General features: G+C 43.0%; 3 protein-coding genes across 4 annotated transcripts; all 3 read right to left on the minus strand.

Moving 5' to 3' along the window:
- Positions 1 to 1,131: 1,131 nt before the first annotated feature.
- Positions 1,132 to 3,315, minus strand: LOC138413983 (testis-specific Y-encoded protein 2-like). Its single transcript, XM_069540392.1, has 5 exons — positions 2,632 to 3,315; positions 1,947 to 2,024; positions 1,733 to 1,844; positions 1,490 to 1,635; positions 1,132 to 1,383 (listed from the first exon to the last, which is right to left on the minus strand). Exons 1-5 carry the CDS (start codon positions 3,313 to 3,315, stop codon positions 1,132 to 1,134), a joined length of 1,272 nt encoding a protein of 423 aa, XP_069396493.1.
- Positions 3,316 to 14,584: 11,269 nt separating this feature from the next.
- Positions 14,585 to 16,222, minus strand: LOC132419224 (spermine synthase). The gene has a single exon (XM_060003221.1). The coding sequence runs from the start codon at positions 16,150 to 16,152 to the stop codon at positions 15,055 to 15,057; it is 1,098 nt and encodes a 365-aa protein (XP_059859204.1). The 5' UTR covers positions 16,153 to 16,222; the 3' UTR covers positions 14,585 to 15,054.
- A 19,341-nt stretch (positions 16,223 to 35,563) lies between these two features.
- LOC132419226 (RNA-binding motif protein, X chromosome-like) lies at positions 35,564 to 45,035 on the minus strand. 2 transcript variants are annotated; one of them, XM_060003225.1, is made up of 9 exons: positions 44,927 to 45,035; positions 44,112 to 44,218; positions 41,450 to 41,546; positions 41,252 to 41,314; positions 39,114 to 39,257; positions 37,842 to 37,953; positions 36,775 to 36,900; positions 36,588 to 36,676; positions 35,564 to 35,841 (listed from the first exon to the last, which is right to left on the minus strand). In XM_060003225.1, the coding sequence occupies exons 1-9, from the start codon at positions 45,033 to 45,035 to the stop codon at positions 35,564 to 35,566; spliced, it is 1,125 nt and encodes a 374-aa protein (XP_059859208.1). The 2 variants fall into 2 exon arrangements, with proteins under 2 accessions (XP_059859208.1, XP_059859207.1); XM_060003224.1 differs by having other exon boundaries at positions 41,252 to 41,307; positions 41,419 to 41,546.
- Positions 45,036 to 61,059: the final 16,024 nt, after the last annotated feature.

Below are 61,059 nucleotides of genomic sequence, written 5' to 3' on the forward strand. Positions count from 1 at the left end.
TCTCAGCAAAAGACCCTGTGTTCATATGCACTAGAAGCGCATCCGGTCCAACAGTGAGTTAAATGCTAAGGCTTCCCCCCGTTGTATCCCATTGAAGTGTCTGATGATATGCAACAGGGAGGATACATGGAGGACCACTATCCAACAAAATTAACTTCCAGCATTTCAATCTCAGGCCCTTGCTCACCAGGCCCTTTCCTTGAACTTCCGCATTTCCCTTGGAAAAATGACAGGCCCCAGTTAACCAGTCCTTCTCTTATTTCTCCTTCCTCCCCAACCCCCATCCCACAGGCAGAACTGCATCCTCTGATGCAATCCCAAAGTATGATTTCCCCCCACCTCTACAACTCTCCATGGCCTGGTAATTCCCAGGCAGCAAACTGAGAAGCCTGCCTGGGGCTGATGTGTCTACCCTGAGCCCCTGCACAAACACCACACAAACACATACAACTGATGCTGCTTATTTATCTTCCGGTTTCATTCCAGGTTTACTGGTGTCTCCCTCTCTGTACGTCTCACCACCAGACCTCTCTTCGTTTCTTCGTGTGCACGACAACCGCGTTGACCGTTCGCCTTCACCCAAAGCAGGTTCTTAGGTCAAGGGTGATGCTCCATCACACGCATCTCAAGATCGGGAGTGCCTTTGAAAACACACACAGGCACACACATAATAACCCAACCTCTCTGAACGACGCTAAAGACCGCTTTAACTTTTTAAGGCCCTGCCCAGGAGACAGAGTCACATCCCCTGTGATCTCTTACATTTCCTCCAACCGCATATTAGAAACTTTTCTTCATAATCGACGCAAAATGGCCACTGTTCTCACAATAGCCATGGCAGGTGAAGAAAATGCATAAGAAAAGTAAAAGATGACGGTGATGATCAAAACAGAAAAAAATGATGGGACAGCGGGGTAAGGCTTTGCACAAAGGGGACTCACACACCTTTGTGGAAACGGGGTGGTGGGGGGAACCTGAGGCAAGCCCAAAGGCAAGCCCAAATTTAAGGGGGCATTACAGGAGGCCTGAGGGTGGGGTTGATGGCCATGGAATGACAGTTCAGAGACGTGCACCTTTGAATCTCAGTGACTTTGACTCTCATGCTGCTTCACTCGCCTAAAGCTTCCCTAGTCAGAACCAGTCCTGCACTGCAGTTTTCCAGACGTGCTGTCGCACCCTGACGCCCTCACGCCCTGGTGTCACTGTATGCCTCTGAGCCTCAACTCCTCCATGAGTGAAATAAACGACCCAGCTTACTCGTTTCAGCGCCCAGCCCCTGGGCTCCTTACCCACCTGTCCTCCTCTCGGTGACCTGTCCCGAGAGGGGCCTTTCTCCCTCGGGTAGTAGCGCAGGGGATTGGGCCACAGGTCCTCGCCGATGATCTGGTAGGGGAAAGGGGCCCGGTCGGGACAGGCCAGGCCAGGCCAGGCCCACACCCCTTCCCCCGACCAACATCGCCATTGCTGAGGAGGCCCAGAGGCACCCCACCTCAGCAATCCTGCTAGATCCTACACAGCTGTGGTCAGAGAACCAGTTGAAGAAGTTAAGGCCGCTGTTGTTGTGCCTGCGGCTATACACCTCCTCTTCAAAACGACGGTGCCACTGAATTGGAGCGAGATGAGATGCCCTATATCCTGCGGGAAAAGGAGCGTGGGACAAGGGCCTAAATCACGTTTCAAGTTCACCTCACCCCATCTGCCCTCCCCCACGATCGAGGGAGCTGTCACTTACCAGTGACCTCAATGAGATACTCCTTAACAACCACCTCATTCTGGAAATAGGGGTTCTTCCGGAAAAACAACATGATCTTGCGGTAATCACTGCGATCTGCGAACTCCTCCACCTGCCGGACAAAGTGGAGGCGGAGGGTGAAATCTCTCTCCAGCAGACCTGCTCTTTCCTGCTTTCCGGAATAAATCATTTCCCCTCTCCTCCCCAGCCTGACCTTCAAGGTGGTCATGTAGCTAAGCATGTCTTTATCTTGGGTGCTAATCATGGCCGACATCCGGGGGTGGTTCACAAACTGCTTTTCGTCAAGGAGCCTCTAGATGGCGGAGGTGAAAGGGCTGGGAGAACAGAGCGAGCCTGGACAGCGGCCTGGGAGTGTCTGATCTCAAGGCCCCACTAGCATCTAGTCCTATTCCTTCAATACAGACTGCATGAAGGAACAATGAGCCCCTCGGGGTGTGCATATCTGTGCACTAAAACAGGGAGCCTCCGATTCTGAGAGGGAGGCCCTGATCTCCATCTGGACAGAACAAGCTTACTTCCGCACAGCAAACACTCCTGGCTCTAACTAGGATGCGCTTTCATAACTCCCCACTCTCACCTCCGTTTTCCCTGATGGTTATTCCAAGAAGAACCTGTGCACAAGACAACTCTTTTGTCTCAAGAGGCCCTGGTACTAATGACAATACCTTTTTGGACCTCTGCAACTAAAGCCCTAGTCTTACTTCCTGCTATGCAGAAAATCAGCATGCCCCCACAATTTCAGGATCACATTTCCCTGAGTGTGCCCACAATGCACAATCCAACGGATACATTTTGGTACCCAAACGGCCCGCTATGTTAGGTACCCCTTGCACTAGCCCGGCCACAACGTGGTCTCTCAAATACAAAATTAAGGATACAACTTTGACCCAGAAGCCAGGGATGCTCTGGATGATGGTGCTTCTGTGTTCCAGATAAGGCTTCCGCCTCCGAAGTGTTGTGACCTTGAGACGAAAGTGTTGTCGGCTGCACTCCCGATTCACAGGCTCCAGCTGTAACTGCAAGACCTTCAGCGCCTCCAGCGCCTCCAGCGAGGCGCTCTTCGGGGAAGGCCCTGGCTCTTCCTGCCCCTGCTCCTGGGGCTTCTCCTCCTGCTCTTCCGCCACCACCTGCTGCTGCTGCTTCTCCGCCACCACCTCCACCTCTTCCATCATGTCCTCCACAGGCTGCCAAAACACCTCCATGATCCGCGCCACCTCTCCCTCCAACAGGGCCGCGCATTGGCGCACCACCTCCCCGCTAAAGATGGCGGCCTCCTCGCCCCACCCATCAGCTAGGGCCAGCACCCTACCCACCTCCCGCACCACACCTGGGGACCCGCGGGCCCCTGCTTCCTGAGGACCCCCTCCCACACCTAAGATGACCCCGGGTCCCGCCTCACTGCCCATGCGGACCTGGTCTGAGCTGGGGCAGCGGCCAAGGTGCGGCAGTTGGAAGCTCAGCACGTGGGCCGAGCACCACGCAGGCCCAGCGACTACAATCGCGCTTCGCTGCGGACTGAATCGTTCCCAGGAGCCTCTGCGGTGAAGAGCGCTGAAACGCATGCGCAGGAGCTTTGGCCACCAGGCATGCGTGTCCAGGTGGCAGGAAGCAGCTCCAAGCCACGCCCAGGCTGCTCGGCCCCATCACGACCAATCAGGGCGAGGACAGTGGGCGTCACCCTCGGCTGCCTCGCCCCTCGCCCTGTGGAAACAGGCCGGTCTCCGGGATTACCGGGTCCCCCAAAACACCCCTTCTGCCCCCCGGATTTAGCAGCCCAGGTTCCACAAGGAGCTGGCCTCCAGGGAGGCCTCCGGCCTTGCGTCTGGGGTGCCCGGGTGCCCTGTGATACCTATGTGGCCTGTGCCAGTTGGAGCCAGGAGTTCCCGCTCCAAAATCAGGAAATCAGAATCCGGTTTGCCTCGGGACCTTTAACCACTGGGAACTCTCAGAAAATGTACAAGGAAATGCATGGTGGCCGAAGTTGCTGGATACTTTTCTTCCAGGGGACCGAGAGCCCGAAGCTCTGTGGCATGAGAGGGGAGTGTCCGGCAAACCCAGCTCTTTGCTAGACTTGAATTCCTTTGCTCAAGAGCAGAAAAGCCACGCAGTGAAGAGCTCCGTCTGAGTGTCTGTCTGTCTCCCCTCTGTCTTTCTGTGTGTGTGTGTCTGTGGTGTGTGCATGCGCGTTGTTGTTTCTGTATGTATCTGCTCCCTCCGTCTGTGGCCCACTCTCCTGGGATCCCCTCTGGATACTTAAACTCTCCGAGAAATTCTACCTTGCCTGGCACCAAAAGGGCTCTCCTCGTGTGTGATTGGCACCCACGGGTTCTCGGACTTTGTGTGACCACACGCTTGCATAGTGCCTTTCAAACGCTTGAGTGGCAGGCAAAAATTGCCTTTCTGCTAGCCAACATAAGGTGACAAGCGTCCCTCCGGGAACGGACATTGACACATGGCACGAGACGAAGTTGACTTGGCCATGCTGTGTTTTGAGAGACCGAGAGAGGGACGACACGCTTTGGTGGCACTGGGGAACGCCAGAGACTTTATTTGGACACGTGCGCACACACTGAGGTGCTGAGGACTGCACCACGCACGCATGCATGCCTTCACCACTGCCAACCCGAGGATGTGAATTTTGCCGACCCTAAGGATGCCCTGTGAAAGTGGTTCTGCTCTTGTCCACCTTCCAAATGAGATCACATCCCAGCCCAGCCCTTCGCCCCAGTCTTGTGGGACAGGGGAGCAGGGGTAGAATCCAGCTAAGCCATCACGGCCATAATCCTGAGCCACAAGGGTTGTCAGAACATTAGAGTGATGTCTTAAACCAGCAAAATCAGTGTGAGGCAGTCGGTTATGCCTCGGTGTGGGTCGGTGTGCCAAACCTTACGAAAAAAAGGCCAGGTGTTTCTCAAGGGCCTACACAGGGGTGGGGGGAAAGGTTGCTCGTGCACTGGAGAAGGAGATAAAGGTGGCTGTAGCTGAGATGGGAGTGGGGCTGGAGGGGTGGGGGGTGGGTCTTTCCTCTTCCGGGCCTGGACATCGGGCCCTTTGTGATTCTTGTGTACTTTGCATCCTCCCTGTCCTTCCACAGGTGCTTTCTTCCTCCCTCTAGTCTCAGCCCCTGGTCGAGGGTGCTGGCGTGTGATGCCCCTTACACTTTGCTCCACGGGTGGTATCTCCGGGCTGGATTCCCTGGCCTGGGGGCTTCAACTGGCCCACAGTTTACGTACGTTCTATAAGCTCTTTAAGCTTTTCCACGTCCCCGCGTCCATCCCAACGTCCACGCATGCATGACAGTAGTCGTGCCTATTCCTGAGCACGCACGTGCACACACGTGCCCCCCCACTCCCCCCCCACACACGCCACACACGGGCAGGTACCTGAGCAGAACTCTACACGTACCTGTTTCCACAAGAAAGGATTTTGGTCAGCGCTCCCTTGTTTACTGTCCCAGTTGTTTTCTGTCCCCCGCCTCCCCTCTGTGGATCTAGCCCATGTGCACATTTAGCTCCACGGGTTGTTCTTGGAACGATTGCCCTGCCTACGGGATGGTGTGGTTGAAAGTGGGTGCAGTGGGAGCTGAGTCACGTGCACCTGTGTTCTGTTTCCTCCCGGTTGCCTTGGACAGGGTGACCATGGGGAGCACGCAGGCTCGATTCCATTCCCCGTGCCCCTGTCTGTGGCATCATACAGGAAGACAAGGTGCTAGGGGCCCAGCCGACTTGGGACACGCTTTCCTCTTCCTGGAGCTCTCAGGTTGGTTCGCGTGTCCCCGGGCCGTCTGCTTAGAGAGGTGCTCCAGGGCTCCCTTTGCTCTGTAGGTGTTTGCCCTCAGCTGGTTTCTCTTTCCCCCTCAGGCAGCTGTGGGAGGCCACTGGGAACCAGGTCGTGGCTACGTGTGTGCTACAATGTCCTGAAGATGGATCCAGCACTTCGGTGAAGAAATTAGTCTCTGAAGGTGAGGCTGAAAAGAGGAGGTGGGCTCCCTTCCCGTCTGCCCTGCTGTTTACTGCTAAACACGCACAGAGCCCCCACCCTGATGGCCACCCTGGGAATCTTGCCTGCCCCGGGGGCCAGCGTCAACCCGTCCCTGGTGCAGAAAGCAGCACCCTCTTCATTCGCCGGGAGGCCCTCTGCCCACTCGGGGCCTCACTGACTTCGTCAAGGACAAGGCTACCTTTCCGTTCCTCTCGGTAGCTCTGTGTTGGCCGAGCCTACCGCTCGGCTGTAGGTCCGCTGACCCCCTGGTAACGGGTTGGCCAGGTGACACCGAAGAGCCTGACCTAGAAACCAGGGGCCCTGCCAGTGTCACCTGGGGCAGACCTCCTTCAGGTTCTGTGTGATACACAGAGAGAATGTGCCCCCAGCGACACCGGGCAGAGACGTGCCAGCAGAGAAGGGCATAGGGACCGGAGGATGTGATCGCTTTAGACAGGCAGCGAGGCGGGATATCTGACAGAGGGGCCCCCGGCCGCAGTCAGAGAAAGAGACACGAGCTCACGCGCTGAAAGTGTAGAGTCCCCAACACGGTCTCTGCAAATGCATCCAGGGCCCATTCTGTGATTGTATTCACCATAGACTTTGGCCAGGGATGCGATGCTAGAGATTCAGCCTGGGTCCACAGTGTGAGTGCATTGGCTACAGCCTGTGTCAGTGGGTTTACTGCTGAATATTCAGCCTGGGCCCATGGTATGACTCTGGAAGCTACAGCTTGTATGCAAAGATTTACTGATGGGGATTCAGCCTGAATCCACAATGTGACTGTCCTAGCCTGAGGCTGTATTGGTGGATTTAGAGCTAGGGATTCCGTTTCTGTCAAAATACTTACTGGTAGTGATTCAGACTGTGTCCAGGTATTTACCACTGGAAATGGAGCCTGAGTCCACATATTTACTAATGGAGATTTAGTCTGTGTCTACTTTGTGACTGTGTCAGCTGCAGGTTGTGTCCAGGGATTTACTGCTGGAGTTCAGCCTGGGTCCACTGTGTGACTGCAAGGTACAGCCTGTGTCCAGGGAATTCCTGCTGAAGAGTCAGACTGAGTCACAGTTCAAATGTACCTGCCTCAGGCAGTATCCCAAGTTTTGCTTCTGAAGAATCATACTTGGTTCCTGGTGTGACTATATCAGATACAGTCTCTATCCAGGGTTTACATTCCACGATCAATGGTGTGCATGTTTCAGAACCAGCCTCTGTCCAGGCATTTTCTTCTGCAGATTCAACCTGGATCCACGGTGTGACTGTATCAGCCTCAGGCCTTGACCAAGGATTTACTTCTGGAGTGAGAGCCTGAGTAAATAGTGTGACTTTGTCAGATATAGGTTGTGCAAAGGGATATCCTGAGTCCATGGTGTTACTACATCAGCCAGAGGATGTGTCCAGGTCTCTACTGCAGGAAATTAAGCCTGGGTAAGTTATATGATTGTATCAGATACATTCTCTGTCCACTGATTTTCTGTTGGAAGTTCAGTTTGGATCCACTGTATAACACTATCAGATGCAGGCACTGCCCAGGGACTTAGTGCTAGAGAATCAGCCTGGGTCCATAGCATGTCTACATCAGTTGCAGCTTGTGTCCATGGATTTACTGCTAGAGATTCAGCCTGGGTCCACCATGTGAATGTGTCAGTTATAGTTTTTGTCCATGGATTTATTTCTGAAAGTTCACCCTGAGTGCACTGTGTGACTATATCAGTTATAGGCTGAGTCCAGAGGTTTACTGCTAGAGATTCAGCCTGAGTCCATGGTGTGACTGTATTAGACACAAGATGTGTCAAGGACTTTACTCCTGGAAATTCAGTCTTTACCTGTGGTGTGATGGTATCAGTTATTTCTGTCCAGTGATTTACTGCTGCAGTTTCACCCTGGGTCAACAATGTGACTGTTTCAGTTTCAGATTATGCCCAGGGATTTACTTTTGGAGATTCAGCCTGGGTCCAGAGCGTTAATGTACCAGCTTAATTTTTTGCTCCAGGGTTGATTATAGCAATAACTGACTGAATCCAGGGTCTCATCGTGTCAGCTTCAGACTGAGTCCACAATCTATCTTTAACACCTTCAAACTCATCCCAGGGCCTGACCGTAAAAGCATCATGTTGTATCCAAGTTTCCACCTTATCGGGTTGGTTCCAGGGCTTGACTATTTTCCTTTGTGGACTGTATCCAGTGGTGGGATGTTTTGATTACTGGCTCTGTCCACAGTGTGACTGTCTCCATTTGAGTCTGGAACCAGTGTTTGACATTTTCAGCTTCAAACTGAGTCCAGGATCTGGCTAGATCACCTTCAGATTGGGCCCAGGAGTGGGCTGTTTCAAATTCTGTCTCGATCCAAGGTTTGCACGCATCCATCCATTTGAGTATTCAACCAAGGTCTGACTCTATCAGATTCAGGCTCAGACCAAGAAATGATTGTCGGAGATTCAGGTTGGCTCCAGGTTCTGATTTTATCAGTTTGTGTTTGCAACCAGAGTCTGACAGCATCAGCTTCACGCCTAGTCCATGCTATGACTGTATTAACTTTAGACTGTGTCATGAGTCTGAATGTAGATGATTCAGGCTTTGTCCATTGTTGGATACTACCAGCTTCAGACTGAATCCATGGTCTAACCACGTCAACTTCAGGCTGAGTCCAAGAGTGGAGTGTTTTAAAGTCTGCCTGGGTCCTCTCTCCCATTTGATCAGGTTTTGTCCAGAACCAAGATCTGGCTGTACCAGCTTCAGGATGGCTCCAGGGTCTGATTGTTTCAGTTTCAGTGTGGGTCCAATATTTGATTGCATCTGCTTCTGGCTGAATCCAATGTCTATCTTTACCTTCTTCAGTCTGAGTTCTGGGTCTGACAATTTGGAATTTAGTCTGAATCCAGGGTCTGCTTCCTTTAGTCTGTAACCATGGTTTGGTTGTATCGGCTTTTAATTGAGTCAAAGGTCTTGCTGATTGCATTCCTGACTGGGTCCAAGTTTGGACAATGTCGGCTTCAGGCTGAGGCCACGGTCTGATTGTACCAACTTTAGAGTGGATTAAAGGATCACTTACCTTAGTAACTATATGAACCAAAAGCCATGTTGTATCTTTAGTGTGCATCTGGGGTTTGACTATATAGTGTCATGTTTATTCAATGGACTCCTTCTACCCACTTGACTTAAGGATCTGATCGTCCTTGTCTTATACTGGGCCAAAGATGTAATTGTATTGACTGCAGATGGAGCTCAAGTAAAGTTCCTATTAAGAGTTGATGCAGTCCAAAATTGAGTTGACTTAGATTCAGGGAGAAGCCTGTATTCTTCTGTCTTTTCTATAGGTCCTTGGGATCTAACTATATTTAAGACAGGCTGAAACCAGGGTTCCAAGGTATCAGTTACCATAGGATATTGGGATCTCTCTTCATATAGTATGGAATGAGCCCAGAATCCAATTTTATTAACAATTAAAGGGACCCATGGTTGCAAGTTATAAGTTACTGGTTTAACAACAGCATCAACTCTATCAGCTACATGATGTATTTGGCTTCTAACACTCTCCTCACTAGATTGAATTTGCATAACTATTCCTGTTTTATCAGGCACAAAATGGGTCCAAGGTCCAACAGCAGGTGTAATTTCTAGCCAGGGTCTAGCTAGAAGTTGACCATGGAAAGGAGCCTTAGTAGACTGAACTTGAGACTGAACAGTATCAATCTCAGAATGAACTTTTGATCCATCTATGTCACTTGAAAACAGAACATGTGATCCACCAGCATTACCTAACGGTGGAGTATGAAGCCCAGTTATACCACCTAAAGGTTTAACCCAGGATCTTAGTGAATCTGTCATAGTTTGATACTTACATTTCATTGCGTCTCTGTGAGGAAGGTTCCAGGGTGTAGGTATATCAGGTGTTGGAGTGTTCTGAGGTCCAGACAGAACAGAAGGATCAGAAATATCAGCCACTGGGGTACTCCAGGGCATAGCTGTATGAGAAGGATCCCATGATGTGGCAAGAGGAGAGGTCCAAGATTGTACCATTGGGAATGTGCTAGCGGAGGAGAGCTGACTGCTTTGAAGGCGTAACTGTGTGCTGCCAGGAAATGAGTCTCCATTATTTGACCCAAAAAGTACTGGAGGAGGATTTCAGCGCTGTCTGTTCAGTGGGAAGGTACCTAATCTTCTCCTCCACGACTGTTCAGAGAATCCATGGGAGGTCAAAATGGTAGAGGCCCTGTGCAGGCTAAGCCTGTCTTGTATACCACGTCCTACCCCAGGAGAAAAACTGCAGGGTAGAGAAAAAATAGGATCCAGTGGCTTCTGGGGTGCCTTGATTAGCCATCTCATCCAAGATAGGCAGGGGGCTGTCTTGGTCACAAGAACTGGGTCATAACAGGCCACTGAGGACTCACTGACCAGGCCTACCAGTTCCCAGTGGTTGCCAAAGTGACAGAGAACAGGACTACCCTGCTGTATCTGAATAAGGCAACAAAGATAACCCATATATATATGAGATAGATAGGCATATATTAAATACATAAGAAACATATCCACATTACATATAGGTATATAAGTGAATTATAAGATACATATTTATACATTATGTATATGCTTAACATTGTTTATAAGGACATTAAAATATATAAGGTTTATCTTTTTTTCTACCACATATAAATTCCAAATGACATGACAAACATGTGCCTACTTCAAGGAGGTCCATTAAACCACTTAGGTACAAATAACCATAACGCTGATTAAAAGAGGAAAATAGTAGGGGGAATTTAGAGAACATTATAAAAAGTAAACTACATATTCAGCAACTTTATTTGGATGTCACTTATTATCCCCTTAGCTGGGTATTTCTAGGCAGACTACCTCTACTGCTTTTAGTCTGGTTCAAGCTATCATTCCTGCTTCCTTCTCACCCATCCTTATCCCAGCATTTGTTCTCATCCAAGCAGGCAGAATGACACTCAGAGTAAAGGCCAAGGGCTTTATGTTGTTACCCCCTGATCCCAACGCTTAACATTTTTCCTTTGTTCATTTTGCTACAATGCAAGCATTGTAACCTCCTGTTCTTTCCATAGTTTCAAAGATTATTTTTAGTAAGTTCTCTACTTCTCAATGAAAATATTCCAGCTTTATTTTATTTTCTTTTTCTTTTTTTTAAAACATCTTTATTGGAGTATAATTGCTTTATAATGGTGTGTTAGTTTCTGCTGTTTAACAAAGTGAATCAGCTATACATATACATATATCCCCATATCCCCTCCCTCTTATGTATCCCTCCCACCCTCCCTATCCCACCCCTCTAGGTGGTCACTAAGTACCATCCAGCTTTCTTTTTGATCTGAAGAATAAATGTCTCTATGCATCTTCTTTTACATAGTGATGATATATGTTTACATATATCTATATGATTATGTAACCCTCATAAAGATTACATCTGTGAATTGCAGTGGAAAAAACTTTCTTTTTTTAAATTAAATTTAATTTATTTTTTATACAGCAGGTTCTTATTAGTTATCTATTTTACATTAAACTTTTTTTATGTATCGTTTAACGTGACATCTACCCTCTTAAATTTTTAAGTGTATCGTATAACATTTGTCAATCTGTATACAGTATGTTGTACAGCATATATCCAGAATTTATTCATCTTGCATAAATGAAAGTGTACATATATTTCATAGAATTTTACACACATTTTTATATGTTACCCCCAAAGGTAACTGCCCTTATACAGTAAGTACCCAGCAGTCTTCTGGATGACTCCAGATGCAAAAATTGTTACTTTCAGTCGGGTGGATATGTTGATGGTGGCAGAATGAGAGGTCCACCAGCTTAACTGACAGCTTCTTGTACTGTTCCCAGAGTTACCGTGGTCTGAAGGAACAGATATAGGAAGGATTGTGAGATATGGGTTATTATGTCTCTTAAGTATTTTATACCATCGCTTCCTAAGATTTTTACAGTATATCTTTCAATTTTTTTAATTACATAAAATTCCTGAAATACCCTCACTTCTTTGCTTCCATCCCATCTCATATACACTTATGTTATACACTCTTGGAATTTGTAGCTGTTCCCAAATCCTTGCTAAACAGAATAATAGAACACAGAATAATTGTAACCATTGATAGTTACTTTACTTCCTTAAGGACTCAGTTGTTTCTCCCTGTAAATGGAGTAATATGGATTTAATTATTAATAGTTTTTAAAGTTTCCATTTTATTTTCTGCTTCATTTGCTTTTTTATATTAATTTCTAAACTACATTTATGATACAACAGACCATAACTTTTGTGGCTTACTCTGATATTGGTATACCCTGCACTGTCTGTATGAGCAGTTATAACAGCTCTTCCAGAAGATGTTATAAGTGTGAGAAAGCAGTATTTCTTCCCTCCTGATAGGGTATCGCAGGATGACCACCCCTGTGTCTCCTTTGACTTGATCTTTTCCAGCCTATAGCCATGTAAGATACCTTCCTGGTCCGTGACTCCTGAAATGTCAGAGTTTAAATGTTTCCTAAGGGAAAAGAAAAATAAAGAACATAATAAAATTAGAGTGAGAAAAACATCCATTTAAGCCAAAATGTCTGCCAGTATAAGGTCTTTTACTTACTTAGTAATATAATCCAACAAATTTCTACTTTATATCCCTGTAAACTGAAGTTCTACATTACACACTGAATACAATTTGAGTTGTAGAACTTCAAGCTTCCTTTTTAATATATTTTCCAAAGAAGATAAACGTCCTTTTAATGCATCAAAATCCAAAGCCAATATAGTTAATTGTAATGAAGCAAATATAAAAAATAAACATAACTATGATTCCCTTATGGGTCTAGGGATACTTAAAGTTTAGTCAGACAGCTGGCTATGGAGAGGATCCACCAGCGGCTCATGAATAATAATGCCCTGGCGGGTTTCAGCCATGGATACTAGCCATGGGGTGTCACTGGATGCTGACGGTGGGGCAGTCATTGGGGTCGATGAGCTTAACCACTGCTTTTGAGAATTAGGTACTAAAAGGGTCAGATAGGAGGGGAAGAGGTAAACATAACATGACAAACAACATCTTGTTGAATGACTAATGAGATTTGTCATCCTACATTTTTTATTTGATGAAGAGGGAAAAGAGGAGAATACAGAGAAGAGTAAGAAGGGATAAAGGTTGCAAAAATGGAAGATTAAGGGAAAGAGAAGAATGAATAAGAAATAGGAAATGAGATTAAAAAAATAATGAGAAAAACAGAAGATATTTTAAGAGGTTAAAGAAAAACAAAAGTATCTTCCCCAGTACTAAGACAAAAAAGAGGAGAAAAATCCCAGGTATCTATAACTTACTACCACATCAGTGAAAAAACAGTCCCCAAAACTGGTAGAAGCAAAGTGGAGCTTTCATGTTGGCTCACGTGTATGTGAATGCAAGAGAGGATTCTAGTAGAATAGCTCTCAAGGTTGAGAGTGAGATTACAGAGTACAGAATGTCTGACATCACAATAACTACTAGTGAGATAGCTACCTTCCTTCTATCACAAGTAATCAACTAGAAATGTTATACGTAAGAAATTTAATGAAGTTAAATATTTTTAAATTAAAATTTTTATCTATCTCAATATTAACTTTCATTTTTGGAATGGGCCAAGCAATATCCCAGTTCCACACCATGAAAAAATTATGATCTATTTGGGCATTACCACGTGGCTTTCTTTACCTACTACATACTACTTATTAAGTAAAGGAATTAGGTAGGCCTATATGACCTGACATAGAAGTTAATGAAATACTGATTGATTATAGTTTAAATAATTTACAGATATGAATACACAAATGATACCATATTTTACTTATACACTTATTCACATGCCCATACCTACTTACTCATCACTCTCAACTCAGGAACACTTATTGTATAAATTTGTAGAAAATTATCTCAAGACCTAAATTCACTTTGCTATGATGGCAGTCTGGGGCAAAGAGAAACTATTCAATCATTGTTTGCCAAAGTCCTCACATAGAATGTGCTATATACGGAACACATAAACATGAGGAAAGAAGCTTTTACCCTAATTGAGTTTTCAATTTAGGGGAAGAGTATGTTATTTAAGGTGAATTTCTGCTGGCCAATCCAGTATAAAATCAATTATATAAGAATAAATTTATATTTCATATCATATGAGTCATGAGGTAGCAGCTAAGTCAGCTTTATGATTTTATCAGAAATCTGAGTTCATTCTATCTACTTGGAAAATTTTGTACTTGACATTCATCCTCGAGATGACTGAAAGATGCTTTCTCTATTCCAAAGAAGAAATGAAATAGGGCAAAATCTCATACCTTCCAGCTGAGTCAGACATTTAAGTCTCAATAAGTAGCCTTTTCTGACACTTCCAGTGCTCCCCATTGTATTTCTCCCTTTATTTCGTACCCTGTGCAAGGAACTACTCTTATCAATTCAGCTTTACAATAACACTCAGAAACATTTTAAAGTAATAAATTTGTAAAAATGACCACTCACAAACAAGAGGAGCACAAAGCTATAATAATGAACTATGGAAAAACTATGGGTATTAAACTTACGCTTGAATCAAAATCTGAAGGATGAGTAAAAATCAAGCAAACAGAATTTGAGAAGGGAGTTACTACTCTTTAAATAACTTGTTTAGAGGAAAGAAAGCATGTGGTATCCAAGGTATTTAAAGAGAGCCAGTTAAAAGAAAGTAAAAAAAAAAACAAGAGAGGGGAAGCCTCATAAGGGCAGAGAAGGAGACACTTACTCAATATAACCCTGTGAGAAATTCTCAGCACCCCCTCTTCTTCCAGCAGTGGTCATGAAGTTTTTTTGTTTTTTTTTTTTTTTCTCATTTGTAATTTTAATCGAAAGCATTGCTATTCATTTTTTAAAGTCTTTCCTTATAAGCACCAAATTTTAATACCTATATCAATTTGGGGGGAAAAGAAACTCCCGTCAAGAGCTTCCCTCCAGAAGAAAACAATGATGTTCATTCTTCCAAACAATCAAATTCGAAGTCTACCAAAACAGAAACAAAAGAAGCCCACACAGAAAAACAAAAACAAAAACAAAAATCACATTCTAGAGGTTCAGTGCATTTAGCAGCCTTCACTGTGCTGTCTAATCATCCTTCAAAAAAATAACACCCTAGCTCACCAAAATATACACTTTCCATTTGATTTTTAAATTAAAAAATAATTAAAAAAAGGAAACTTGAAGGAATTCACAACTAATTGCCTGACTCCTTTCGATGTCATGTACAGCATATGAAGGTCAGGAAGGCTATTTGCAGCACACATGATTAGGGGAAATTGATTTTCAAGGTTTAGCTTTCTTCCAAACAGTGTAAAATACCCACAATTCCAAGTATGAAGGGACACAGACGATCTCCTTCGAGAATTCCACAGGACAATACAGGTGCCCCAGCTGTTCTTCATAGAGTGACAGGGCTTCAGTCAAATTGACACAGTTTCCCTGTGTAAAATATTTCCCATCCTGTTTCAATACTTTCATTGAGAGGTCAAGAATCAGTCTGAGAAACTCCCATGTGGAATCTTCTTCCGGAGATGTGGAGATTGGAACAGCTGTCAAATCATTAATCACATAATCAAACTCTCTCCCTTCTTTGGCGTACCTCTTCAGTACTGGAATACAGTCTTCTATTAGAACCTGATAGCAGTCTCCTTTAAGATTGTCTAGGACATCACCACATGTTTTTCGCATGTATTTCTTACATCCGTCAATCACCATTTGGTCAATCTCTACCATAGTGACCATCTTTGGTTTCAGTTTGACTATTTCACATAATATGCCCCCATCTCCGCCTCCTAGAATCAGTACATCTTTGCCAGTGTAATCTTCTTTGCCGCTGCCCATGATGGCCCGGGTATACGCCAGATCACTTTCCGCCAAATTAACATCCCCACTGAGGATGAGAATATTTCCAAATTGTTTTGAGTGTAAAATTTTAATGTTCTGGTAAGGTGAGTCTTCATCATACACCACTTCATCTATGTCGTACTCAACCAGGCGGCCATCTGCAGTGGGCCAGTATCTGTCAATGGCCCCTCCTCGAACTATGGGTGGTAATCGCTTCACCCGCTCAGTACTGTCCTGACTCAATTCTTTCATTCTTTCTTCTACTTTGTTCAAAAGACTGTCAACTTCTTTGCCTTGTGCATCACCGTCGTAACTCTGAAGGTCCAGCAACACCAATCCATGCGGGTAAATTCTCAAATTGGCAAAGCTGCCGTTTTTGTTTACGTAGGTCGCTAAATAGCCATGGTCCTGCCAGGTGTGCACCGACTCCATCATCCCCTGCTCCTGGAAAATGGACTGGAGGCCTTTCAGAATGGTCTCACCATCAGCTTTGGTGCCGAGCATGAAGTCAAGGGTGCTGTGCCGTGCTGCTGCCATAGTGAGGCGAGGCCCTGGGCCATGTCTGGGGGAGGCGGCCGGGGAGACTGGGGGGCCGCGCGGCGTGTCAGGCTGCGGCCCGGTCATGAAGTTTTATACTGGGTTTTTAATTATTTTTAAAGGTAACAGAAAAATATTCAAGGACTGAGGTGATATCAAGATGGCAAACTAGGAAGCTCCAGGATCCCATCCCGCATTCCAACACCAACTCAACAGTAATATATTAATTCAAGTACCTTTGTGGGAGCTCTAGAAACCAGTCAGGACCTGCAGCAACCAAGCAAGTGCACAATCAGAAAAATCCACACTCAGGATCTTAAGAAATTCCATAGCGCTCTTGTCCCAACTCCTCCCAGTCTCAAAACCCTGCAGTTGGAAAGAAACAACCTATCCCTGGTTCCTCCTACAGGATGGAAGAAAAAAAAAAAAGAACCAAATGTTTGCCATTTTATGGACTGATGGTGGCCAAAGGGTTGGTTTCTGTCCTTACTGACTGAAAGCTCAGAAAGGTTTGGAAGCATAGTTTGGACATAGGTTGGAGGCCACTGAACAATGGCAGGTGCCACAGCATGTGAAAACTGCCGGAATAGTAAAGACCTGCGAGTGGCTGAGTACGAGAGATTACGGGAACAGGAATATAATGGAACATCTCAGGCCCTAGGAGAAACAAGACTGGGCCTCTTAGAAAAATAAGACATGTAAAAGTAGAGGAAGCCTACTTCCTCTACTGTATATAGGAAACAATTGACAAAAAACTACACGTGGAAGCCTACAGAGGCACATACCCAGAAAAGGCCTGAGAAGACCCAAATCTTCTCTCCATAATAGTTAGTAAATGTCTTCTCCTGCACCAACCCAGACTGCAATGTTTATTACAAATGCCAGATATTCAAAAAAGAGATAAAAAACAAACAAACAAAAACAATACAACAGGAAAGCATGGCCTATTCAAAGGAACAAAATAAATCCCCCAAAAACCAACCATTCAGATATTAAATCTTTGGACTTATTTGACAAACAGTTTATATTTTCTGCATTATTGAGGTTGTTTGGCATATAACAATAAATAAAGTTAAAGTGTACAATGTGTTCATTTAATACACATATGCTAGAGATGATTCCCAACAAAGAGTTAGCTAACTCCTCCATCATGTCACATAGTTAACCGTTCCTTTCTGTGGTAAGAACAGTTATGACCTACTCTCTTAGCAAGTTTCAAATGCACAATACAGTATTAATTACAGTAACCATGCTGTATCTTGATCCTGCCACAGCTAATTCATGTTATAACTGGAAGTCTGTACCCTTTGACCAACATTTGCCCATTTTCCCCACTCCCTAAGCCCCTGGTAACTACAACCCTATCTATTTCTATGAGTTCCGTTTTTCTAGTTTCCCTGTATAAGCAGTTACGGTATTTTGCTTTCTCTGCCTGACTTAATTAGGATAATACCCTTGTGGTTCATCCATGTTGCCTTGCCAAATGGCAGAATTTCTTTCTCCCTCATGACTGAATAATACTACACTGTATAGATAGATAGATAACATGATGAATGGGTAAAGATGCAGCGTTTTCTTCATCCATTCATCCCATGAATGGGCATAGATTGTTTCCACCTCTCTCTCTCTCTCTTTTTTTTTTTTTGGTTGCATCGTGCAGCATGCAAGATACTAGTTCCCCAATCAGGGACTGAATGCTCTTGAAGCGCGGAGTCCTAATCACTGGACCTCCAGGGAATTCCCTGTTTCTGTATCTTGACTATTGTTTCTATATCTTGACTGTTAGAGATATTGCTTTGTATTTTCTTTCTATATATCCATAGAAGCTCAGTTGCTGGATCATATGGTAGCTGTATTCCTAATTTTTTGAGGAACCTTCATACTGTTGTCCATAGTGGTTACACCAACTTACATTCCCACCAACAGTGTAGGAGGTCTCCCTTCCTCCACACACTCTCCATTACTTGCTATCTCTTGTCTTTTTGATGATATTATAGCCATCCTAACAAGTATGCAATAATCGCTCATTGTAGTTCTGTTTTGCATTTTGATGATGATTACCAGTGTTGAACATCTTTACACGCTCTTGTTGGCCATCTTATGTCTTCTTGGGGAAAATTCCTATTTAGTTCCTCTGCCCAGTTTTTAATCACATTGTTTATTTACTTTTTTTTGGCATTGAGTTATATGAGTTCTTCACATACCTTGTATGTTAACCCCTTATTAGATGTATGACTTACAGATATCTTCTCTCATTCCATACATGGCTGTTTCATTTGTTGTTTCTTTTGCTGTGCAGAAGCTTTTTAGTTTAATGTGATCCAATTTGTTAAGTTCTGCTTTTGTTGACTGTGCTTTTGGTGTCATATACAAAACGATTATTGCCAACACTAATATCAAGGAGGTGTTTCCCCTATATTTCCATCTAAGAGTTTTATCGTCCCAGTTCTTATAGACTTACTTAAATCTGTAATTCATTTCAAGTTAATTTCTGTGAATAGTGTAAGATAGGAGTAAAATTTCATTTTTCTCCTTGTGGTTATCAGTTTTCCCAATGCCATTTATTGAAAAGACCATTCTTTCCCCATTCAGCATTTTGGTTCCCCTGTCAAATATTAGTTGGGAGATATATTTCTGAGTTCTTGATTCTGTTCCACTGATCTAGGTGTCTGCTTTTATGCCAGTATTATACTCTTCTGATTACGCTAGCTCTGTGATACTTTGGAATCAGGAAGTGTGATGCCTCCAGAAGATGCCTCTTCTTTCTCAGGATTGCTTTGGCTGCTCAGGGTTTCTGTTCTTCTGTAAAAATTTTAGAATTGCTTTTTCTATTTCTATAATAAAAGACATCAGAGGAACCTACCTGGTGGTCCAGTGGTTAAGACTCCGTACTTCCACTGCAGGGGGCACAGGTTGAATCCCTGGTCGGGGAACTAAGCTCCCGCACACCGCATGGCGTGGCAAAAAAAAATTTTAAAGCCATTGGAAATTTGATAGGGATTTCATTCAGTCTATAAATAGCTTTGGATAGTATGGGAAATTCAATTAATTATTCTGATCTAAGAATATGGGATATTTTTCCATGTTTTTCCTAACTTCATCAAAGCCTTTTTGTTTTAATGTACAGATCTTTCACCTCTTGCATGCAATTTATTTCTAAGTGTTTTATTATTTTGATGCTTTTTGTAATTGGACTATGTTATTTTTTTCAGATGTTTTGTTGTTAGTGTACAAATATGCAATTATATGTAAATTTTGTACCTTGCAACTTTAATGACCTTGTTGATTAGTTTTAGCAATTGGTGGTGGACTCCACAGGGTTTTCTACATATAATATCAAATCACCTGCAAACAAAGATAATTTTGCTTCTTCCTTTTAAATTGGATGCCTTTAATTTCTTTTTCTTGCCCACCTGTCCTAGCTAGGACTTGATGTACAATGTGGAATAGGAGTGGTGAGATTTTACCCTTTCTGCTTAGGGTATGATGTTATCTCTGCGTTTGTATATGGTCTTTATTGTGTTGAAGTATATACCTTCTGTACCCGGTTTATTAGGTATGTTTATCATGAAAAGTCATTATATTTTGTCAAGTGCCTTTTCTCCATCTATTGAGATGATTACATTACTTTTATCTTTCATTAATAATGCGGTGTGTCATACTTCCTGATTTGTATGTTTTGAAGCATCCTTGCATCCCAGGGATAATTTCCACCTGATCGTGGTGAATGATCCTTTTAATGAGCTATTGAATTCCATTTGTTAATATTTTGAGAAATTTTGCGTCTATCTCCATCAGGTATATGGGTCTATAGTATTCTTTTGTTTGTAGTGTCCTTATCTGGCTTTGGTATCAGAGTAGTAGTCTCATGAGATGAGTTTAGGAGTACTTCTTGTTCTTCAATTTCTGGAATGAGTTTGAAAAGGACTGGCATTAATTCTTTAAATATCTAGTAGAATTTATCAGTGAAACCATGTGGCCCTGGGCTTTTTTGCGTTAGGAGGCTTTTGATTACTGATTCAATCTCCTTGCCTGTTATTCGTCTGTTCAGATATTCTATTTCTTCATTATTCAGCCTTGGTAGGTTGTATGTTCTCAGAATTTATCAATTTGTTGTCATAAAATTGTTCACATTAGTCTCTTAGGATCTTTGTATTTCTGTGGTATCAATTGTGATGTTTTCTCTTTTCCGATTTTATTTATTTGAGTCTTTTCTGTTTTATTCTTAGTTAGCCCAGCTAAAGGCCTCTCAATTTTGTTTATCATTTTGAAAATCTAGCTGTTAGGTTCTTTGATCTTTTCTTTTATTTTCTGGTCTCTACTTCATTTATTTCTACTCTTTGTTATATCCTTCCTTTTTAAGAAATTTTGGTCTTAATTTGTACTTATTTCCTTGAGGTGTTTGTTTATTTGAGATCTTTCTTTTTTCATAATGTTGGCATTTATTGCAATAAACTTGCCTCTTAGAACCGCTTTTTCAGTACCCCATTGGTTTTGATATATGTTTCCATTTTCATTTGTTTCAAGATATTTAAATTTCTTCTATGACTCACTGTTTGTTCAGAAACGTGTCGCTTCATTTCCACATGTTTGTGAATTTTCGAACTTTTCTTCTGTTATTCATTTCTAGTTTCATACCATTATAGTCAGAAGAGATTCTTGGTATGATATTAATCTTCTTACATTTGTTAAAACTTGTTTTGTGGCCCATCACATGGTCTGTCCTGGAGGATGTTCTGTGTGTGCTGGAGAAGAATGTGTATTCTGCTGTTGTTGGATGGAATGTTCTGAAAAATGTCTGTTAGGTCCATTTGTTTGAGGTATAGCTCAAATCCAATGTTTCGCTGTTGAATTTCTGCCTGGATGATCTATTACTGTTGAAAATGAGGTACTGGAGTCCCCTACTATCACTGTAATATGTGTTTTTCTCCCTTCAGATCTGCTAGTACTTACTTGATATATTCAGGTGGTCTAAGGCAGGGGTCCCCAACCCCTGGGCCACGGACCAGTACTGTTAGGAACTGGGCTGCGCAGCAGGAGGCGAGCGGCAGGGGAGGGAATTAAGCTTCGTCTGCCGCTCCCCGTTGTTCCCCATCGCTCACATTACAGCCCGAACCATCCCCTCCAACCCGCCCCCACCCCCACCCCCCGCAATTTTTCCCAGTCCGTGGAAGAATTGTCTTCCATGAAACCAGTCCCTGCTGCCAAAAAGGTTGGGGACCGCCGGGCTAAATTATGATCATCTTTGTTTCATTAATGTTTTGGCTAAAGTTGATGTTGTTTGATATAACTATAGCTACCCTGTTTTCATTTGGTTTCCATTGAATGTCTTTTTCTATACTTTTACTTTGAGCCTATGTGTGTCCTTACAGGTAAAGTGAGTCTCCTGTAGGCAGCATGTAGTTGGTTGTTTTATTATCCAACCAGCCACTCTATGTCTTTTCGCTGGATGATCCAATCCATTTACACTTAGATTAATTACTGATAGGTAAAGACTTACCAATGCTGTCCTATTATTTTCTGGCTGTTTTGTACTTTCACTGTTCCTTTCTTCCTCTCTTGCTGCTTTCCTTTGTAAACTGATGATTTTCTGTATTAGTGTGCTCTGATTCCATTCTTTATCTTTTGTGTATCTACTGTAGATGTTTGCTTTATGGTTATCATAAGGTTTATATAAAAATATATGTTTTACAGATAATTACATAATTTTATATATAATTATACACATATATATTTTATTATTTATACTATATATATTTATGTTATGACACGTAGGGGAACTTCAAACCCACTTCAAGGTACACTGGCCCAGTTCTGCAGACATCCGACCCAGCTAGGAGAAACCAAATCTATTTCAAGTGACCCATAATCAAGTGGCTCTAAATCCACAAGAAGTACCTCAGATCCAGATCCACTTCAGAGCAAAGAAGACTAACTTCAGGAATCCAGACTCAGTTTAGGCATTCCTCAGCAACAGACCTGGAAATCAGAAACATACTGCAAGTTCACAGGGTAAAAGATATGGGGCTCGCAACCTACTTAAAGGAATCAAGCCATCCTCAGGATACCAAAACTCGGTTTGGAGGACATAGATTCAACTCAAGGAAACCAGAGGTTTCTCAAGTGTCCTAACACACCTCTAGAGACCCCAGATTACATCAAGCGACCAAGATTCAATTCACACACTCCCAGATATCAATCTATGAGGTCCCCAGACCCACCCTCGGAGCACTAAGACATATATGGCTAAACACAGACTCACCTCAAACAGACCCAAATTCAACCCAGGCTCTGTCCACAGGACCCAGACTCTGATTAGAAAAGCTGCCATCAGTTCATGGGCACCAAACTTAGTACATGCATCCCCGGAAAATACTCCAGAGGACCCCAGACACACCTCAGGGACCCCAAACTGATATCGGCCAGTCCTAATCCATCTCAATGACACAGACTTCCACAGACAACATATTGAAAGCCTAGAAACACCTCAGTTGATCCAAAGTCAACTCAGAACATTCAGGCTCACCTTTGGAAATCCCAGGCCCAAGCTCGAGAGGCAGATTCAGTTTGAATAGTCCCCAAATCCACCTCAGAATTGCCAGAACCACCTCAGCAGACTGCAGATCAATTTCAAAGGAACTTGGCTCAGCTCTGGAGACCCAGACACACTTCAGACAAACCAAATGCATCAGGGGGTATCACAGAATAATCTCAGGTGACCCATATTCATTGCCATACATACACCTCAGGGATCCTAAACCTAATTCATAGGAATGAGTTGGGTTAAGCTCAGGCATCTCCAGACAACAGCAGTGTCCTCAGATACTCAAAAGAACACTCAGATCCACCTACAGGTCCAAGACGTGTTTCAGAGTATGTTTGTTTCATACAAACATACCACTCAGGCAGGCCTACACACAGTCCTGGGAACCCCCAACAGGTAGCCTAGAATCACCTCAGATACGCAAACCTCTTTAAGCGCAATAATATCCACTTCATGAATTCAGACTCACCTCAAGCACCCCAGGCAACATACTTGGGAACTCAAAATACACCATAGGGGTCTAAGCCCCAACTCAGGATAAAGTACAGGGGGCCCACAACCTACCTAATGGGACTGAACCATCCTCAAGGAACCTCACTCAGGTCAGGGGAAACAGACTCAACTCAGGGACCACAGAATCACGTCAAGCACCCAAACTCTCCTCTGGGGTTCCCATATTCAACTCACACATGCCCAGACATCCACTCAAGAGACCCAGACCCCCCCCAGCGATCCAAGACCTACATACTGGAATCCAGATCCTCTAGCATGGCCCCAAATATCCACTAACATTACCCCAAAGTATCTAGACTCAGGTCCCATAGGACCCAGGCTCAAAACAGGAGGTCACCTCATGGACACCAGACACAGTATATATAGACACATCCCCAAGGAACATTCCAAGAGACCCCAAACATACCATAGGTACCCCTGACACTATCAGAAAACTCTAACCAACTTCACACTTATGGTGGGCTTCTGCAGACAACATAATTGTCCTCAAAACCCCACAAGTGGCATAAAATAGGCTCAAGACATGCAGATGCACCTCTGCACACCCAGACCCAATACTCAGTTCAAACTGAGCAGACTCATTTGAATACTGCAGACCCACCGTGGAGATGCCAGATCCACCCCAGTGAAACCAGATCAACTTCAGAGTACCCTGGCTCAGTTCTAGAGACACTAGGCCCACATTAGAGAAATAAAATGCACGCGGCAGGTACACAGGTACACATTTGTCAGGGGACAAGGATTCAGTTTTAGGCCCCAGGCCTAGCACTGTATAGAACCAGTATTGTATAGGACCAATACTCAGCTCAGGTACTTCATAAATCTCCAGGGGATTCAGATACAAGCAGACCCAGATCTACTAAAAGACACAAAACAGTTCAAGATCTGTCAGGTGTGCCCACACAACAGTTGAGGCAGCCCGTGACTCTAGGTAATTCAGATCTCTAGAGACAACTCAGACTAATCTCAGGAGACACCTGACCCCCCTACACCTGCAACCATCACAGTGGACTTAGCTTTCCCCGGGCATCCCTGCGTATCCAGAGGGGCAATAACCCAAACATCAGGAGACTCAAACCTCTTCAGGGACGTTTGGGAACTCAGGGAACCCAGATTCAGCTCAGAGGACCAAAGGCAATGTCAGACTCAAACTGCAACTCCAGTCTAAGAGGAAGGACATACCACCCACCACAGGGAACCCACACCCACCTAAGGATATACAGACTCAGTTCAGGAGACCTAAATTCAGATGACGGGACATTAAGTTCAGAGAAATCTGAAAAATATGAGGTTCAAGGCAGAAATGAGGATGTGTCAGATCCAAATAAAGGGTCCTAAAAAGCAATACAAGGATTTCAGACCAACCCAAGGGGATAAAGTCTCAATTCAGGTACGTGAAAACAACACTCCAGTATTGCCACACTCAGTACAGGGGTGCTCAGGTTTGCCTCAAGGGACCACAGATCCACCTAAGGTAATCCGGATGCTACCCCCAACCATAACGGTATCCAAATCCATCTCAGAGGAGGGCACACCAACCAGGAAGAAAGACAGATTCCCACCAGAAAGTCCAGATTCCTTTCCCAAGTTCCACACAGGAAAACTCAGACCAAATTCAGGTACACAAACTCAGATACAGCATTCACTGACATCACTTGGGGTGTATAAATATACCAGAAAAGGGCCCAAACATACTTCAGTAAGGCTGAAACATGCCTCTGGGGACCCGGACATACATCATGGACCATACAACCAACAGGAGAGTGCTGATAATTGTCGTTACACCCAGACTCGGCTAAGGTACCCAAGACAACATTACCAGGGTTTTACACTCTCGTAGAAAGAACCAGGCCAGCCACAGTGGAACCACTCCCATATCAGGACACCCAACTCTGTTCAGTCATCCCCAGCTAAAACCCAAGGAGCCATGGACACTATAGGAAACTCAGACCTTCTCAGGAACTCAGACTCAGCTAAGAGATTTCAGACAACATGCCAGGTGGATACAGATCAAACTCAGAGTTTCAGACCAAACTGAAAGGACCAATACCACTAAAGGGATCCCATGCACAATTAATGGGACACAGACCCAATACAGGGGATGTCAACTCTTCAGAGGCATCCCCAAACAACACCCCAATACCCCACACTCAAAACATATGTCAGACCCACCTTAAGGGACTTTAGACTCACAAGGGACCTAAACTTATCTTAGATTAGACTCAGCTGAGAGGGGGAAGAATCACCAGGGGACCCCAGACAATGTATCAGGTAGTCCCAGACTATACTGGGTCCAGACTCAAATGAAGGAGCCAAAACCACAAACAGTGGATGCCAGATCAACCTATGGATATATTGACTCAACTCAGGCATCTGCAAAGAATACACCAATGGCTCCACACTCAACATAGGATCCTCAGACCCACGTGTGGGATCCAGTCTCACTCTAGAGTCCTAGATTCAGTTGAGGGGACTCAGATTCCACCTTCGGAGATCTCCAACCCAAACCAGAGGGGTGCAGAGTCACCTCAAAAGAGCACAGTCCCATATCATAGAACACAATCATTTCCAAAGACCCAGGTACACTTCAGAAAATACAGGCCAAATTCAGGGTATGCAGAGTCATATCACCATAGAGTCCACTTTCACATCTAACTGTCTCACAGCTATATCAGTAAGGCACAGAAATCCTCAAAAAAAACACGAGAGAGACTCAGATACTCACAAAATCCCCAGACCCACACCAGGGGGGTGCATACTCAGCTCAGGGATCACATACCCACCTCAGGGGACTACAGACAGCTTCAGATACCCCAGGTAAGCTCAAGAGATCCCAAGCCACAATCAGAGAACACAAATGCAGCTGTAGTTACTGCAGATGCAAGTCAGGTGACCCAGAGTCAGTTTGGGGGCCAGTGATCTACGTTAACAGATCCCACACCCACCTTATGAGACCCCAATTCAGTTAAGGCATGCCCAGGCCATATCACAGGGGTCTTAGACCCTTATCTGAAGACCCAGTCCCACCACAGTATACCCATACCCATAACAGGGAACCAAAACCTATTGGGCCCATTAAAAAGCGCAGGTAAACCAGATATTCTCAGGATAGCCACACTTAGATCGAGGACCTCAAATTTCATGGTAGGTGGCTCCCAGCTCAAATTATGGATCTTCCATCCACATAAAGATGCACGAAAAACTAACACAGAAGATGACAAATCCACATAAGACATTTAGACTCAGCACAGGGACCCAATCAGCTCAGCTCAGTTATCTCCAAACAATACCTGAACATGTTCACACTCAACACAAGGAAACCTAGGTCCACCCTAGGTGACAAAGACCCTCCTCAGAGGTCCAGACTCAGCTCAGGAGATCTACACATTCCTGAGGGTAAGCAGACTCAGTTCAAGGAACAAGGGACAATACCATAGAAGACTAAGCTCAAGAGATGCAAGACCTACTACAGTAAACCTCACACCACTTAGGGCATTCAACTCTGTCCAGGCATCTCCAGATAAAGCCCACCCACTGCAGGGACTCAGTACTCCTCAAGAGATGCAGACTTTGTTCAGGGTGCAACAGACAATATGCCAGGTAGCCTCAAAACCAAGCCAGGGAGTCTCAGACCTAAATGAAGGAGCTAAGGACCCCACCACATGGGATCCCAGATGCACCCAAAGTGATACATACTAAGTACAGTGGACTCAGCCTAACTCACGCATTCCCAAATGACACCTCACCAAGTCAACCTTCAACAGAAAGGAACTCAGACCACCCAAAGGGTCCCCAGATGCAGGTGAGGGAACCCTAGGCATGTCTCACATGTCTCATACTCATTTCTGGAGGCCCTGAGAAACTCACTGAGTTCAGGACCCAAAGAAAGGGCCAAGTCCTCCCACAGAAAATCACAAATTGAGGGGACTAAGACTCACTTCAGGCAACCACCACCAATACCCTGAAAAATCCACACTAGGAGTAAGGGGTCTTAAACCTACCTCAGAGAGCCTAGAATCAGCACAGGAGTCCAATACTCAGCTAAGGATATTCCAGATCCAACACAGAGACATCCACAACAAACTCAAAAAAACACAGAAACACATTAGAGGATCCAGATTCACTTCTGGAGGCACAGACCCGCCCCCCCCATAGGAGAAACCAGACACCGTTCAAGTGAGGAAATAACAGGTAAGCCATACACAAATAACACAGAGGTGCAAATATTCCCCTCAGAGGACCCCAGATCCACCTCAGTGATTCTAAGACACAACTCAGGGAGAGCCAGGTACCCCTGGGAACTCCGGTTCCAACTCAGGAATCTCTGACATACCTAAGGACACCCAGAGTCAGTTCAGGTATCAATATACAAGATATATAGGACACAGAACAAACCACAGAGGGCTCAGACCCATGACGAGATCCACCCAGACTTCATTCAGGTGAGAAACACCCAACTCTAGCGACACCTAATAGACTACCAGGAACTGTGACTTATCTCCATGAGACCCAGACTCACCTCAGAGAATATAAACAAATCTCTGGGTGCCCCAGACCCAACTCAGATGACCCAGACTCAGTTTCTGGGCCTGAATGCTACCTTAGAGGGTCCATACTCAGCTCAAGTATTCCTAACCAATACCCTACTGGTCTCAGAACCTCACAAGAATGCCACTCAGGCATTTCCTACACTTGAAACATACTTCAGGGAACCTAGACACTCCTAAAGAACTCCAGTCTAAGCTAACCAGACTGAGACCTTGGAGAGCCGACCCTACAACCACTTGAGCATCTCAAATTTGTTCAGCCATCCCCACCAGGACCCACCTCAGAGGGTCCAGCGATCCTCAGAGAGGACACTGTTTCAACTCACAGAATTCTAGACGTCATGCCGAATGGACCCAGATGAATTCTACGCAGCCCCAAACCCAGATGTAGAAGCTCAAGGCCCACAATTGATCCCAGTCCCACCTAAGGAGACACACAGACTCAGCACAGAACCCAGACTCAGGTCAGGCAACCCCAAACAATATACCCGTGGGCCCATATTCAACACAGGAAAACTCAGGCACTCCTCAGAAGATTCGTATTCAGTTCAAGGGATCACAGTCAACAATACGGGTAATCCCAGGCCAAATTCAGTGAGTCACAGCCCTAAAGAAGGGGCCAATTCTCCTCACAGCAGAACCACCTGATGGACTAGGACTTGACTCATACCTGAATAAGCCACACCTTACCAGGCCCACATTTAGCATATGGGATACCAGAACCAATTCGGGTGACCACAACCAGACCCTCTAAGCCCTGCTCAGGAGAGATAGACTCAACAGACTCCACGTACCGCAAAAAAAAAAAAAAAAGTAAAAGGCAATTTGGGAGAATAATGGGAATTTCCGTATAATCAGTAGAGAGAGTTCAGGGATTTTTTGATAGATGAGAAATGGGGAGGACAGATCATGAAGCACTTTGCTTGCTATGCAAATATGCCACTTACTTTATTTTTTAGTGGAACTGTTCAAATAATTTTAAACAGAAACATGAATGTCTACAAGATAAAATGCATATGGTAATTTAATATGATACAAAGTCAGGCAGACAAAAAATAATCTAAGCTTCAAAATTTAGTAGTTATATGAAACTGGGGAAACTACCTAAACTCTTAAATTTACCCAGTCTACAGAAACAAGATGATAAAGAATGATCAGATAGGGTTATTGTGAGGGAAAATGATGTACTGAGCACAATGCCTAAAAACATAATTCAGGGTTCAAAACAAAAGTGTGGAAATATTGGAATTACGTTTATATTAAGTGGGGGCCTCAGGTTAATTTGTAATCCTGCCTTTTTTAGAGAGTGATCAAAATTATGATACAGTTTTTATATTTTTATTTTTTTGCTGTATGCCGGCCTCTCACCGTTGCGGCCCCTCCCATTGCGGAGCACAGGCTCCCGACGCGCAGGCTCAGCGGCCATAGCTCACGGACCCAGCCGCTCCGCGGCATGTGGGATCCTCCCGGACCGGGGCACGACCCCGTGTCCCCTGCATCGACAGACGGACTTTCAACCACTGCGCCACCAGGGAAGCCCCGAAACTGTTTGTTTTCAATTACGTTCCTTTGCATATTTTGTATAAAGTAAATAATCATTGTATACTTGCACTAATAATAAGCCTAAAAGAGCATAGGAAGACATGACAGAACACACACACGATTGGAGTGAAGAATAATTATTAACAAAAAGGTATGAAAAATAATTAGTAGAAGTGTTTGGTGGATAACAAATGATTTAACAGAAGACAGTTTACCAATAATTATTCAAGAAGAAGTAGAAACCCCAGACGTAATTTATAGTCAATTCTAGGGGATAGGTGAACTTTTGCTAAAAAACCTAGTATACTGCTGACAAATATAAATAAATACTATTACTCAGATGACAAAGCTTGTGTGTCAATACTGTTTACAGACATAACCTCTAAAGATAGCATGCACAAAAGGTATGACAATACAAATGGTAATGAATTAGAAACAGGGCCACTGCCTTTCTGGGAATAACTACTGCAGACTAACTGGTCAAATAAAAATATCTAATAAATATTGTGGGCTGGCTACTATAGAAAGTGCTTCATTTACTTATGAATTTAACTATCTCATTTGATTATTGCCACAGTCCTACTGACTGCTATTCTTATCCTCATTATACAGATTAAAAGCTTTTTTTCTCAGGTATGTGCAACACTTTTTTGAAGAAGAAAACAGTAAAATTCTTTGAAATACTTGAAGAGTGACTTGAGCAATTGGAGATGGATGTTCTAATATGACTTCCATATGACCTTAAATAATATGTAAATAATATAAATAATGTGAATGAAAACTATAAGGTTATCTCATATATATATGTATATATGTATTAAGGTATTTATGTTTATATATGTATATATCTGTGTATGTATATTACATATTTACTTACATATCACATGTATATACATATTACACCTATTGCATTCTCAATTAGATTTTTAGAGTTTATTTAGAAGAATTAACATTCAGAAATCATTTAGAGAATATTCTAACAAAGGGCCTCCTTTCTGGATATTAAAGAGGATTATAAAGCCATGGTAAATGGAATGATTTAGTGAACACACAGAAAAGTAATAATCAGAAAGCATGTCCAAAATAATAAAGGAACAACTGGTAATTTTAAAGTGTTCTCGATAAAACAGAAGGCAAAGCATAATCAATACATTTTGCTATTGAGTTTTTAGGAAATATTGTGGGTAGAGGAACATGTTGAATGAGACTGCATGGATAGATTCAGAAGCAAAATTCAAACTATAGGAGACTATATGGGATAATTAATCTGGTTTTATAATAAATTGTAAAAAAAATAAAGAATTGAAGGGGGAAACTGTTTTAGAAAACAATTAAAAACATTTGAACCAATTGCAAAGTTCAAACCTTATTTGCATTTTATTTCAGTGAAACTGAAAACATTTTTAGTTCGCCATTTATGAGAAAAATGGAAATTTGAACATACTTGATATTTAATGATTTTTTAGAAATTATTAATATCCTTGTGGGTCTTTTTCTAGTAATGTGATGGCCTACAATTGTCCATTACATATCTACTGGCTTGGCTTGACCAAACTGTAATCAGCCTTCTCTCCTCCTCACAGTGTGCTAAACTTTGACCTGCCCCTCAGCTTCGGGGAATCACTAATATACTAAGGTCAGAACATATTCCGTAACAGCTTATTCTGAGAATCAGCTGGCAGGGGAAACATTTTCTAATAAAATACCCCTACTTTACCTCCTGCTCAGCCCTCTGCTTCTGTCCCACTAGGTTTCTGCTGGCCTTGCTCATCCTTTCCTCTTAAAAAATACTTTTTCTACTTGATTTTGAAGATTCTGAAATCAAAGTGTTCTTCTATTCAATCGTCTTTGTAAATAAACTCTTTCCTTACCTAGGTCTTAGTTTGGTTTTCAGTTTCTGGTGCTATGACGCAGATAAAGTGTTTAGAGCCTTTTGATCTTTATCATCCTGACCAACAGTGCTGCCCAAACCGGAGGGGTTCCAGCCCAGGATTTGTGTCTCAAATGAAAAAGTGTAAATGTTACCCTTGAGTAGAACTCCACCCTAACTGAGGCCTTAAACAGAGGTGTTCTCTCTCTATTGCCCAGGAGTGGATAGCACCATGAGACAGATAGTTCTTAATAGATAGTTCTTGTTCCCCAAGAACATGGCACCAAGCAGGTGACATCAGGAGTTAGTCAGCTTCTACCCAAGACACTGGAACAAGGTCCCCAGCTTCCAGGAATTCCTTATCTTTCTACCCTCACCGTTTTAACTGTCTTTCTTTGCTGATCTTTCATCTCTGTCCACTCCACCATCACTTTTGCTATCCGTATAACTGATCCTATTACAACTGTAGCTCTCCATAATAAGCCTCACGTTGTATTACCTAGTTTTAAATTAATTTTTCATAGGAGTAGAGTTGATTTACAATGTTGTGTTAGTTTCTACTGCACAGCAAAGTGAATCACTTATATGTACATATGTATCCCCTCTTTTTTAGATCCTTTTCCCATATAGGTCATTACAGAGCACTGAGTAGAGTTCCCTGTGCTATACAGTATGTCCTTAGTCTCTGTTTTCTATATAGTAGTGTGTATATGTCAATCCCAATCTCCCAATTTATCCCTCTCCCTCCCTTCCCCCCTTGGTGTATTACCCCTCTTTATCTTCTTCCTTACATGAGCTGTTTCCCCCGTAAGAATTACTCTGTCCCTTCAAGGAGCCCCAGATGTATAGTATTCCTTCCCATGATTCAGAGCTAAACCTCACAGTCCTACTTCTGATTGATTTTATCTACCCACTTTCCTTTGGAAACCTGCAGTTTTCCCCAAATTGCTATACTGTCTCAGGTTTAATGGCATCCTTTGTGTTCACACTTTTTGGGGGCTCTGTGCATGTTTAGCAGTAAACAGTAGGGTAGACGGGAAGGGAGCCCACCTCCTCTTTTCAGCCTCTCCTTCAGAGCCTAATTTCTTCACCCAAGTGCTGGATCCATCTTCAGGACATTATAGCACAAACGTAGCCACGGCCTTGGTCCCAGTGGCCTCCCACAGTTGCCTGAGGTGGAAAGAGAAAGCAGCTGAAGACAAACAACTACAGAGCAAAGGGAGCCCTGGAGCACCTCTCTAAGCAGACAGCCCGGCGACACGCGAAAAAAAGGGAGCCCTGGAGCACCTCTCTAAGCAGACAGCCCGGCGACACGCGAAACATCCTGAGAGCTGCAGGAAGAGGAAAGCGTGTCCCAAGTCGGCTGGGTCCTTAGCACCTTGTCTTCCTGTATGGTGCCACAGACAGGGGCACGGGGAATGGAGTCGAGCCTCCATGCTCCCCACGGTCATCCTGTTGAAGGCAACTGGGAGGAAACAGAACACAGGTGCACGTGACTCAGCTCGGACTGCGCCCACTTTCAACCAAACCGTCCCACAGGCAGGGCAATCGTTCCAAGAACAACCCGTGGAGCTAAATGTGCACGTGGGCTAGATCCACAGAGGGGAGGCGGGGGACAGAAAACAACTGGGACAGTAAACAAGGGGGCGCTGACCAAAATCCTTTCTCGTGGAAACACATACGTGTAGAGTTCTGCTCAGGTATCTGCCCGTGTGTGTGGGAGGGGCGTGGGGGGGCACGTGTGTGCACGTGCGTGCTCAGGAATAGGCACGACTACTGTCATGCATGCGTGGACGTTGGCATGGACGCGGGGACGTGGAAAAGCTTAAAGAGCTTATAGAACGTACGTAAACCGTGGGCCAGTTGAAGCCCCCAGGCCAGGGAATCCAGCCCAGAGATACCACCCGTGGAGCAAAGTGTAAGGGGCATCACACGCCAGCACCCTCGACCAGGGGCTGAGACTAGAGGGAGGAAGAAAGCACCTGTGGAAGGACAGGGAGGATGCAAAGTACATGAGAATCACAAAGGGCCCGATGCCCAGGCCCAAAGAGGAAAGACCCACCCCCCACCCCTCCAGCCCCACTCCCATCTCAGCTACAGCCACCTTTATCTCCTTCTCCAGTGCACGAGCAACCTTTCCCCCCACCCCTGTGTAGGCCCTTGAGAAACACCTGGCCTTTTTTTCATAAGGTTTGGCACACCGACCCACACCGAGGCATAACCGACTGCCTCACACTGATTTTGCTGGTTTAAGACATCACTCTAATGTTCTGACAACCCTTGTGGCTCAGGAGTATGGCCGTGATGGCTTAGCTGGATTCTACCCCTGCTCCCCTGTCCCACAAGACTGGGGCGAAGGGCTGGGCTGGGATGTGATCTCATTTGGAAGGTGGACGAGAGCAGAACCACTTTCACAGGGCATCCTTAGGGTCGGCAAAATTCACATCCTCGGGTTGGCAGTGGTGAAGGCATGCATGCGTGCGTGGTGCAGTCCTCAGCACCTCAGTGTGTGCGCACGTGTCCAAATAAAGTTTCTGGCGTTCCCCAGTGCCACCAAAGCGTGTCGTCTCTCTCTCGGTCTCTCAAAACACAGGATGGCCAAGTCAACTTCGTCTTGTGCCATGTGTCAATGTCCGTTCCCGGAGGGACGCTTGTCACCTTATGTTGGCTAGCAGAAAGGCAATTTTTGCCTGCCACTCAAGCGTTTGAAAGGCACTATGCAAGCGTGTGGTCACACAAAGTCCGAGAACCCGTGGGTGCCAATCACACACGAGGAGAGCCCTTTTGGTGCCAGGCAAGGTAGAATTTCTCGGAGAGTTTAAGTATCCAGAGGGGATCCCAGGAGAGTGGGCCACAGACGGAGGGAGCAGATACATACAGAAACAACAACGCGCATGCACACACCACAGACACACACACACAGAAAGACAGAGGGGAGACAGACAGACACTCAGACGGAGCTCTTCACTGCGTGGCTTTTCTGCTCTTGAGCAAAGGAATTCAAGTCTAGCAAAGAGCTGGGTTTGCCGGACACTCCCCTCTCATGCCACAGAGCTTCGGGCTCTCTGTCCCCTGGAAGAAAAGTATCCAGCAACTTCGGCCACCATGCATTTCCTTGTACATTTTCTGAGAGTTCCCAGTGGTTAAAGGTCCCGAGGCAAACCGGATTCTGATTTTCTGATTTTGGAGCGGGAACTCCTGGCTCCAATGGCACAGGCACGCCAAAATAAAGTTAAAAACAGTAGTACTTGAAACGTTTCCCAATGTTTTACAATCCAGGGGTACTAACTTTCACTAAGATATATACTCAGAAAAGTTAACTGGTTCCATTTACATTTAATGGAAAATTGGTTTTATTATCATTATTCCCACGTTGGTCATCTGCCACTTGAACATGAATCAGAAAATAGATACTTAACCTCAAGATTTCTTAAACTCATTACATTCACATGTGTAAATTTTCCTTTCATTTATACTATTGCTTTTTTTTTTTAAAGGAGATGTTGGGGGTAGGAGTTTATTAATTAATTAATTTATTTATGGCTGTGTTGGGTCTTCGTTTCTGTGCGAGGGCTTTCTCTAGCTGTGACAAGCGGGGGCCACTCTTCATCGCGGTGTGCGGGGCTCTCACTATCGCGGCCTCTTTTGGTTGCGGAGCACAGGCTCCAGACGCGCAGGCTCAGTAGTTGTGGCTCACGGGCCTAGCTGCCCCGTGGCACGTGGGATCCTCCCAGACCAGGGCTCGAACCCGTGTTCCCTGCTTTAGCAGGCAGAATCTCAACCACTGCGCCACCAGGGAAGCCCTATACTATTGCTTTAAAAGGATAAAGGCACATAGAATGTCAGTAATAATGTAAACATTGTTTTTCAGCCTTTTTGGAGACTTCTCAAACCTTTTATATGTTTAAGCTTTCAAAAAGGAACATGTAATTTGTTTAGCCTAACTGGAAAACAGTCACAGCTTGCGATGGAGAAATAACACATTGCTTAATTTTGAATACATTCATGTTCAAAGACACAAAGGAAAAGTTTAGGCAAACAGCACAATTCATCCTCCAAACAAAAGTTTTATGCTTGTTTAACTCAGCAGTATAATTAACAAGAAATATTTCATGAAATTTTTTTACTCTGAAAATTCTGAGCATTACATTTTAAACACAACTTCTACTTTTCAACTAGCATTAACAACTATGAAAGTACTTTGAATAATTCCATGTTGTCATTTTCTCTGAATATTCATAAAGGGAAAGTTAATATATGCCTCTTCCCCCCAAACCAACATTTTTGTTTTAGTAGCAATCAAGCATCAATTAAAGAAAACAACTTAAACTTTTCCTTTGTAAAGAACATTTGGTACATAACTGAGTGTTATTTTTAATATCTGCTTTGGCCCTCTCATTCATATTGGCTTCCCGCATAACCTCCCCTGGAAGCCCCACAACCTGAGCTACTGTATGAGTCACGAGGAGCAAGGTAGCCCCCATTCACAGAGGGTGGAAACCCTGGTTGTTCTTGTCTTCCACGCTCACGACCACTTGAATAAGTATTAGTTTGGCTGCTTGAGTAACCTTCCGGACCTCCTCCATATCCATCTGTTGTATTGCTATCATAGCGACTGCTTCCACCGTAAGTCACAGGGGCCCTTTGTGCTGCTGGTGCACCACGGGAGTCACCTGTGAAGTTAATGATTCATAAACTAAATTTAAACATTACAAATTTTTCTGGTATCATATAACATGACTTAAAGTGCTAAATATTTGAAAAGATAAGCTTTATCTGTCTCTGCTATGAAAATATAAACTATGTAGCGACAGTGAAGGGCTTTCACATTTATTTAAAAGAGCGAGCAATATTTTTCAGGCTAAGTAGTTTATTTTAAAGTAAATGTTATTTTCTGAAAATGGACTGAAATTCTCACTTTCATAACGTTCCTATGCTTCATACTTTTAATAGCACTCTACTGATTATTTGAAAATGTTAAAATAGGGGCTTCCCTGGTGGTGCAGTGGTTGAGAGTCTGCCTGCCGATGCAGGGGACACGGGTTCGTGCCCCGGCCTGGGAGGATCCCACATGCCGCGGAGCGGCTGGGACCGTGGGCCACGGCCACTGGGCCTGCACGTCCGGAGCCTGTGCTCCGCAGTGGGAGAGGCCACAACGGTGAGAGGCCCGTGTACCGCAAAAAAAAAAAGAAAAATGTTAAAATAGTTTTTCTGTAATGAGAAAAAAAGATGAGACTGTCAATTTACCCTTCATTGCATTTTAAGTGAGCTATTAAGAAAACAATTCAAAGGTCTTTAATTTATCAAAAAGGCCATGCTAAACATAGTTTTACCTTTGAGGAATTGAAGTAAAATTAGAGTAAACAACGATCTGGTTAAGTCTAATTCTATGATTTACAGGTTGTAACTGGACTCTTACCATAACTCCCATATGAATCCCTGTAAGACCTTCCACTTCGATATTCAGAATAATCTCTATCACGACTTCCACCACAGCCATCACGATCACTAAATTTAAAAGAATGTCATAGATTTAAATTACGTGTCACGATCACATAATTTAAAAGAATGTTTTTATTTGATAAAAACACAAAACTTTATATTACCTATGTTCTCCAGAGGGATGATCATTCCAAGAACTTGAATGTCCATAATAACGGTATGCATTGACTCTACGTGGTGGAGTATAATCCTTGCTGTCTCGGGAGCTTGGATAAGCTCTGCTTGAATAAGTTAAATAAAGCAGATAAAATTTTAAATGCAACTTATAATATCCAGAATATATAAAGAATTCACACAACAGAAAGACAAAAAATTTTAAACAGGCAAAGGACTTGAATATACTTTTGTTCAAGGAAGATACACAATAACCAACAAGGACATGAAAAGCTGCTCAACGTATTTATTAGGGAAATGCAATTCAAAACCAAAATGAAATATCTACTTTGCACCTATCAGACTGGCTATAATTTAAAAAAAACAAACAGAATATATCAAGTGCTGGTGCAGATGCAGAGAAACAAATCATGTATGTGTGTGGCAGAAATGTAAAATAGTACAGGCTCTGTGGAAAAGATTAGCAGTTCCTTAAAAAATTAAAGAATTACTATATGTCCCAGGAATTCCACTCCTAAGTATATATACACTCAAAAAGAATTGAATACAGGTACCCAAATGCTTGTAGAGGAGTATTCATGACAGCACTATGATGGGAATAACCCACACAGATGGATAAACAAACCATGTTAACCACACATAAAATGGAATATTTAGTCAGCCAAAAAAAAAAAAGATCAGAAGTAGTGATTCATGCTACAGCATGAATGATCCTTGAAAACATTTATGCTAAGGGAAAGCTGGATAATAAAGGTCACATAGTGTTTGATTCCATTAGTATGATATATTCAGGATTAGATAAATTCATAGATAAGGACACAGATGGGCACCTACCAGGGACAAGGCGGGAGAAAATGGGAGTGACTGCTTATTAATTTTATTTTGGGGTAATGAAATGTTTTGGAACTGAACAGAGCTGGTGGTTGCATAACACTGTTAAGTGTACTAAATGTTACTGAATTGTTCACTTTTAAATGTTCAATTTCGTGTTAGGTAAATTTCAGCAAGAACAACAAAATTAACCATGGCTTAATTCATATACTGTGTTTTTTCTTACCTATCTTTAGAAGCATAACCACCATCTCTTCGTGACATATAGCCAACTCTCCGAAAAGAGACTGGCTCTCTGTGAGGAGAAGCTCCATAATGTCTTCCACGTGATACTGAGCCTTTAATTTAAAAATGCTTGTGTTTAAGTATCTCAAAATTGACAGTAATGTTTCCAGGAAAAATTCAAAAGTCTGATATCCTTCCTCTCTCCAAAATCATTTTAAAAAACTACTCCTTCTAAAATTCCATTTATGCACATTTTTGTTTCCCTTTAAATGATACCACTGAACATTTTATTTTCGGTACATCTCCCGTTCCCTATACATTTCACATACCCTTTCAATTACCAGCAGTAGGGAAAACTTCTCAAAATTTGAGCAAATAATTAATTTTTGGTAACTACTGTCACATATTCAATCACCAAGTGGTTGGCTCTCTCCTTTATGTGTACAACCTTAATTATTGACCTTTTATGATGATAGCAATAGTGACTTCTATTGTTTATTAGCAATAAAGGGCTCATTTGAAAAACACTGTACCACTTCCAAAATATGAAACTATCTCCCATAAATAATGTTCTCTTCATGTGTTAATTCTTATTCCTAATTCCTAGAGGTCACTAGGACGTTGTTTGTTCTCTTCTCTTGTTTGTTCACTAGGCTAACCATCTAATAATGGAAAGGGTAGGCTTCTTAGCTTCTGTTGTATTTTGAAGTCAATACCGTGCTACATTTGGCTTCATTAATATTCTACACATAAAATGGCAATTTGAAAATGACTGTTTCAAGTCCGTACCATATTAAGGATCAGAAAACAGTGCTAAAAAAGTTAAGAGCACAAACTACAGTTCATATGGCAAGTTTCAGTTATTGTTTATAATAATTAAATAAAAAACCACGTGGCCAATATACATAGCTAAACTACTCTACAGACCAGAACATTCTCTCACAGGACATAGTTTTCATGAAAATTCTGATATTGAAACTATGTGATAAAGAAGCCTACTAACCAAAAAGTGTTAGCAACAACTTAAATTAAGAGGAATTCTATAGCAAACATGGACATACAAGCAATGTTTTCCCCACTGCACTGCTAATCACCTACTACATGTATAATTAGAAACTAAAAGATTATTTCCCAACCACAAATCAATCAATAAATTAGTGATTGGTAAACATGTTCATATACTTCTCACTTTCCATTTTGCTTAAACATTCTGTTTAAAATAGCTCACTTTCATTAATAAGAATCAACTGTCTCTGCATTACATAGCATTTACCTTGTCTTCCCATCCCACTACTGCTTGGTCTTTGAGCAGATCTTTTAGGAGGAGGACCTCCACTTCTCGAAGATGGTCCTCTTTTAACTGGAAAGGGTCCCCTGGAAGAACTCGCATTGAGACTAGGAGTATATCCACCACAACCTGTGTTTAAATGAAATCTTTTTAGTTAACTAGAATCAACATTTTTTCATTGGTCAAGTTTCACTTATTGTTATAAATTTTCACTAAACAATTACCCCAGTCTTCAGCTTTCATATTTGTCTAAACCAGTAAGATTGTTTGCTCATATGACACATAAGTTAGTACAGTTCAAAGACTTACTGTAAAAGTCAGTTTGGAAAATCTAGCAAGAAATTCAAGAACCACTGGTATGAAAGCAGTTTGGGGAAAAGAGAGAGAGTACAGAAAAACCTGGATAAATTAAATGTAAACCTGAATTTTTGATCAGTTTAGGAGGAAGATGATAAGTTATTAGTTATATAATTCTGGTGTCAAGGAAGCTTTTTTTTTTTTTTGCGGTACGTGGGCCTCTCACGGTTGTGGCCTTTCCCGTTGCAGAGCACAGGCTTTGGACGCGCAGGCTCAGCGGCCGTGGCCCATGGGCCCAGCCGCTCCATCCTAGGTATGGATCAAAACATTAAAAATAAAAAAGATGAATAAAAAATGCATTACCTAACAGTTAAGTATATACATACGAACAACCCCCTTTGCAGGAGAATATCTGCTTATAACTTTACAGTTGGCCCAGTACCCCTAGTTCTGCATCCATGGATTCAACCAACCTTGGATCACGTAGTGATGTAATATGTATGTATTGAAAAAAAAATCTGCTTGTAAGTTGACCCACAGTTCAAGCCTGCGTTATTCACAGATCAACTCTTAATGTTGATTTTTCAGTGAAAAGGGCTATGTTGCGTTCAATTTTAATAGTATTTAAGAAATGCACATTAAATACTGAAAATTTATGTTTTATCTTTCTAACCAGAAAGATGTTTAGATATATTCCAATTCCCCTGTAGTGCCACAGGCAAGAAAAAATGAGTATTCTTACACATGGCAGAATACGAACTGGTAAACTTTTCTCAAGATCAAGTTAGTGGGAAAAGAACAAAACTATGTTATCTTAAAATGGGCACACCCTTTAACTGAACTTTCAAAAAACATTTCCTAAAATTCACACATCTAATTAACACAAAAAGAAACCAAATGTTTTATTTCTGAAGACTGGTTATGGTTAATAGGTGAAGCAAAGGTTGTTAAATATATGGAAGTTTTTGAAATACAAAGTGCTTTTCCTCCTTTTCTTACTTAGTAGAAAACTTCTCTGAAAAAATTCAAAAAATATATTTTCAACGACTTTCTCCTCTAATACACACAGAAAGAAAACATACATGTTTCTGAAGCAGAGGTTTTTACTCTTTTCCTGAATCAAAGACACCTTTTAGAATCTAAAGCCCTATTTATTTCCCTAAGGTATTTTCCCCCAAATGCAAACAACAGACCCAGGGAGGAAAGCCTCATATCAAAATGACAATGGAGATTTGCTTAGATTTCTGAACACATACACTTAAGACAAATACTGCAAGGTGAAACCTAAAATATGAAGTGTTTATCCCTGAATTGTGGATATTCTGAGTGACTTTTATTTTCCGTGGTGTAGTTTTCAAGATTCTCTAGTATTTTTATGATGCAATAAGTCTACTCTCAGAATAAAATTAATCAATGTATTTTTAATAGATTATTAATGAATCATTGACTTAAACTCATATAAAGTTATTGGCCCTAAAGTGAAAAATTCTAATGTATGATCGATAGTAGTACACTCTGTTGAAAACTTCTTGAAGAAAAGAGGCAATTAGTAATAATGGTAAAAGAGACTGAATTTAGTTTAAAATTTATGCTATTTCCCTATAAGGTGATTAACTTTTTGCATATTATCTAGTTAAGTCATTTTATAACTACAATAATTCTTTACCACTTAGAAATACTTCTGACTATCAATGTAATTCATCATCTAATAATTCTTACAGACTACTTTGCTCATAAAGGATGGAATAAAAACTGAGATGTTTCTATACAGTTAAACTTACGATTTTTCGGTCCTATGGCTGCAGCCTTGTATTTTAAAACATTACCCAAGTGTCCTCCACGTGAGGGATGCTCTCTTGCTCTTCCATTTCCTCCTCTTCCATTTCCTCCTCTTCCATTTCGTCTTCTTCCATTTCGTCTTCTTCCATTTCGTCCTCTTCCATTTCCTCCTCTTCCATTTCCTCCTCTTCCATTTCCTCCTCTTCCATTTCCTCCTCTTCCATGTCTCGGATTTCTCAGATGGCCCCTGTTTCTTGCAGGAGGTTGTGGTCTCTGTTTACCACCGCTGTCAAAAGATGGTTTGTTGGCTCGCTCTACTTTAATTGCTTTTCCATCCAAAGACTAAAAAGATTAAGTATAACATTAGTAACATTACATCAAATTTATTTACTACTGCACTAGTTCAAGATCAGTATTTTTTCCACAAAGCAAACATTTTCTTCTGAAATGATTGTGTCCTTCACCGTGCCAAATAAATGAGATTTAATTAGTAACAGTCTTTCAGTAAGTCATCCAACACAAAGTGTATGTATTGGCAGTTACAGCTCCCTGAAATGTCCTCTGGTATTAAAAGAAGATTAATACCTCTCACTTATCATGAGAGAATATACCCTTTTATTTTCTATAATGGATAACTAAACTCACTTCATTTCTGTACTTCTACCATTCAAAGTTTTCAGTGTCCCAAGGGTATATAAAAGTATACGTGTCATTTAAAAAATAAAATTATTCATTGGAATAATGGAATTATCCATTATTCAAAATGGTTATTCCTACTCTAATTATTTTTAGCATTTATTAAATATTAAGAGAAAGAAAATTTTCCAACATGATTGCTGTTCTGTATTTACTTCTAATAATTTCCCTGGTTTTTTTTTTAAATAGAGCACTTATTTGGTCCTTAACATCTCTTGCCTTATTCAATTGTTTAAACATGTCCCCAAAGAGTAACTTATTATAATACTACTTCATATTCTTATGTTTCAGAAATGCTTACATTTCTTAATCTTCCAACAGCTTCCGAAATTAACCTTCTATAGATGCCAAAGTGATTTTTGAAAACATAATTCAAATCATCATATAACTGCTCTACATAAAACACTCTAGCTGTTTCATGTTATTTTTGGAAAACAATTTTAAATGCTGAATTCCTACTAAGACTTCTGGTGGATATGGATGGGCCCTGGCCCAATACAAACAGCCTCAACAGCCATGTGTTCCCACCTTAGGGCCTCCTTTTCTGTTTCTGGGTCCAAAATATTTCCCATAGACTTATGAATGGCTGCCTCCCTCCCAACATTCAGGATATAACATTGTTAGATCTATATGTATAGAAATAGTGTCCACCACTCCCCTTAAGCTCTAATGAAATTACTTACTTTATTTCCCTTAATATTTTTGCATATGAAATTGCATTTATTTTTACTTGTATGCTTCTCATCTTTCACCCTAGAACACAACTGTCCAAGAAAATAGGTATTTTGTCTTATCCACAACCATTAATCAATTGCTAAATCAATGCCTGCCAATAAAATATCTGTTGAATAAAGAAGTGAAGACTAATGTCTACACAGACTACGCGTTCTTGTGCTTGAAAACAAAGAAAATGGGGGTGGCGGATCACCATCAACTGTTCTTCATAACGCAACTTTATCTCTGCACCCAAAATAAAATCATGAGTCAAAGTCAACTTTTAGGTACTACCATACCTTAAAATATGAAAGTAAAGTAAAAGGGTCAACATGTGCCAAGTGCCTGCAGCATACCAGAAACCAAGCTATAGAGAAAGGGAATTAATGTATGTGTTCCACACTATGAGAACTGAGAAGCACTGGAGTTAATTTTAACAATTAACAATTCACAGTATGATGAATATAAAAAGATATTACCTGCAATATAAAATGGGAAAAATATTACCTACAATATAAAAAAAATCTTGGAGCAAATATGCAATTAAAAGTACAGTTTTGGGCTTCCCTGGGGGCGCAGTGGTTGAGAGTCCGCCTGCCGAGGCAGGGAACACGGGTTCGTGCCCTGGTCCGGGAAGATCCCACATGCCACGGAGCGACTAGGCCCGTGAGCCACAGCCACTGAGCCTGTACGTCCGGAGCCGGTGCTCCACAACGGGAGAGGCCACAACAGTGAGAGGCGCGCGTACCCGCTCCCCCACCAAAAAAAAACGCCGAGACTTAAAAATAACAGTATGGGGGTTTTCCATGGTGGCACAGTGGTTGAGGGTCCACCTGCCGATGCAGGGAACACGGGTTCGTGCCCCGGTCCGGGAGGATCCCACATGCCGCGGAGCGGCTGGGCCCGTGAGCCATGGCCGCTGAGCCTGTGCGTCCAGAGCCTATGCTCCGCAATGGGAGAGGCCACAACAGTGAGAGGCCCGCGTACCGCAAAAAACAAAAAACAAAAAACAAAAAAATGTTCACGCAGGGCTTCACCGGTGGCGCAGTGGTTGGGAGTCCGCCTGCCGATGCAGGGGACACGGGTTCGTGCCCCGGTCCGGGAAGATCCCACATGCCGCGGAGCGGCTGGGCCCGTCAGCCATGGATGCTGAGCCTGCACGTCCGGAGCCTGTGCTACGTAACGTGAGAGGCCACAACAGTGAGAGGCCCGCGTACAGCAAAAAAAAAACCAGAAACAATATGGGATATTGGGGAGAGCTCTACAGGCTAAAACTTATTTACTTTTATGTTTGAATGCTAAAACAGGTTTAAAATATATTGTTAAAGCTAATGTTAATTTCAATCTCTTTCCAACCAGACAATCCAGTACTTATGTGACAAAAAGGAGAGTGAAGGCTTATATGGCATTATGTTAGTTTAAAAAATTAGAAAAAAGAGAAACAATCTAGAAATAGTATTAAATGGAGAACACAAAATATTATTAAAAGACTCTTACCTTTCCATTCATATCTTTGGCAGCATCCTTTGCATCTGCAGAATTCTCAAAAGTAATAAAAGCAAAGCCTCTAGACTTGTTTGTTACCCGATCCTTCATCAAAATAACTGTAATACACATAAATCTTTTTAATTTAAAATTTCACATAAAATTGAACTTTTCATATTTTCAAAATAATCAATCCTTTGACAATTTCTCATAAGGCCTCCTTAACTCAATTTGATGTTATGGACACAGTACAGTAACAACCTCCTGAAAGTTACTTAACACTGAAACAAAAAACAAAAACACATAAACCAAAAAAACCCTTTCCATTTTATATCATTTCCAGTATTTTAAAAATAGAGTCAATAATTTCAACCATTCTACAATTAGTATCTCTCTTCCCATTTCATGTCCTATGACCACAGTATATTTAAAAAGCCCTGGGACTTCCCTGGTGGTCCAGTGGATAAGACTCCACTTTCCCAATGCAGGGGACACGGGTCTGACCCCTCTTCAGGCAACTAAGATCCACATGCCGCATGCCACTCGGTGTGGGCTTGATCCCTGGTCAGGTAACTAAGACCCTGCATGCTGCAAAGCACGGGTCGGGGGAAGAAAATAACGCTGCTTTTTTCCCTTCTCAGTAGTAGGAGCCCCTAAGGTGTACACTTTCCCTCATTGCCCAGTGCTTTCCTAATAAAAAGTAGAAACTTAAATAAAAAGTGCTCATGTGTTAAAAACAGAAAAAGCATTATAACCTAGCTGTCCAGTGGTGTATGTTTAATACACATTTGCTTTGAATAGATATATATATTGGTTCTAAAAATTACCTTCCATAATGTGACCATATTTCCCAAATACCACTTCAAGAGAATTTTCATTGGTGTCAGCATGGAGGCCTCCTATGAACAGTTTCCCAGGCTGATCTGCTTCCACCATTTTTCTGTAAGTAATTAAAAATGTATCTTTATACTCATAGCAAAAAATAAATTATAAGCCAAAAGTATCAAGCTATTACACCTGTTTAAAACTCAAGTAAAGTACCCAATATCAGTGAAATTATTTGCCATTTCTTACTTAAAAGAGAGGAAACTTGAAACACAAAGCAAAATAAGCACTGGCATAACAAATGCTCCATTTTTTATAGATCTCTTACAAAAACCTGTATGTAAAAATCAGATTAGAAGGCAACTGTAAATTCTTTTGAGCTGCAGGGTTCAACGCTTCATTTCCAAAAAACAACAAAAAAATAAGCAATAAAAAATGCTCCTGGATTCTACACATCTAACAGTTAATAAGTTTTATGAACTGTGCAGAAAATACCTTAAACATTATTTTCAAAATTTTCCCATCTACTCACATTTTTCTTGATTATGCATCAAATACTGTTTAAACTTCAAAAATGGTAAGTCATAAAAGCAAAGGAGGGAGTTACATCCTTTACTGAGGGAAATTTAAACTGTTTTACTTATACTGAGAGACTTTAAGAAACACTGGTCCGAAGAGAGTAACATACTTTATGTGCAAAATTAAAATCTGACAGTTTTTGTCAAGTGAATCAACATTTTGACATCTGATAACTAAAGTTACAGGTTTTAAATCATTTAAGTTAAAATAGTTAGGTATCTTGCCTCTATTGTTCAGTACCTCTGCTTTCACAAAGAAAACCCGTAAGGAAAAAAAAAGTGCACGCAGAACAAAATGGCACCCTGGCGTACGCTCCACTACCCGCATGTGAGAGAAAAAAAAAAAACTTAAACAGCAAAGAGGGTACGCGTTAATCAAAGGTAAATTTCTTAGTCCGCCCCCAGGTGTAAACAAGTTAAACAGCAAAGAGGGTATGCCGCTAATCAAAGGTAAATTATCTACTCGGTATTCCCTCCCACAGCATTTCAAACCTATCTCCACCCCTTTCCCCACCCTCTCAATTCACGGACAAAATCCAGGAACTTCACTGGCTTTCCACTGCTGCCTTGGGAACTGATTATCCGGAAGAACAAAACTTAAACGTACTGTTCAAGAACAACTGATAGACTTCTGGAGACAGTGTTTATTCAGACATATGTCTACAAACACAACTTACTCGGCTCTTAAATCTTACAGAGAAAGCCTGAGAGAAAAATCAAAATCTGAATTACCATGCTTTCTCTGGGAACAGGAGAAGATACAGGTATCAACTCTTTCTCCTGAGGTATAAATTATTCTCTCCTCCCTAAAATGCCGAATTCCTTACCTTACTTTGTCCTCTTCTTCAGAAGTCTTCCTCCCGCATCTCTTCAGACGACCGCTAAAGAAACTAACGGTCAAGAGCAAGCGCTCTACTTATAGAAAGAGGATGAGGAACAGGACGTAGCGCTGGGTGGACAAACGGATGAGCCGCACTGGAGTTAGGGAAGATGAAAGATGTAGAGGTGGGGGAGGGGTGAAGAGAGACACTCGCGAGAGCAACTGGCGAGAGCAACTCGCGGGAGAAACTCTGAAGAAAACTGCAATGACAGAATGTGTTCTCTACTTTTTTACTGCATACTTTTCCCAGTTGCTTTAATCAATATAAAGGAGAAGGGCTTTCCTGGTGGCGCAGTGTTTGAGAGTCCGCCTGGTGAGACAGGGCACATGGGTACGTACTCCGGTCTGGGAAGTTCCCACATGCTGCAGAGCGGCTGGGCCCGTGAGCCATGGCCGCTGAACCTGCGCGTCCGGAGCCTGTGCTCCGCAACAGGGGAGGCCACAAGGGTGAGAGGACTGCGTATCGCAAAAAAAAAAAAAAAAAAAAAAAAAAGTAAAAGGCAATTTGGGGGAATAATGTGAATTTCCATATAATCAGTAGGGAGAGTTCAGGGATTTTTTGATACATGAGAAATGGGGAGGACCAGATCATGAAGCATTTTGCTTGCTATGCAAATATGCTACCTAATTTTTTAGTGGAACTGTTCAAATAATTTTAAACAGAAACATGAATGTCTACAAGATAAAATGCATATGGTACTTTAATATGATACAAAGGAAGGCAGACAAAAAGTAATCTAAGCTTCAAAATTTAGTAGTTATATGAAACTGGGTAAACTACCTCAACTCTTAAATTTACCCAGTCTACAGAAACAAGATGATAAAGAATGATCAGATAGGGTTATTGCGAGGTTAAATGATGTCATGAGCACATTGAGCAAAACGTCTAAAAACATAATTCAGGGTTCAAAACAAAATTGCGGAAATACTGTAATTGTTTTATATTAAGTGGGAGCCTGAGATTAATTTGTAATCCTGCCTTTCTTAGAGACTGGTCAAAATCATGATACAGTTTTTTTTGTTTTTTGTTTTTTTTTTTACTATACGTCGGCCTCTGACGTGTGCGGTCCCTCCCATTGCAAAGCAGAGGCTCCGACGCGCAGGCTCAACTGCCATAGCTCACGGGCCCAGCTCCTCCGCGGCATGTGGAATCCTCCCGGACTGGGACACGACCCCTTGTCCCCTTAATCGACAGACGGACTCTCAACCACTGCGCCACCAGGCAAGCCCCGAAACTGTTTGTTTTCAATTATGTTCCTTTGCATAATTTGTATAAAGTAAATAATCATTGTATACTTTCACTAATAATAAGCCTAAAAGAGCATAGAAAGACATGACAGAACACACACACGATTGGAGTGAAGAATAATTATTAACAAAAAGATATGAAAAATAATTAGTAGAAATCTTTGGTGGATAACAAATGATTTAACAGAAGACAGTTTACCAATAATTATTCAAGAAGAAGTAGAAACCCCAGACGTACATTATAGTCAATTCTAGGAGATAGCTGAAATTTTGCTAAAAAAGCTAGTATACTGATGATAAATATAAATAAATGCTATTACTCAGATGACAAAGGTTGTGTGTCAATACTGTTTACACACGTAACCTCTAAAGATAGCATGCACAAAATGTATGACAATACAAATGGTAATGAATTAGAAACAGGGCCACTTCCTTTCTGGGAATAACTACTGCAGACTAACTGGTCAAATAAAAATATCTAATAAATATTGTGGGCTGGCTACTATAGGAAGTGCTTCATTTACTTATGAATTTAACTATCTCATTTGATTATTGCCACAGTCCTATTGACTGCTATTCTTATCCTCATTGTACAGATTAAAAACTTTTTTTCTCAGGTATGTGCAACACTTTTTGAAGAAGAAAACAGTAAAATTCTTTGAAATACTTGAAAAATGACTTGAGCAACTGGAGATGGATGTTCTAATATGACTTCCATATGACCTTCAATAATATGTAAATAATATAAATAATGTGAATGAAAATTATAAGGTTATATCATACAATGTATTAAGGTATCTATATTTATATATGTATATATCTGTGTATATTACATATTTACTTATATATAATCTGTATATACATATTACACATATTGCATTCTCAATTAGATTTTTAGAGTTTATTTAGAAGAATTAACATTCAGAAATTTAGAGCACATTCTAACAAATGGCATCCTTTCTGGATATTAAACAGGATTATAAAGCCATGGTAAATGGAATGATTTAGTGAACACACAGAAAAGTAATAATCAGAAAGCATGTCCATAATAATAAAGGAACAACTGGTAATTTTAAAGTGTTCTCGATAAAACAGAAGGCAAAGCGCAATCAATACATTTTGCTATCGAATTTTTAGATAATATTGTGGGTAGAGGAACATGTTGGATATGTTGCATCTGCATGGATTGATTCAAGACTGCATGGATAGATTCAAACAGCAAAATTCACACTATAGGAGACTATATGGGATAATCAATATGGATTTATAATAAATTGAAAAAAATAAAGAATTGAAGGGGGAAACTGTTTTAGAAAATCATTAAAAACATTTGAACCAATTGCAAAGTTCAAACCTTATTTGCATTTTATTTCAGTGAAACTGAAAACATTTTTAGTTTGCCATTTATGAGAAAAATGGAAATTTGAACATACTTGATATTTTATGATTTTTAAGAAATTATTAATATCCTTGTGGGTTTTCTCTACTAATGTGATGGCCTACAATTGTCCATTACATATCTACTGACTTGGCTTGACCAAACTGTAATCAGCCTTCTCTCCTCCTCACAGTGTGCTAAACTTTGACCTGCCCCTCAACTTCGGGGAATCACTAACATACTAAGGTCAGAACATATTCTGTAACAGCTTATTCTGAGAATCAGCTGGCAGGGGAAACATTTTCTATTAAAATACCCCTATTTTACCGCCTGCTCACCCCTCTGCTTCTGTCCCACTAGGTTTCTGCTGGCCTTGCTCATCCTTTCCTCTTAAAAAATACTTTTTCTACTTGATGTTGAAATACTTGAAGATTCTGAAATCAAAGTGTTCTTCTATTCAATCGTCTTTGTGAATAAACTCTTTCCTTACCTAGGTCTTAATTTGGTTTTCAGTTTTCTGGTGCTATGACGCAGACAAAGTGTTGACAGCCTTTTAATCTTTATCATCCTGACCAACAGTGCTGCCCAAACCGGAGGGGTTCCAGCCCAGGATTTGTGTCTCAAATGAAAAAGTGTAAATGTTACCCTTGAGTAGAACTCCACCCTAACTGAGGCCTTAAACGGAGGTGTTCTCTCTCTATTGCCCAGGAGTGGATAGCACCATGAGACAGATAGTTCTTGATAGATAGTTCTTGTTCCCCAAGAACATGGCACCAAGCAGGTGACATCAGGAGTTAGTCAGCTTCTACCCAAGACACTGGAACAAGGTCCCCAGCTTCCAGGAATTCCTTATCTTTCTACCCTCACCGTTTTAACTGTCTTTCTTTGCTGATCTTTCATCTCTGTCCACTCCACCATCACTTTTGCTATCCGTATAACTGATCCTATTACAACTGTAGCTCTCCATAATAAGCCTCACATTGTATTACCTAGTTTTAAATTAATTTCTCATAGGAGTAGAGTTGATTTACAATGTTGTGTTAGTTTCTACTGCACAGCAAAGTGAATCAGTTATATATACATATGTCTCCCCTCTTTTCTAGATTCTTTTCCCACATAGGTCATTACAGAGCACTGAGTAGAGTTCCCTGTGCTATACAGTATGTCCTTAGTCTCTGTTTTCTATATAGTAGTGTGTATATGTCAATCCCAATCTCCCAATTTATCCCTCTCCCTCCCTTCCCCCCTTGGTGTATTACCCCTCTTTAACTTCTTCCTTACATGAGCTGTTTCCACCGTAAGAATTACTCTGTCCCTTCAAGGAGCCCCAGATGTATAGTATTCCTTCCCATGATTCAGAGCTAAACCTCACAGTCCTACTTCTGATTGATTTTATCTACCCACTTTCCTTTGGAAACCTGCAGTTTTCCCCAAATTGCTATACTGTCTCAGGTTTAAGGGCATCCTTTGTGTTGACACTTAGTAAGGGGAAACTTTAGATTTTCTCTGTAGACTTCAATACTTTTTAGAAAAAGCAATGCATATTTCCACTGTAACATAACCAACAGCTGTTTCAAAGATCTAGGTATTTTAGATTATACTACTTTGCCACCAATACAAATACTTACACTATTATTACGGGAGGTCAAAGTACATATTCCTTACCTTGTTCTTTTAATACAGTATACTGAGAAGGTCCTAAATACAATTTAACCTTTACTTGGAACTGTGTCCTGCCATCAAAAACTTGGGAACTTTCCTCTTCCAAAATGGATGGGACAGTACTTTCATCAAAAGGGTCATATGAACTCTGAAGTATAAACCCATCTGACAACCATTTTCATGAACTCTAGGTAACTCCTAATGAGACATATTTATGACTACTTTGCATATTAGTATCTTTCTGCCAGATGAGCTGGTATCTGTTATCTAGCTAATTAGTCCCTATCAAATCTTTAACTAGATTATCTTCTTTCCTCACGTTAACTACATTTTTACCTCTGATTTAAGTTTTCTAGGAACCTGATGACTCTACAAAGACACGTGACAACTACAACTTAGGTGCAGAATTCCACCTAAGCATGCATGTGACCTTTCTTGGTCACGAGGTTCTCAAGAAGCCTTAGAAAACGAGTAAGAGATTGAGAGTTCAATTAAAAATTTGACTATTGCAGCAGAAGACAAACAAGCAACCTTTACTCTTGGAGCTTGTGCTGTGTAGGCCATTCAGAAAGGTCACCAAAACTCCTGCATCTTCCATGTTCTCCTTTAGTAAATAACTATGACTGTGGGCAATCTTATCGAAACTACCAACATCATCACCAGAGAACTCCAAAACTCCACTGAGTATTCCTTCATAATTGACTGGCATTGAACATGATTCTGGCTTCCTGCCTGTGGCCATTCTGTTGTAGCTGGAAGTACCTTCTCTGCATGTTTGCTGAAACCTCTCTGTTGTCTATGCCATCACCAAAACATTCAGACATCTCCTGAGCTTAGTCTTCTATGGTATTGTCCCTTGTTCCTTGAACTGAGTCTGCTTACCCTCAGGAATGTGTAGATCTCCTGAGCTGAGTCTGGACCTCTGAGGAGGGTCTTTGTCACCTAGGGTGGACCTAGGTTTCCTTGTGTTGAGTGTGAACATGTTCAGGTATTGTTTGGAGATAACTGAGCTGAGCTGATTGGGTCCCTGTGCTGAGTCTGAATGTCTTATGTGGATTTGTCATCTTCTGTGTTAGTTTTTCGTGCATCTTTATGTGGATGGAAGATCCATAATTTGAGCTGGGAGCCACCTACCATGAAATTTGAGGTCCTCGATCTAAGTGTGGCTATCCTGAGAATATCTGGTTTACCTGCGCTTTTTAATGGGCCCAATAGGTTTTGGTTCCCTGTTATGGGTATGGGTATACTGTGGTGGGACTGGGTCTTCAGATAAGGGTCTAAGACCCCTGTGATGTGGCCTGGGCATGCCTTAACTGAATTGGGGTCTCATAAGGTGGGTGTGGGATCTGTTAACGTAGATCACTGGCCCCCAAACTGACTCTGGGTCACCTGACTTGCATCTGCAGTAACTACAGCTGCATTTGTGTTCTCTGATTGTGGCTTGGGATCTCTTGAGCTTACCTGGGGTATCTGAAGCTGTCTGTAGTCCCCTGAGGTGGGTATGTGATCCCTGAGCTGAGTATGCACCCCCCCGGTGTGGGTCTGGGGATTTTGTGAGTATCTGAGTCTCTGTGGTGTTTTTTTTGAGGATGTCTGATAGACTTCTGGAGACAGTGTATATTCAGACATATGTCTACAAACACAACTTACTCGGCTCTTAAATCTTACAGAGAAAGCCTGAGAGAAAAGTCAAAATCTGAATTACCATGCTTTCTCTGGGAACAGGAGAAGATACAGGTATCAACTCTTTCTCCTGAGGTATAAATTATTCTCTCCTCCCTAAAATGCCGAATTCCTTACCTTACTTTGTCCTCTTCTTCAGAAGTCTTCCTCCCGCGTCTCTTCAGACGACCGCTAAAGAAACTAACGGTCAAGAGCAAGCGCTCTACTTATAGAAAGAGGATGAGGAACAGGACGTAGCGCTGGGTGGACAAACCGATGAGCCGCACTGGAGTTAGGGAAGATGAAAGACGTAGAGGTGGGGGAGAGGCGAAGAGAAAAACTCGCGAGAGCAACTGGCGAGAGATTCTCGCGAGAGCAACTGGCGAGAGCAACTCGCGGGAGAAACTCTGAAGAAAACTGCAGCGACAGAATGTGTTCTCTAGTTTTTTACTGCATACTTTTCCCAGTTGCTTTAATCAATATAAAGGAGAAGGGCTTTCCTGTTGGCGCAGTGGTTGAGAGTCTGCCTGCTGATGCAGGGCGCATGGGTTCGTGACCGGATCCGGGAAGATCCCACATGCTGCAGAGTGGCTGGGCCCGTGAGCCATGGCCGCTGAGCCTGCGCATCCGGAGCCAGTGCTGCGCAACGGGACAGGCCAAGACAGTGAGAGGCCCGCGTACCGCAAAAAAAAAAAAAAAGAAAAAAAAGTAAAGGCAATTTGGGGGTATAATGTGAATTTCCATATAATCTAGGGAGAGTTCAGAGACTTTTTGATACATGAGAAATGGGGAGGACCAGATCATGAAGCATTTTGCTTGTTATGCAAATATGCTACTTTATTTTTGAGTGGAACTGTTCAAATAATTTTAAACAGAAACATGAATGTCTACAAGATAAAATGCATATGGTACTTTAATATGATACAAAGGAAGGCAGACAAAAAGTAATCTAAGCTTCAAAATTTAGTAGTTATATGAAACTGGGGAAACTACCTAAACTCTTAAATTTACCCAGTCTACAGAAACAAGATGATAAAGAATGATCAGATAGGGTTATTGTGAGGGAAAATGATGTACTGAGCACATTGAACACAACGCCTAAAAACATAATTCAGGGTTCAAAACAAAAGGGTGGAAATATTGTAATTACTTTTAAGTGAGAGCGTGAGCTTAATTTGTAATCCTGCCTATTTTCGAGACTGGTCAAACTCATGATACTGCTTTTTTTGGGGTTTTTTTGCTGTACGCCGGCCTGTCACCTTTGCGGCCCCTCCCATTGCGGAGCACAGGCTCCGGACGCGCAGGCTCAGCGGCCATGGCTCACGGGCCCAGCCGCTCCGCGGCATGTGGGATCCTCCCGGACCGGGGCACGACCCCGTGTCCCCTGCATCGACAGACGGACTCTCAACCACTGCGCCACCAGGCAAGCCCCGAAACTGTTTGTTTTCAATTATGTTCCTTTGCATATTTTGTATAAAGTAAATAATCATTGTATATTTTCACTAATAATAAGCCTAAAAGAGCATAGGAAGACATGACAGAACACACACACGATTGGAGTGAAGAATAATTATTAACAAAAAGATATGAAAGATAATTAGTAGAAATCTTTGGTGGATAACAAATGATTTAACAGAAGACAGTTTACCAATAATTATTCAAGAAGTAGAAACCCCATACGTAATTTATAGTCAATTCTAGGAGATAGCTGAAATTTTGCTAAAAAAGCTAGTATACTGATGATAAATATAAATAAATGCTATTACTCAGATGACAAAGGTTGTGTGTCAATACTGTTTACAGATATAACCTCTAAAGATAGCATGCACAAAATGTATGACAATACAAATGGTAATGAATTAGAAGCAGGGCCACTTCCTTTCTGGGAATAACTACTGCAGACTAACTGGTCAAATAAAAATATCTAATAAATATTTTGGGCTGGCTACTATAGAAAGTGCTTCATTTACTTATGAATTTAACTATCTCATTTGATTATTGCCACAGTCCTATTGACTGCTATTCTTATCCTCATTATACAGATTAAAAGCTTTTTTCCTCAGGTATGTGCAAGACTTTTTTGAAGAAGAAAACAGTAAAATTCTTTGAAATACTTGAAGAATGACTTGAGCAATTGGAGATGGATGTTCTAATATGACTTCCATATGACCTTAAATAATATGTAAATAATATAAATAATGTGAATGAAAACTATAAGGTTATCTCATATATATATGTATTAAGGTATTTATGTTTATATATGTATATATCTGTGTATGTATATTACATATTTACTTACATATCACATGTATATACATATTACACCTATTGCATTCTCAATTAGATTTTCAGAGTTTATTTAGAAGAATTAACATTCAGAAATCATTTAGAGAATATTCTAACAAAGGGCCTCCTCTCTGGATATTAAAGAGGATTATAAAGCCATGGTAAATGGAATGATTTAGTGAACACACAGAAAAGTAATAATCAGAAAGCATGTCCAAAATAATAAAGGAACAACTGGTAATTTTAAAGTGTTCTCGATAAAACAGAAGCCAAAGCATAATCCATACATTTTGCTATTGAGTTTTTAGGAAATATTGTGGGTAGAGGAACATGTTGAATGAGACTGCATGGATAGATTCAGAAGCAAAATTCAAACTATAGGAGACTATATGGGATAATCAATCTGGTTTTATAATAAATTGTAAAAAAAATAATTGAAGGGGGAAACTGTTTTAGAAAACAATTAAAAACATTTGAACCAATTGCAAAGTTCAAACCTTATTTGCATTTTATTTCAGTGAAACTGAAAACATTTTTAGTTTGCCATTTATGAGAAAAATGGAAATTTGAACATACTTGATATTTAATGATTTTTTAGAAATTATTAATATCCTTGTGGGTCTTTTTCTAGTAATGTGATGGCCTACAATTGTCCATTACATATCTACTGGCTTGGCTTGACCAAACTGTAATCAGCCTTCTCTCCTCCTCACAGTGTGCTAAACTTTGACCTGCCCCTCAACTTCGGGGAATCACTAATATACTAAGGTCAGAACATATTCCGTAACAGCTTATTCTGAGAATCAGCTGGCAGGGGAAACATTTTCTATTAAAATACCCCTATTTTACCTCCTGCTCACCCCTCTGCTTCTGTCCCACTAGGTTTCTGCTGGCCTTGCTCATCCTTTCCTCTTAAAAAATACTTTTTCTACTTGATTTTGAAATACTTGAAGACTCTGAAATCAAAGTGTTCTTCTATTCAATCGTCTTTGTGAATAAACTCTTTCCTTACCTAGGTCTTAATTTGGTTTTCAGTTTTCTGGTGCTATGACGCAGATAAAGTGTTGAGAGCCTTTTGATCTTTATCATCCTGACCAACAGTGCTGCCCAAACCGGAGGGGTTCCAGCCCAGGATTTGTGTCTCAAATGAAAAAGTGTAAGTGTTACCCTTGAGTAGAACTCCACCCTAACTGAGGCCTTAAACAGAGGTGTTCTCTCTCTGTTGCCCAGGAGTGGATAGCACCATGAGACAGATAGTTCTTGACAGATAGTTCTTGTTCCCCAAGAACATGGCACCAAGCAGGTGACATCAGGAGTTAGTCAGCTTCTACCCAAGACACTGGAACAAGGTCCCCAGCTTCCAGGAATTCCTTATCTTTCTACCCTCACCGTTTTAACTGTCTTTCTTTGCTGATCTTTCATCTCTGTCCACTCCACCATCACTTTTGCTATCCGTATAACTGATCCCATTACAACTGTAGCTCTCCATAATAAGCCTCACGTTGTATTACCTAGTTTTAAATTAATTTTTCATAGGAGTAGAGTTGATTTACAATGTTGTGTTAGTTTCTACTGCACAGCAAAGTGAATCAGTTATATATACATATGTCTCCCCTCTTTTTTAGATTCTTTTCCCACATAGGTCATTACAGAGCACTGAGTAGAGTTCCCTGTGCTATACAGTATGTCCTTAGTCTCTGTTTTCTATATAGTAGTGTGTATATGTCAATCCCAATCTCCCAATTTATCCCTCTCCCTCCCTTCCCCCCTTGGTGTATTACCCCTCTTTATCTTCTTCCTTACATGAGCTGTTTCTCCCGTAAGAATTACTCTGTCCCTTCAAGGAGCCCCAGATGTATAGTATTCCTTCCCATGATTCAGAGCTAAACCTCACAGTCCTACTTCTGATTGATTTTATCTACCCACTTTCCTTTGGAAACCTGCAGTTTTCCCCAAATTGCTATACTGTCTCAGGTTTAAGGGCATCGTTTGTGTTCACACTTAGTGGGGGCTCTGTGCATGTTTAGCAGTAAACATTAGGGCAGACAGGAAGGGCACCCACTTCCTCTTTTCAGCCTCTCCTTCAGAGCCTAATTTCTTCACCCAAGTGCTGGATCCATCTTCAAGACATTGAAGCACACACGTAGCCACGAACTGGTTCCCAGTGGCCTCCCACAGCTGCCTGAGGGGGAAAGAGAAACCAGCTGAGGACAAACACCTACAGAGCAAAGGGAGCCCTGGAGCACCTCTCTAAGCAGGCGACCCGGGGACGCGCGAACCAACCTGAGAGCTCCAGGAAGAGGAAAGCGTGTCCCAAGTCGGCTGGGTCCCTAGCACCTTGTCTTCCTGTATGGTGCCACAGACAGGGGCACGGGGAATGTAATCGAGCCTGCGTGCTCCCCACGGTCAACCTGTCGAAGGCAACCGGGAGGAAACAGCACACAGGTGCACGTGACTCAGCTCCCACTATGCCCACTTTCAACCACACCGTCCCATAGGCAGGCAATCATTCCAAGAACAACCCGTGGAGCTAAATGTGCACGTGGGCTAGATCCACAGAGGGGAGGCGGGGGACAGAAAACAACTGGGACAGTAAACAAGGGGGCGCTGACCAAAATCCTTTCTCGTGGAAACACGTACGTGTAGAGTTCTGCTCAGGTATCTGCCCCTGTGTGGTGTGTGTGTGCGGGGCGTGGGGGGGCACGTGATGCACGTGCGTGCTCAGGAATAGGCACGACTACTCTCATGCATGCGTGGACGTTGGCATGGACGCGGGGACGTGGAAAAGCTTAAAGAGCTCAGAGAACGTACGTAAACTGTGGGCCAGTTGAAGCCCCCAAGCCAGGGAATCCAGCCCAGAGATACCACCCGTGGAGCAAAGTGTAAGGGGCATCACACGCCAGCACCCTCGACCAGGGGCTGAGACTAGAGGGAGGAAGAAAGCACCTGTGGAAGGACAGGGAGGATGCAAAGTACATGAGAATCATAAAGGGCCTGATGCCCAGGCCCAAAGAGGAAAGACCCACCCCCCACCCCTCCAGCCCCACTCCCATCTCAGCTACAGCCACCTTTATCTCCTTCTCCAGTGCACGAGCAACCTTTCCCCCACCCCTGTGTAGGCCCTTGAGAAACACCTGGCCTTTTTTCCGTAAGCTTTGGCACACCGACCCACACCGAGGCATAACCGACTGCCTCACACTGATTTTGCTGGTTTAAGACATCACTCTAATGTTCTGACAACCCTTGTGGCTCAGGAGTATGGCCGTGATGGCTTAGCTGGATTCTACCCCCGCTCGCCTGTCCCACAAGACTGGGGCGAAGGGCTGGGCTGGGATGTGGTCTCATTTGGAAGGTGGACGAGAGCAGAACCACTTTCACAGGGCATCCTTAGGGTCGGCAAAATTCACATCCTCGGGTTGGCAGTGGTGAAGGCATGCATGCGTGCGTGGTGGCCCTTGACTGGGTGCAGTCCTCAGCACCTCAGTGTGTGCGCACGTGTCCAAATAAAGTTTCTGGCGTTCCCCAGTGCCACCAAAGCGTGTCGTCCCTCTCTCGGTCTCTCAAAACACAGGATGGCCAAGTCAACTTCGTCTTGTGCCATGTGTCAATGTCCGTTCCCGGAGGGACGCTTGTCACCTTATGTTGGCTAGCAGAAAGGCAATTTTTGCCTGCCACTCAAGCGTTTGAAAGGCACTATGCAAGCGTGTGGTCACACAAAGTCCGAGAACCCGTGGGTGCCAATCACACACGAGGAGAGCCCTTTTGGTGCCAGGCAAGGTAGAATTTCTCGGAGAGTTTAAGTATCCAGAGGGGATCCCAGGAGAGTGGGCCACAGACGGAGGGAGCAGATACATACAGAAACAAGAACGTGCACGCACACACACTCACACACACACACACACACACACACACACACACAAAGACAGAGGGGAGACAGACAGACACTCAGAAGGAGCTCTTCACTGCATGGCTTTTCTGCTCTTGAGCAAAGGAATTCAAGTGTAGCAAAGAGCTGGGTTTGCCGGACACTCCTCTCTCATGCCACAGAGCTTCGGGCTCTATGTCCCCTGGAAGAAAAGTATCCAGCAACTTCGGCCACCATGCATTTCCTTGTACATTTTCTGAGAGTTCCCAGTGGTTAAAGGTCCCGAGGCAAACTGGATTCTGATTTTCTGATTTTGGAGCGGGAACTCCTGGCTCCAACTGGCACAGGCCACATAGGTATCACAGGGCACCCCAGACACAAGGCCGGAGGCCTCCCTGGAGGCCAGCTCTTTGTGGAACCTGGGCTGCTAAGCCGGGCGTGGGGAACGGGTGTTTGGGGGGACCCGGCAATCCCAGAGGCCGGCCTGTTTCCACAGGGCGAGGGGCGAGGCAGCCGAGGGTGACGCCCACTGTCCTCGCCCTGATTGGTCGTGATGGGGCCCAGCGGCCTGGGCGTGGCTTGGAACTCCTTCCTGCCACCTGGACACGCATGCCTGGCGGCCAATGCTCCTGCGCATGCGTTTCAGCGCTCTTCACCGCAGAGGCTCCAGGGAACGGTTCAGTCCGCAGTGAAGCGTGATTCCAGTCGCTAGGCCTGCGCGGTGCTCGGCCCTCGTGCTGAGCTTCCAGCTGCCGCACCTTCGCCGCTACCCCAGCTCAGAGCCAGGTCCGCATGGGCAGTGAGGCGGGACCCGGGGTCATTCTAGGTGTGGGAGGGGGTCCTCAGGAAGCAGGGGCCCGCGGGTCCCCTGCTGTGGTGCGGGAGGTGGGTAGGGTGCTGGCACTAGTTGATGGTGGGGGCGAGGAGGCCGCCATCTTTAGCGGGGAGGTGGTGCAGCAATGCCCGGCCCTGTTGGAGGGAGAGGTGGCGCGTATCGGGGAGGTGTTTTGGCTGCCTGTGGAGGACATGATGGATGAGGTTGAGGTGGTGGCGGAGGAGCAGCAGCAGGAAGAGCAGGAAGAGCGGAAGCAGGTGGTGGCGGAAGAGCCGGAGGAGGAGCCCCAGGAGCAGGGGCAGGAAGAGCCAGGGCCTCGACCCACGATCACCGGGTCCCCGCTGGAGGCGCTGCAGGCGCTGCAGGCCCTGCAGTTAGAGCTAAGCACTCTGAATACCCAAGCCAGCAGGACCTACTCTCGGCTCAAGCGCAGGATCTGTCAGCGGCGGGAGTCTCACTTGGATGGCAGAAGCGCCATCATTCAGGGCATCCCTGGCTTCTGGACCAGAGCCGTATCCTTACAGAGGCCCCTTGGGGTTGGCTGCGGTGAAGGAGGAGCAGGAGTAGGAGCGGCGGGGGTGAGGGTGGGGTGGGGGAGGGGAGGGGGAGCGGTGGGCGCAGGTGCAGGCCAAGAGCACTGAGGAATGTGGGTACAGGAGGGCATGAGTGGCTCCAAAGAGGCAGCAGGAACAGAGGGAGGCCACAGCTGTAGGTGTCTGAGCGAAAACTTTGGGTGAATGGTCTTGGCCTGCAGCGTGCACAGCAGTACTTCCCCAGGGTGGAGGGAAGAGCCCGTGGCAAGGTCACAATTGGGAATAGCCCCGAGCACCCCTCACACAGAGCAGTTACTGGAAGTGTGCATTATCCCGGGGAACTGGCAGGAGACAAGCGGAAGTCCCAATACCCGTCGTGGTCAGTCAGAGCCCGTGTAGTTGTTCCAGCTGCCTCAGTGCAAAAGCACAAGGTCCTGCCTGCACACAGGGTGAAGTTGTAAGGGGCAGCTGTCCTTGGCCGGACACCAGGACCCCGGACACGCTCTTGGGCTGGCAAGAATCCTTACCTCCCCAGGCCTTTCACCAGCACACTCGAGTCTGTGGAAGACACACAGGCGCAGGCACGCCCCTGACCTCCCCGTGGACCCTGTGAGTCCTGCAGAGCTCCAGACACACCCACGCAGGCCCTTCTGAAGACAGGAAACAGGGCAAAGGCCCAAGGCTTCGTCTTTGAACACACACACACGCGCACGTACTCACACACACACACACACACAGGCACTCACACAAACACCCACAAGCCCATGCACACACGGCGTAAGAGAAGGCATGAGGCAGCGACAGCACATCTAGACTGCTTACGGAGTGACATGCCGGCACCCAGCACACACAGGTCAGTTAGAGATCAGGTTCGTTCAGGAAACAGGCCCTCCCCGGGTGGGTGCACTGGACCCCAAGGCAGCCACAGGCAAGAGCACGTCTGATGGCAGGGCAGGGGCCGAGGACGTCTTTGAGGGCCGGATGGGCATTAGCGCTTACGGATCTGGCAGATCTGCTGCTGCAGTCTTTTCCTCTGGCGGGTCTGGGGACTGGTTCTGCGGCTTGTAGCTCTTCCTTCCCTGAGGTGTGGCATGTGAAGCCTCCTTGACCTAAAGCAGATTATGAACCACCCCCAGATTTCGGCCGTGATCAGTGACCAAGATGAAGACCTGCTTAGCTACATGATCAATTTGGAGGTCAGTCTGGAG

The sequence above is a fragment of the Delphinus delphis genome, chromosome Y (assembly GCF_949987515.2).
Source record: "Delphinus delphis chromosome Y, mDelDel1.2, whole genome shotgun sequence".
NCBI classification, from domain to species: Eukaryota; Metazoa; Chordata; class Mammalia; order Artiodactyla; family Delphinidae; genus Delphinus; species Delphinus delphis.

Coding starts and splice junctions, on each gene's coding strand:
- LOC138413983 (XM_069540392.1), bottom strand. CDS start 3,315: ATGCGTTTCAGCGCTCTTCACCGCAGAGGCTCCTGGGAACGATTCAGT. Junction 2,025..2,631: donor CTGGCTTCTGGGTCAAAGTT/GTATCCTTAATT, acceptor GACGAAAAGCAG/TTTGTGAACCACCCCCGGAT. Junction 1,384..1,489: donor GATCTAGCAGGATTGCTGAG/GTGGGGTGCCTC, acceptor TTCCCCTACCAG/ATCATCGGCGAGGACCTGTG.
- LOC132419224 (XM_060003221.1), bottom strand. CDS start 16,152: ATGGCAGCAGCACGGCACAGCACCCTTGACTTCATGCTCGGCACCAAA.
- LOC132419226 (XM_060003224.1), bottom strand. CDS start 45,035: ATGGTGGAAGCAGATCAGCCTGGGAAACTGTTCATAGGAGGCCTCCAT. Junction 44,219..44,926: donor ATATGGTCACATTATGGAAG/GTAATTTTTAGA, acceptor TGTGTATTACAG/TTATTTTGATGAAGGATCGG. Junction 41,547..44,111: donor CCAAAGATATGAATGGAAAG/GTAAGAGTCTTT, acceptor TAATCTTTTTAG/TCTTTGGATGGAAAAGCAAT.